The sequence below is a fragment of the Dipteris shenzhenensis genome, chromosome 22 (assembly GCF_047967505.1).
Source record: "Dipteris shenzhenensis isolate YYH24624 ecotype China chromosome 22, Dip_SZ_1.0, whole genome shotgun sequence".
Classification (NCBI taxonomy): domain Eukaryota; kingdom Viridiplantae; phylum Streptophyta; class Polypodiopsida; order Gleicheniales; family Dipteridaceae; genus Dipteris; species Dipteris shenzhenensis.
In genome coordinates, this window is record NC_141617.1 from 32,279,099 (window position 1) to 32,351,187 (window position 72,089).

The 72,089-nt window shown below is 42.0% G+C and overlaps 1 protein-coding gene across 1 annotated transcript; it reads left to right on the plus strand.

Annotated features, from left to right (window-relative positions):
- Window positions 1-23,456: 23,456 nt before the first annotated feature.
- Window positions 23,457-50,328, plus strand: LOC147888007 (uncharacterized). Its single transcript, XM_087393457.1, has 4 exons — window positions 23,457-24,017; window positions 43,406-43,528; window positions 49,671-49,790; window positions 49,877-50,328. The coding sequence occupies exons 1-4, from the start codon at window positions 23,981-23,983 to the stop codon at window positions 49,939-49,941; spliced, it is 345 nt and encodes a 114-aa protein (XP_087249583.1). The 5' UTR covers window positions 23,457-23,980; the 3' UTR covers window positions 49,942-50,328.
- The last annotated feature ends 21,761 nt before the right edge of the window (window positions 50,329-72,089 follow it).

Sequence of the window (72,089 nt, forward strand, 5' to 3'; positions counted from 1 at the left end):
AGCATCTACTTTCTCATTATAGATAGCTATAGCAGCCAGGCACATTTGATCTGTCCATGACCTAGGCAATGGCAAATGGAATTCTCTACTTAGTGATTTTGTATGCACAAACAATCCAAAGCAAAAAACGTGCACAGGGTGGTAGCACATAGGCCATCAAATATAGCACTCATCTATGATGGGGGTATGACAGACCATGCATTTTGGAGCCTGCTGCTGCATAGGAGGATAGGTATCCAATTTAACTATTGTGGCTGTCAATACCATAGTGTTGCTCTGTACATGATGAAGTTGCTTCTTGATTACTTCCTCCCTTATCCTAACGATGCAAATTTTCTCCTTCATCTCCTCCACTTTTTGCTCACTCTATGCAATAGCTTCATTTGAATCCCTCAACACCTGTTGAAGCTACATAAATTGCTGAAAAAGATATTTCTTGGGCCGTTTCCAAGACTTCCACTCTAGTTTGGAAATCTCTCAGGATGATGGACTACTTTTCATAACTGTCAAAATCCATGGCAAGCTCGTGCAAACATATATCCTGATCTTCTTGTAGGGTCTTATAGCTTGCTCTTTGGACTTCCAATAGTGTTTCGAAAAAACAACCCTTAGCATGGCTACTGCAAATTTCTCAACCATGGTGGCTAGAACTTGCTCCACTATGGCTACTCTCTGCATCCTTCTTGGCTTGGGGAGATGCCTCATTGTCTTCTCCACCCCGATTGCTCTTTGTCCCATCCTTCTTGGCCTTGAAGCTCTCTTGCAGTTCCTACATCACCTTTTTATTTTCTACATTCTCCCTTTTCAGGTCCTCCATCATCTAATCTTTTTCAATGTTTAATGCGTTATGCATGTTGCAGAGCCATTTTTAAAGACCCTCCTTTTCGGCTCTCTGAACTTCAAGATCCATTTGAATCTTTTCTAGCTCTTTGTTTGCCATGTCCCCGTTATTTCACTTCTCTGATCCTATCTCGGAGCTCCTTCCTGTGCTTCTCTGCTTCTTCTCTTCTATGCCTTTCCATGTCGACCAATTTTCTAGTGGCCTTAGCTTGATCTTGTGCCTATAAGGCCCTCACTTGTGCCTCCTCTACCTTGGCTTCTATACCTTCCTTGAGACTTTTCTCAAGTTGCACTATCTTGGCTGCATCGGTGGCTTTCTCTTGTAGAAAAGTCACCTTCTATCTGCTTATCGTATTGCTCGAAAATCCCTTTGAGGGTAGATGCCATCAAGTGCATTCCAACTCCAGTGGACTAAGATGACAATTGGGATTTGCCATCCATGCAATTCTTTAGGTTGGTTAACATGCTTTTGGAGATCACCCTTGAGAAAGATACATCACGTCCTTTCAATTGCTCTACTATTGCTTGAACCTGCCAGAACTTGTAGGTTCCTCTCATATCAGGAAAGAAGTGAATGGTCTTCTTCAACACATCTTGGAGGTCTGTTCGCAAGCTCAAAATCTTGACTCCACCATCTTTACTAATCTGAGCGTTGCGGTATACGTCTAGAATATCCCATCTCTTCCACTGCTTCTCGAAAAAGTGTGCTTGCAAACTGCCTCCATAAATTCCTAGATCATTTTCAATCATGCATTCATTGATGGTAATCTTCTGACCTTGGCAGACTAGTTGCCCCTCCTTCATGTTCACCTCCTGTACCAACCTGGTGAAGTTTTGGAGAGCATCCAAATTGGGCTTTTGAAGAGCAAGAGAGGAGCTCCCATATGTCATGATTTCAAGATTAGGGGAGAAGGGTCTCTCGCACTGTGCTGCAGAGGGAGAGGAAAGATTGTGTGAGAGCTCCTGGACTATGCAGGGTCCATTACAAGAGGGGATAGAAGTTGCAGGAAGAGTGCAAGGGAGATAGAAATGGTTGAGAGGGATAGAAGATGAAACAATGAAGGAAATGAAATAGTGGAGACTTGAGTTTGAAGTCCGCTTGCAAGGGATAAAGAAATAGTCAAGAGGGATTGAAGATGAAGCAGTGAATGAAATGGAATAGTGGAGGCTTAAGATTGCAAGGGAGAACAAATGTTCGAGAGGGATAGTTGATGAAACAGTTAAGGGAATGGAATAGCAGTTTGTAGCCAGACTACATTGTCAAGGTGAGATCCATGGCGGTGGTTGTAGCTCTCGACTACTATCAAGGTGAGAGCCACTGTGGTGGTTGGCCCAAATTTTGAATAATTCAAGGTGGTAGTACTGACTTGCATGGTAATGAATGATTAGAGGTTTTAGCATCTAAGATTCCCATGAATGTCTATGGTGGCAACTAAGACCCACCGAGCTGGCAGTTAATTATGAGCCATCACAGTGGCCCGTAATTACTCAACTTCCATTTACCACCACCAGGATTGCATGCATGCTTAATACAAGTGTAGTAAATTACTAGTCACCATTCGGGCTTGCATGCCCTTAGGAGAGTACTAGAGTGCATTGTAATGAGGGATTAGAGGTGATTAGGCTTCATGATTTACTTTTGTGGGAATTACTACCCGATGGTGGTGGCTGTCTCACCAGCCACGTCAGTCATGGCTACAATTCCACCATCCCACTGCTCACCCACCACTGTGCTTTAGCATGCATGATCACTACGAGTGTAATAAGAATTACTAGTCACCGGGCTCACATGCTCTCAGTAGAGAACTAGAGTGCATGGTAATGAGTGATTAGACAAGGTAATGAGCGATTAGAGCTTCATGATTTACCTTTCTCAAAATTACAACTCGATGGTGGTGGCTCTTATCAGCCACGTGTGTCATGGTTAAGATTCCAACAAGTTGGCAATTATTTACCAACCACCGGAGTGGAACCACATGGCATCTTCTTCATGATTACCAGCCCATTTGGGGGATTCCATCGCAGTGGCCTGCAATTAATATGGATGGAACCCTGGGCTCTAGCCACCATGGTGGCTCAAACTTTATAATATATATATAAGATCCGTGGCATTTGGCATTTTACTACATTGCTCTAATCTGCCCATGCTCTACTACTTTTCTCCACACGCTCTGCTACTCTGCTCCACATCCCTCCTCTAGCTCTTTTCCACCCCCGCTCTACTTTGATGCACACTCCCTCCTCTAACTCTCATCACTCATCTGCTCCCCTGCTCATCTACTACTCACCCATTCATCTTCAACATGCCTACTACCACCCCCCCTTGATGATCTATTATACCAATGTTATTTGCATTCTCATATATGGTGATTGTGTTGCACTCACCTAGAGTAGAAATGCTAGCACTATTGGAGACCCTTCATTCCCACAGTGGATTCCCCACACATCTGAATGTCATCACCTTAGATGACATGCTCACAGAGGACCTCTTTATGGCTGTGCTGAATGGGTCTCCCCTAGATGTGGATGAAGGCCTCAGTATTTTCAGAGCAGAGTACTCTCAACTTGTTGGGGGGGCCGTAATCTGAGTCCGAGCAATGTGCATGGTCTTAGGCCTCTCCATCATATCCTCCTTTGGCTCCCTAAAATTTTTTAATGCAACAAGCTAGACTAGCAAAAAATTGAGTTGTACAAATTCCCTCTTGCTCAAATGAGGTTCTCAGCAATGGCTGGATGTAATCTTCTGGGCTCTCAATGATCTTTTGGCTTACTGGACGCAATGTTTTGGTTTCTAAGGCATTTATGTAATCTCTTTTTGTTCAGTTTGAGGCTCTCAGTATATGCACTATTGTTAAATTTTATATTTGTATTTGAATGATTATGGCCGCTACCTGTAATATGCCACTACCTGTAATATTTTGGCCTTAAAGGCTCTCAGCAATTGCTGAGTTTTTATAAATGTAAGATCCTCTATTCAATTTTTGCTCGATATAAGTTGATAATTTTTATATAACCTGTTATTGGACGTAGATGTACACTGTAATATCTTTTGCTTAATTATCACTCAATAAATTGTACTCTTGTCCTCATTTATATTTACTACAACAAGGACTAAAATACTAGGAAAGAAGGACTACAATTGCCTTGGTTTATGACCAAAATAGCGCTAAAATAACTCCAATGACCCCACCGTTGTGGTTGCATCGACATACATCTAGAAAAATACAATTAAACTTTCAAAAAATTCAATTAATGATATGGCCCTTGAGCGGTCTCCTTTAGGGGCAAGGGCCATATCGACGTGCATTATACAATATCCAGGATGCCACTGGATAGAAATGGCATGTCGATATGGCCCTTGCCCCTAAAGGGGACTCCTCAAGGGCCATATCGTCAATTGCATTTTGCTTGGATGCACAATGGAATACATTTTTCTTGGTACACAAATATATATGTAAAAATAGGTAACGGAGCTATAACCATTGCAACAAGGCAGGGCACAAGCAGAATGAGTGCCGAAAGAAGATTGCAGATGAGAAGAATGGAGTAAATAAAGAGTCCAACAACAGTGCGTAGGCAATACCAGTAGAGCTGTTCATCGCAATTGAGGAGATTTGCATGGAGGCAGTTCATGTACCTGCGGATGAATTATGGATCATTGACAGTGGTGCATCGGACCACATGACCAATCGGAAGGATTGGTATACCTCTCTACAGCCGGTAGGGAATGACATCCTGGTAGTAGTCAGCAATGATGCAAAATGTCCAGCAAAAGGAAAAGGTACGATTGCTCTCAAGTCAGATGGAGTTGTCAAATAGTTGTCTGATGTCCTTTATGTGCCAGATATCAATGAGAACTTGTTGTTCGTTTCTGCGATCATGGATCGGGACCTCAAAGTTCAATTCGATAAGAATGGTGCATAGATTCTGGATCTTTAAGGGAAGGTCATTGGCAAAGGTACACAACGCAACAACATTTATGAACTCTCATCTTTTAGTGCTCGAGCAGATGTGAAGACACTAAGCTGTGGCATGAGAGGTTTGGTCATCTAAACCTTAGTTCTTTGAAGGAGATGCATAAAAGTGGAATGATTGTAGACCTACCAGAAATTTCAGATCTGCCCGATGTATGTGAAGTTTGCATGATGGGCAAGCAGCATCGGCATCCCTTTCCTAAAGAGGCCAGTAGGGCAAAGGCTCCTCTAGAGCTCGTACACACGAACCTCTATGGAAAGATGGAGACGGAAGCTTTGGGTGGTTCCTACTACTTCATGACGTTGATCGATGACTATAGTAGAAGGATATTGATATACTTCCTGAAGACTAAAGATGAGTCTTTTAGTAGGTTTAAGGAATGGCATGTAATGGTCGAGAAAGAAACGGGGAGGAAGGTGAAGAAGTTGAGATCAGACAGATGTGGAGAGTTCACATCAACTGAATTCGAAAGTTACTGCAAAAGTCACGGGATCAAGAGGCAGAAACCCCCGCCACATACATCATAGCAAAATGGAGTAGCAGAACGCAAGATGCACGTCATCTGTGAAATGTGCCGAGTATGATGAAAGGGAAAGATTTGCCAAAGACTTTTTGGGCTGAAGCATGTAACACTGCAGTTTACATCCTAAATCATAGCTACACGAAGGCTGTGAACGGGATGACTCCACTGCAAGCCTTTTTTGGTAAGAAACCTTCAGCTACACATTTCAAAGTTTTTGGATGTGACTATTTTGTGCATATCCCTGATGCTACCAGGACCAAATGGGAACCTAAGAGTCGGAAGTGTATTTTCTTGGGCTATAGTGAAGAGGCGAAGGGTTACCGTTGGATGGACAAAAGCAGTAGAGCCCAATTCACCTTCATAGCCACCCTCATCCATGTTTAAAACACCCGAACAACACAATCACAAGGCAAAAGGCATCCGTTCAACATCCTTCTCTCTACAGACCTTCTGAGACAACTCACACTTGGATACATTTTCTCCAGAAGCCAGACAAACTCAGAAAGAAACCCACTGGACTACACAGCCCAACACAAGCTTCTACTGTCTGAGCTCAAGCTCAAGAAATACATAGATGACCTTTGAAACATAAATTCTAGAAAATGACAACTTCAAGACTGCATAACTACCATGAACACATCCTGATAGCTCAAGGTATAACAACCATGCTCATATCTTTCCTGACAAAATCCATGAACAATCCCAGATCTCTTTGACTTCAAGTCAATCATCTACCTCATATACTCAAAGCCATCACCCCTCTTCTATGCCATCAAACACTTATAAAAGTTTCTTCAATTCACACATAGCCAACAAACACTACTTCCCCATAGCCTATGAGCAAAGAAATTGAACAACACGCTATGTCAGAACCCACCACAATTTTGTGAGAAAACCCACACCGAGAGCAACATAAGCAGTCAAGTACTTCACACAGGCACCTCCTATGAAACCAGACTATCTTCTTTTATGAGATCCATGATCAAGTATGGTGACAATCACAAGAGCTCCTTCTTCGACCAATAGTATGCCATATTCATTTTGGAATTGCACCTTTGGACGGCATGAATCCCACTCTCTAAAACAATCCGTTGCCCATAGTTCCATCGCCATAAACAAGGCCTCTTCCCATGATGATCAACAACAAGCACCGGTTCACCATAGCTAGCCACCAAGACATCGATCTCCTCCTCTCTTCTCATCATCAGCCTACCCTTCATCATCAGCAAATCTCCCTCTTTCAGTAAGCATAGGACGTCAATTTCTCCTCCATGTGATGATCTCTATGTGCCTGCCCATCCCCAATGCAACCGACAGTTTTCTCATCGTATCCTCCCTCTCCAAATCCACAAGACATGTTCCTTAATCTTGTTGGCAGTCTCCCATAGCTTCTCATCATCATCATCCACACAGCTCTGAACTTGCTTCTTCAAGTCAGCAAATCTACCATGGCCTCGTGTGATAGCTACTACTCGCCAAACTCTACTGCCTACTGCTTCGCTTTTCTACGTGTGTTCCCTGTGTGTTCCCTTTTCCCACTTGTGACTCCTCTCGATTCCTCTCTATCTAGAATTACTCTCTAGAACAACAAACTCTCCAACAATTGCCATCAGTCCACGAGTGAGCAGCACGGCCTGTCACCAAGCTACTCACAGAGCTCTCGTCTCCCGCTGCCTCAGGTTCTTCTCGCCTACCCAAAAAGAGATGCTTCCACAATCGATTACTTGGACTCCTCGTTCACGCATTTGTCTGCAACCCTCTCCTCTCACAAGAGCCACAGGCCTCCCTTTCACAATGATCAAAGTCTTGCATTAGAAAGCTCCAATGTTGGGGCTTCTCTCCTGGAACTAGCACACACACTCTCCAACCAAGCTCCTATAACTTGTTGCTACAAGATCACCTACTCCATCGCTCACTAACTCCAACACTCCATTCATCTCTTCAAAAGCCTCAGCCCACACCCATATGGTGGAATACGAGCTGCAGTAGTGATGCTCTCTGCCAACCACCCTTGGTTACAGCCCTGTTCCTCTCCTTCAACCATCTTCTCAACACACAGCCCATCCTTCGAATATCACCGGACCTCAGTCAGTGCCACCTTCTTTATCGTGTTCATCCTCACCAAGCTCCCTCTCTCTGCGACCCTCCTCAGCTCCACATGAAGTCGCTCTCCTTTCCTCTAGAAGCTCCTCTTACCCACTTCCAACCGTCACCTTCACGTAGCTCCAACTCTCAGTCCAAAACAATCACATAGCCACCTTGCATGCTCTCTTTGATTCCAGCCACATCATCATTTGCCTTTTACCACTCTGTCAAACATCACATGCAATAACACCAACCCAAGCAAATTCAAATTTTGGGACTTCTCTCCCCCAAAATTATACACATCAGAGGGAAACCTTATTCTGGAATGTCTAGTGCCCCATATTGCATTTTCATCACTTCCCAAGAGCCTCTATAGAAGTGTCTTCCATCTCAAGACAATATATCATCAGTGTGGAGTCCATCATGAGGGTGTCCAAAGCTCATTTCCACTACCAACTAGCTATGTACATAGCTATGCACTCACCCAGCAACATGCAACAAGTGAAAAACATTTTTTCATTTTTATCCACACATCTCTAGCAACCCCTTCTCTTCTGCTGTGACATTCATGTCCAGCAGCTAAAGAAAAAACATCAACAAAACACCTGGATAAAAAACAAAGCAAGCTTGCACTCTATGCCTCTAATTTTCTCCTCCCGGATCAAAAGGATAACTCTAAACCCTCCATTGCCAGATATGCATAATCCACCATCCCCCTGGATCAAAAGGAATCAACAACACACCAAATTGATGTAGCCACCAGCTCTTTCCATGTACCCACATCCTCACTAAGGCTCCAGGATCCCATAACTTATCCTGCCACATAGATCTCACGGGCACAACCAGCTCATAATCTGTGATTAGGGACTTCTCAGCATACCTATTGCCTCAACCTTGTAAGCTGCAAAACTTAACCCATCACATGAATTACCAAGATCATCCAGGAGCAAACAAACATCCTTCCCACCTGCAGAATGCTCAAACATATCAGCACACTCTTTCTTGTCATTGCCAACCACACATGCAAAATCCATGAGGGTATCATCAAGTAAAGCATCTAGCTGATCATCAACCACACTATCACTACCATCCTACTCAACATGCATACTAGTGTTTTCATTCTCTTTCGAAGAGATCAATGCTAACATATCATCCAGTGCATCATCAAGGAAGGAATCCAGCTCATCCTCTAAATCACCATCATCTTGTAAACAATGAATCTTAACCTCATCATACTCATCACAGTTTGCATGCACACAATCAACACTTGCTGGTCCCACCCAAACTAAGTGTTAACTGTAGGTCTTTCACTTTATCATCAATGATAGCCACTTCAGCTTCATCACTATCAGACATGATTGAGCTCTCATCCTCATTGTTAGTTTCTCCTCTCTCTTCCTCACTTGTTGAACTTAAAATCTCAACCTCTTCGGCATGCACAATCACAGTGTCAACCACAAACTGATTGCATTCAGCCATCATATGTTCATCATCACATAACACTGGAGCATGATCATCATCTACACACACAGACTTATCCTTAGCTGCCTTTAATGGGCTCTCAACATTTCTGCCATCTATGGCAGCAACCCCTTCTCTCGAGCTCTCCTCTACCACCTCACATAGATCTGGTTGAGCAACACCCTCCTCCATAGCAACTGACAAGCCTCCACTCATAAGTGTAATGATTTCCAACTCCCTTACATCATCAACATCCGGTTTCTTCAATAGTGAAGACAACTGACTCTCTTCCTCTGATGAGATGCTCTCTTCCTCTGTCTCACTCAAAAAATCTATCTCTTCATCTGTGACTGTCTCCTCAAGTTCCTCTTCCAATTCCAGCTTATAGCTCATCACATAATTTGGTACTCTCCTTGCACCAGCTGAACTCCCTTCTCCTCCATCCATAGCCTCTCTGTTGTTATTTTGACCTTTGCTTCTTCCTGTAGTTTCCATCTAATTTAGGCTGAGTGTTTTCATTAGCTCCACAGTTTCATGCAAATCCTTTCTCAGGGAATCATCCTACATAGGAACAGATACCAGCTCTCTCTCTGCATATGCCTTAACCATTTCTGGCCTACTGACAAGGGTTTTAGGCTCCTCTTGCATACCAAGCTGCCTCAGTCTCTTGACTTTCCAGTCCTTCTCCTTGGCCACTCTTACTGCATCCTCAAAACTATCAATATTCCTTAGCTCCACCTTCAAACGGAGTGAAGGCTCCAGACCAGGCTCCAGACTAGCCACAAACCGATCTCTCTTTATCATCTGCGGGGGTACTTCAAGAATAAAAGTCTTACACCATAGACTCCACAGTCTACCAAACTCTAGCAGATACTGATCCACATTCTGACTATCCTTTTGCTAAATTTTACACAACTCCCTCCATACTTCATTAGGGCTCCTTCATTGTGCAAACCGTGCAAGAAAAGCTGCTCTCACCACTGTATACTTCGAATTTTGCTGCTGAGGATGAGCAGTCCTGAAGGCAGCCACTTGAGTTTGCAACCATGCTTTTGCATCTCCCTACAAACACTAATTCATGATCTGAAACAAAATCTCAGGGGTTGCCCTATCCTTCATAAGTGCTGTAAATTCCATCTTTTTCAGGAATCTCACTGCATTCTCATATGGCATCCCCCAAAATTCTGGAAAGTCCTCTGCCATCTCTCTCAGCTCTTCAACACTACAACTGACTACACAATCTCACACTTGTAAACTAAATTGCATAGTCCTCCGTGGAGGCACCAAATCATGGATGGACAAAAGCAGTAGAGCCCAATCCACCTTCACAACCATCCTCATCCATGTTTAAAACACCCGAACAACACAATCACAAGGCAAAAGGCATCCATTCAACATCCTTCTCTCTACAGACCTTCTGAGACAACTCACACTTGGATACATTTTCTCTAGACACCAGACAACCTCAAAAAGAAACCCATTGGACTACATAGCCCAACACAAGCTTCTACTGTCTAAGCTCAAGCTCAAGAAATACATAGATGACCTTTGAAACATAAATTCTAGAAAATGACAACTTCAAGACTGCATAACTACCATGAACACATCCTGATAGCTCAAGGTATAACAACCATGCTCATATCTTCCCTGACAAAATCCATGAACAATCCCGGATCTCTTTGACTTCAACTCAATCATCTACCTCATATACTCAAAGCCATCACCCCTCTTCTATGCCATCAAACACTTACAAAGAGTTCTTCAATTCACACATAGCCAACAAACACTACTTCCCCATAGCCTATGAGCAAAGAAATTGAACAACACGCTATGTCAGAACCCACCACAATTTTGTGAGAGAACCCACACCGAGAGCAACATAAGCAGTCAAGTACTTCACACAAGCACCTCCTATGAAACCAGACTATCTTCTTTTATGAGATCCATGATCAAGTATGGCGATAATCACAAGAGCTCCTTCTTCGACCAATAGTATGCCATCTTCATTTTGGAATTGCACCTTTGGACTGCATGAAGCCCACTCTCTAAAACCATCTGTTGCCCATAGTTCCATTGCCATAAACAAGGCCTCTTCCCATGATCAACAACAAGCACCGGTTCACCATAGCCAGCCACCAAGATATCGATCTCCTCCTCTCTTCTCTGTTGAGATATTGAGCTCCACTCGTGATATGCCAGGGTGACCGTTGTGCATTTATGTCACCGACTTGTTAGCTGCAGATGCGGTTGGTACACCGCCCATGAATAATAGCTAGATGACAGCTATCCTTATCTACTCTAGTTCATGGCTCAGTTAGTATGCCACCTTAGTTAGTTGAGTTTAGTTTGAGACCCACATATAGGGTTCTTCTATTTTACTTTGTACCAGAGTTCTTTTGGCTTTCACAACTAAGAAGAGGAAAACAATTTTCAGCCTCCACCTTTGTGTGTATTCCCCCATTGTGTATGTGAGAAAGCTGCAAGTGAGACTCCTTCCCTCTCTCCCACTATCTTCACATGGTATCAGATCCTGGTTCATGGCAAGGAGCTCAAGAAAGCAAACCAAGTTCACGGTGTCCTAGTAAGAGGACCAGTGTTGCTTTCCTTTTTCGAGTTTGGGAGCAAATCTCTGCAGGTAGCACAGTCGGGAGTGCAAGAGTGCACTGTCTCAGATTGAGACGCCCTTCACGGTGTGGCGAGAGGGCAGTATATGCTGCGAGAGAGGGCAAGGCCTTTGGTGACTTTATTTTTTTGATTCAAGGCCATTTTGGGGCCCGTTTTGAAGGCGGAAGTTCCTCGCGGGCACTCAAAAAAAGGACAGGTTTTTATTGTGCGACCACTCAGTCTGCAGGTCAGTGAAAAGTTACCACAGAAATTGCATCGTATGCCTGTGCGTAGAGATATTGGGAGTTGCATAATCATCCTTATTGCCTGTTGATGCAAAATCGTCACTAGGAAGTGACTGTGTGGTCAAATACCACGTTCATCAATTTTGCAGATCTGTCCGTGTGAGGCAAAAGCTGTTTTTTTTGCAGTAATAGAATATTTTGCAGTGTTTTGTAATGGCATCTGATTCTCTTTCACATATTGTCATTGAAAAGCTTGACAAGAACAACTTCCAGGCATGGAAGTTTAGAATGACGAATTTCCTTATGGGAAAAGGCTATTGGGAGTTCATTACAGGAAATGAAGAAGAACCACTTCTTCCTAATGTTCCCAATCAATAGGAAATGCAGGCATTTAAAGGATGGCATGAGAGAGCCAAAAAAGTTATGTACTAGCTTTCTATCAGTATTTCGGATTCTATGATTGTGCATATTCAGGATGCAAGTACGCCAAAGGAGGCATGGGATACTTTGGCAAAAATGTACAGCACAAATATGCAATCCAGGAAAATGCAGCTCAAGTAGGAGTTGCACAATGTGCAGAGAGAAAATATGAGCATCAATGACTACCACATGAAGGTGAAGAAAATTGCAGATGCACTTGCTTCCATTGGGTCGCCAGTGGAAGATGATGATCTAGTTTCTGTGACCTTGAATGGTCCAGGAAAGGATTATGCATAGTTTCAGACATCCATTGCAGTCCGTGAAAATTTTCCTGATTTTGAGGAGTTGTTTGCTCTTCTGATTTCTAAAGAGAAGAGAAATGGTGGTGCATCTTCTTCAGGAGGAACTTCAAAAGAAGCTGTCTTCTACTCAAATGCTGGAAGAGGTAGAGGCAGAGGCAGAGGCAGAGGTAGAGGAGGCCAATCTGGAGGCTGTGGTAGAAATCAGAATATGTAGCAAACTGAAGAAGACCAGTCCTATGGAGGAGGACGTGGTAACTCTAGAGGCAGGGGGAGCCAAAGAGGCCGTGGTGGATGGCAGAGAGGCCAAAATGCAAATAGCAGTGTTGAATGCTACTACTGTGGTAAAATGGGTCATATGGCTAAAGACTACTACAAAAAGCAGAATGACATTATGAATGGAAAATTGCAGCAAGGCAATTATGCATCTTCTAGTAAACAGGGTGATGACAGAAATGAGCATCTATTTATGGTGCAGCACATGACCAATTCTATGACAAGTGCAGAAGAACAAAATGATGTGTGATATGTTGACTCAGATGCATCAAACCACATGACAGGTCATGCAGAATGGATGCAAGATGCAAGGAAAATGGAAAAACCAAGATTTGTGGAGACTGGTGATGATATTGCACATCTTATTATGCAGATTGGTAAAATTCCTTTGTCTATGCAGGATGGGAAAAAGAAATACCTGTCTTATGTATTTCATGTCCCGAATATCACCAAGAACCTGGTTTTTGTTGGTCAAATGGTTGAGCAAGGCTTGCAGGTCAAATTTAATCCTCATGGATGCTTTGTTGAGGATATGAAAAATAACGGTCGCTTGATATCAAAAGGAAAGAAGAAGGGCAGGATGTTTACGTTGGATGCAGACATGCCTGAATTGAGTGCAGCAATGTTTGCACATGGGACCGGTGTAGTTGCAGATATTGATATCTAGCATAAACGCATTGGTCATGATAATGTACAGTGACTTAAATCAATGCAGGCCCAAAACATTGTTGCAGGATTGCTTAAATTCAAGGTTGCAGAAATGCATAAGGTATGTGAAGCCTATCAATTTGGAAAACAGGCAAGGGAACCATTTCCTAGTCATGTTCAAGAGAGTAAGAAGCCATTGGAATTAATCCACTCTGATGTGTGGACTACTAAAGTTGCATCTATTGGAGGCTGTCATTATTTTGTCACTTTTATTGATGACTACGGCAGAAAAGTTTGGGTGTATTTTATGAAAAAGAAAAGTGAAGTGTTTGGGCACTTCAAAGCTTTTAAAGCTATGGTTGAAAAAGAAACAGGCTTGCAAATAAAATGCCTAAGGTCAGATGGAGGGGGAGAGTACCTCTCAAATGAGTTTGCAAGGTTCCTGCAGGAGCATGGCATAAAGCAGCAATATTCATGCAGTTATACCCCACAGTAAAATGGACTTGTAGAAAGGAAAAACAGGCATATTGGAGAGGTATCTCAGGCCATGCTAAATGAAAAAGACCTACCAGATTATTTTTGGGCTGAAGCAGTTGCTACAATAGTTTACATAATGAACAGGACTCCCACTGCAGCAATACATGGCATGACGCCAGAGGAGATGTATACTGGTAGGAAACCAGATATTTCTCATTTGAAAATTTTTGGTTGCATTACCTATGTTCATGTGCTAGATGAGTTGAGGTCCAAGTTGGATCCAAAAGCTGAGAAGTGCATCTTTATTGGTTATTCTCTACAGCAGAAAGGGTATAGATGCTATAACCCTTCTACTCGTAAGTTTACAGTGAGCAGAGATGTTGTTTTTGATGAGATGAGCAGCTGGTATAAACCAGTAAATGTGATTGATGATGTAGATGCACAAAATGGTAATGCTGCACAAAATTCATAGCAGCAATCACAAAATATTATTGGACCTGCAATGTCCTCTAGCAGTGGTTCACATACTTTGCCATGGACAGGCAGATTGAGATCAGGAGAATCTCCTCAAAGCGATGCAGATAGTGGTACACAGGTATCACAAAAAGGAAAAGAGAAGGTAGATCAGCCCATGTTTGATGTGAATGCAGGTCACTCTTATGTGTATGGTGAATCCAGTGGCTCAGAACAGAGCATCGATGATGAATTGGGTATTCCTTCTATTGTTACACCTAGAGTAAGGAAGACCAGGGATGTTTTGAGAGCACCTGGAAGCAAGCCTATTTTGCGCAGGTCTACCAGAGCTAGATATCCTATGGATAGGCTGAAATATGATGGATTTACAGCCATTCACTTTGCCTATATGGTCAAAGAGATACAGGAACCAGAACCCACTTCTTTTGAGCAAGCCATGGGAAAAGAAAAATGGGAGAAAGCCATGGATGAAGAAATGGATGCCTTGGAAGCAAATGCTACATGGGAATTGGTGCCTTTGCCTAAAGACAAGAATGCAATTGGTTGTAAGTGGGTTTATAAGGTCAAGCACAATGCAGATGGTTCTGTGAACAGATACAAGGCAAGATTAGTTGTCAAGGGGTATGCATAGACATATGGCATTGATTATGAAGAAACATTCAGTCCGGTTGCAAGGATGGCAGCCGTAAGAGAAGTCATTGCTATGGCTGCATCAAAGGGATGGAATTTACATCAGATGGATGTAAAGAATGCCTTCTTGCATGGTGATTTGCAAGAAGAGGTCTTTATGGAGCAGCCACTAGGTTATGTTCATGCTGTTCATCCTGAGTTTGTTTGCAGGTTGAAGAAAGCCTTGTATGGCTTGAAGCAAGCACCTAGAGCATGGTCTGACAAGATAGGACAGTATCTTGTCACTATTGGCTTTCATTATTGAGTGAAGTTCACCATCCTTTTGTGCTTTCACATCCTTGGAGTTGATAACGCTTGATTGAGACTTTTCATATACATCAAACCCTCATTAAACACTCATTGTATCGCACATGCCTCATAATGAAACATGTAAATGTAATAACGTTGAGATATCGAGCTCCACTCGTGATATGCCAGGGTGACCGTTGTGCATTTATGTCACTGACTTGTTAGCTGAATAGCTGGATGACAGCTATCTTTATGTACTCTAGTTAGTGGCTCAATTAGTATGCCACCTTAGTTAGCTGAGTTTGGTTTGAGACCCACATCTAGGGTTCATCTATTCTTTTGGCTTTCACAACTAAGAAGAGGAAAACTGTTTTCAGCCTCCACCTTTGTGTATATTCCCCCATTGTGTATGTGAGAAAGCTGCAAGTGAGACTTCTTCCTTCTCTCCCACTCTCTTCACATGGTATCAGAGCTCGGTTCGTGGTAAGGAGCTCAAAAAAGAAAACCAAGTTCGCGGTATCCTAGTAAGAGGATTAGTGTTGCTTTCCTTTTTTTTTCGAGTTTGGGAACAAATCTCTATAGGTAACATAGCCGGGAAGTGCAAGAGTGCACTGTCTCAAATTGGGATGCCCTTCGCGGTGTGGTGAGAGGGCAGTGTATGCTACGGGAGAAGGCGAAGCCCTAGGTGGAACTATTTCAGGGATTCGAGGCCATTTTGGGGCCCCTTTTGGTGGCGGAAGTTTTCCACAGGCACTCAGGAAAGTGCCCTGTTTTTGCTATGCGACCACTATTCTGCAGGTCGGTGAAAAGTTATCGCAAAAATTTCATTGTATGCCTGTGCGGAGAGATATTGGGAGTGACATAATCATTCTTATTGCTTGTTGATGCATAATCGTCACTAGGAAGTGACTGTGTGGTCAAATACCACTCTCGTCAGTTTTGTAGATTTCACCCTTGTGAGGTAGAAGTTTTGTTTTTTTGCAGTGACAGAATATTTTGCAGTGTTCTGTAATGGCGTCTGATGCTCTTTCACAGATTGTCACTGAAAAGCTTGACAAGAACAACTTCCAAGCATGGAAGTTTAGAATGATGAATTTCCTTAAGGGGAAATGCTATTGGGAGTTCATTACTAGAGTTGAACAAGAACTAGTTATTCCTAATGTTCCCAATCAACAAGAGTTGCATGCATTTAAAGGCTGGCATGAGAGAGCCAGAAAAGTTATGTACTGGCTGTCTATCAGTATTTTAGATTTTATGATTGTGCATATTCTGGATGCAAGCACGCCAAAGGAGGCATGGGATACTTTGACAAAAATGTATAGCACAAATACGCAAGCCAAAAAAATGCAGCTCAAGCAGGAGTTGCATAATGTGCAGAGAGAAAATATGAGCATCAATGACTACCACATGAAGGTGAAGAAGATTGCAGATGCACTTGCTTCTATTGGGTCGCCAGTGGAAGATGATGATTTAGTTTATGTGACCTTGAATGGTCTAGGAAAGGATTATGCAACAATTTCGGACATCCATTGCCGTCCGTGAGAATTTTCCAAATTTTGAGGAGTTGATTGCTCTTTTAATTTCTAAAGAGCAGAGAAATGGTGGTGCATCTTCTTCAGGAGGAACTTCAAAAGAAGCTATCTTCTACTCAAATGCTAGAAGAGGTAGAGGCAGAGGTAGAGCAGGCCGATTTGGAGGCTGTGGTAGAAATCAAAATATGCAACAAATTCATGAAAACCAGTCCTATGGAGGAGGACGTGGTAACTTTAGAGGCAGGGGAGCCAAAGAGGTCGTGGTGGATGGCAGAGAGGCCAAAATGCAAATAGCAATGTTGAATGCTACTACTGTGGTAAAATGGGTCATATGGTTAAATATTGCTATAAAAAGCAGAATGACGTCATGACTGGAAAATTGTAGCAAGGCAATTATGCATCTTCTAGTAGACAGGGTGATGACAGAAATGAGCATCTGTTTATGGTGCAGCACATGACCAATTCTATGACAAGTGCAGAAGAAAGCAATGATGTGTGGTATGTTGACTCAGGTGCATCAAACCACATGACAGGTCATGCAGAATGGATGCAGGATGCAAGGAAAATGAAAAGACCAGGATTTGTGGAGACTGGTGATGATACTGCACATCCTATTGTGCAGATTGGTAAAATTCCTTTGTCTATGCAAGATGGAAAAAATAAATACCTGTCTGATGTATTTCATGTCCCAAATATCACCAAGAACCTGGTTTCTATTGGTCAAATGGTTGAGCAGGGCTTCCAGGTCAGATTTAATCCTTTGTTGAGGATATGAAAAATAAAGGTCGCTTGATAGCAAAAGGGAAGAAGAAGGGCAGGATGTTTATGTTGGATGCGGACATGCCTTAATTAAGTGTAGCAATGTTTGCACATGGAACCGATGTAGTTGCAGATATTGATATCTGGCATAAATGCATTGGTCATGTTAATGTACAACGACTTAAATTAATGCAGGCCCAAAATATAGTTGCAGGATTGCCTAAGTTCAAGGTTGCAGAAATGCAGGCATGTGAAGCTTGTCAATTTGGAAAACAGGCAAGGAAACCATTTCCTAGACATGTTCAAGAGAGTAAGAGGCCATTGGAATTAATCCACTCTGATGTGTGGACTACTAAAGCTGCATCTATTGGAGGCTATCATTATTTTGTCACTTTTATTGATGAGTACAACAAAAAAGTTTGGTTGTATTTTATGAAAAAGAAAAGTGAAGTGTTTGGGCATTTCAAAGCTTTTAAAGCTATAGTTGAAAAAGAAACATGCTTGCAAATAAAATGCCTAAGGTCAGATGGAGGGGGAGAGTACCTCTCAAATGAGTTTGCAAGTTTCCTACAGGAGCATGGCATAAAGCAGCAATATTCATGCAGTTATACCCCACAGCAAAATGGACTTGCAGAAAGGAAAAACATGCATATTGGAGAGGTATCTCGTGCCATGCTCAACGAAAAAGATGTGCCAGATTATTATCGGGCTGAAGCAGTTCTACAACAGTCTACATAATGAACATGACTCCCACTGCAGCAATACATGGCATGACGCCAAAGGAGAGGTATACTCGTAGGAAGCCAGATATTTCTCATTTGAAAGTTTTCGGTTGCATTGCCTATGTTCATGTGCCAGATGAGTTGAGATCCAAGTTGGATTCAAAAGCTGAGAAGTGCATCTTTATTGGTTATTCTCTGCAGCAGAAAGGGTATAGATGCTATAACCCTTCTACTCGTACGTTTACAGTGAGCAAAGATGTTGTTTTTTATGAGATGAGCAGCTGGTATAGACCAGTAAATGTGATTGATGATGTAGATGCACGAAATGGTAATGCTCCACAGAATTCATAGCAGCAATCACAAAATATTAGTGGACTTATAGTTTCCTCTAGCAGTGGTTCACATACTTCACCATGGATAGGCAAATTGAGATCAGGAGGATCTCCTCAAAGCAATGCAGATAGTGGTATGCAAGTATCACGAAAAGGAAAAGAGAAAGTAGATCAGCCCATGGTTGATGTGAATGCAGGTCACTCTTATGTGGATGGTGAATCTAATGGCTTAGAACAGAGCCTTGATGATGAATTGGGTATTCCTTCTATTGTTACACCTGAAGTAAGGAAGTCTAGGGATGTTTTGAGAGCACCTAGTAGTGAGCCTATTTTGCACAGGTCTACCAGAGCTAGGTATCTTGTGGATAGGTTGAAATATGATGGATTTACAGCCATTCACTATGCCTATATGGTCAAAGTGATATATGAACCAAAACCCACTTCTTTTGAGCAAGCCATGGGAAAAGAAAAATGGGAGAAAGCCATGGATGAAGAAATGGATGCCTTAGAAGCAAATGCTACATGGGAATTGGTGCCTTTGCCTAAAGACAAGAAGGCAATTGGCTGCAAGTGGGTTTATAAGGTGAAGCACAATGTAGATGGTTCTGTGATCAGATATAAGGCAAGATTAGTTGTCAAGGGGTATGCACAAACATATGGCATTGATTATGAAGAAAGAACTGTAAGAGCAACCGTAAGAGCAGTCATTGCTATGACTGCATCAAAGGGATGATCTTTACATCAGATGGATGTAAAGAATGCTTTCTTGCATGATGGTGATTTGCAAGAAGAGGTCTATATGGAGCAGCCACCAGGTTATGTTCATGATGTTCATCCTACATTTGTTTGCAGGTTAAAGAAAGCCTTGTATGGCTTGAAGCAAGCACCCAAAGCATGGTCTGACAAGATAGGATAGTATCTTGTCACTATTGGCTTTCAGATTTCCAAGGCAGATTTCTCACTTTATGTGAGAAAAACAGAGAAAGGCACTATGCTGCTTGTCATTTATGTTGATGATTTGATCATCATAGGTAATAGTGATGAAGATATCCTTCATGTGAAAATGCTATTGAAGCAGAAGAGGATTTGGAAGAGCTACATTACTTCTTGGGCATTGAGGTGATTAGATCCACAAGTGGGATATGGCTCTTGCAAAGGAGTATGGATTGGACATGCTGTCCAAATATGGGATGACAGGCTGTAAGCCTATTTCAGTTCCTTTGGAGCAAAATGTGAAGTTGAGCACCGATGCAAGTGAGCTTCTAGAAGACCCTACTATGTACAGACGCATAGTAGGAAGTTTGATTTATATGACTATTACCAGGCCAGATTTGAGTTATGCTGTTGGGTTGGTAAGTCAGTTTATGTAGGCTCCAAGGAAACCGCATTTGGATGCGCCTAGACGCATATTGAGGTATGTGAAGTCCACATTGCAGTATGGACTATTTTATGAGATTGGGGTCCAGATACAGTTGCATGGATACACTGATGTTGATTGGGCTAGTAGTATTTTTTATAGACAATCTACAAGTGGATATATGTTCTCTTTTGGGAGTGCTGCAGTCACTTGGAGCAGTAAGGAACAGCCTACAGTTGCCTTGTCGCCGAGCACAGAGGCTAAGTACAGGGGTGCAAAAATGGTTGCATGTGAGGTAGCTTGGTCGCATAAGCTACTTTATGATATGCATCAGTCTACAGATGGGCCAGTTGTCATTTATTGTGACAACATGAGCAGTATACACTTGGCAAATAACCCAATCTATCATGCTAGAACAAAGCACATTGAGGTGCATTATCACTATGTGCGGGAGAAGGTTCTAGTAGGTTTTATTGATCTAGTTTATGTCAGCACAGAGGATCAGGTAGCTGACATATTCACGAAGGCATTGGGTGCAGAGAAGCTGTGCAAGTTAAGAGACCTGCTTGGTGTGCAGGAATTGGGATTGAGCTCAAGGGGGAGTGTTGAGATATCGAGCTCCACTCGTGATGTGCCAGGGTGATGATTGTGCGTTTATGTCACCAACTTGTTAGCTGCAGATGCGGTTGGTACACTGCCCATGAATAATAGCTGGATGACAGCTATCTTTATGTACTCTAGTTAGTGGCTCAGTTAGTATGCCACCTTAGTTAGCTGAGTTTGGTTTGAGACCCACATATAGGGTTCATCTATTCTTTTGTACTTAAAGTTCTTTTGGCTTTCACAACTAAGAAGAGGAAAACTGTTTTCAGCCTCCACCTTTGTGTATATTCCCCCATTGTGTATGTGAGAAAGCTGGAAGTGAGACTCCTTCCTTCTCTCCCACTCTCTTCACAAATAAGACATGCCATTTTAATAAGAAGATGGTTTTCTCTTTGTAACACCAAGGCTCATATGAATTGTATAAAAAATTTTAATTCTTAATTTTAATACTATATCCAATTGGTGGTAATTTACAGTTATCCTCCATTATAAAAAACTTTGCCTATGGCATATGACATAGGTTTATTACTTGCATTTAGATGGTAATGACAACCTTGCTTTTATATTGGGTTCTCAACCATGCATAAAATCAACTAGATATCATATTTTGGCAACTCATATGTTTATGAGAAACTATAATGAAAATAATTTTTTGGGTTGCTACCATATATGTTAAACAATGTAACATTTGGAGACTAGTACCTCCCTTCTAGACTAACTAAAACTCAAAACACCATCTTCTCATCTTAACCATTCTCTATATTCACAATATTCATACTTTTATTTGTGTTGTTGAATTTTTATTTGTCACCCTTAGCCTGATTAAAGTAATGATACACATTCCATTAATTTCTATTGTTGAAAGTGAAGCCAATGTGCTATTATGCTTGCTTTCAAGGGTTGATGACAAAAGGATCAACTTACACATAACATGGTTGCAATTTGTATATAAAGAAATGACATGCAAACAATAAAAAAGCCTTTCACATTATTCTAGTAGAAAACTATATGCATTTGCATGTACATTCATGTGCTAATAACTCAATGCATGGCTCACTTTCTTGCTTTAAATTTTGCCTAACACTTGATGTATAAAGACCTACGTCTTTGTTTAAACAAGCCTTCAAGTTGATTCTAACTAATGAAATCACTTGAAGCCATTCAAAGCTTTAATAGTAAGGAAAGGGCAAATAATACTTAACCATCCTAGCTTTTAGGTTTGGATGCTCGAATGCATTGAGTCAATTGTACACTACAATACTATGAAATGCTGATGACTAAAATGAAACAATATGCTTTAGACCCTAGATTTTCATACTTATGTTCTTTTTTGCATGATCGATAACCAAAATATTGGCCTGGAATGAGGATGTTTAAAAATGAGACAATATGCATTTTATGTACTTTTGTGCATGATCTAAAACCAAAAGATTGGCATGAAATGACCTCGTTTGAAGTGAGATATACAATTAAAATAGAAATAAAATACGAAAACATCTAGTGTGACACAAATCAAAATAAGAAAATGCACAATTATGCTATTTTAAAATCAAAGGATGTTATTTTATACCAGTACATGCCATAGTTCTAATTGAAGGTCACCATATGCATAGGGGCATCTTATGTTGGTCTTTGATGTTGCAAGATTGGTCACTCATGGTGCAAAGTATGAAGGTAATGATTGTTAGAATATGACATTGAATGTATTATGGAGTTGCCATCTAGCTCTACTCCATGGTCAAATGTCCTCTCTGGTTTAAATTTACACGTGGGTGACATTTGGAAAGAGGATTTGCATGAGATGCTTATCATCTTTCACATCGGCTGAAAGCTTACCACCACCAACCAATCAAAGGTGATACATCATGGGCCTCCTTATAGCAACTAGACAAGTGCCCTCCATGTGATGAGTTGCCTCTCCATTGGTTTCCAACTCTTTGTTGACCCACTTAATGCAAGGCATGTTTTAAGCAATGAAATTACGTCACACCCATTGCTTTATGTTCAAGGAAAGAGCATCTTGGAGTGGGCCAGGAGATCAGTTCATGGCTCATCAATTGAAGTGTTACCCAATGCACATAGGTGCGGCATGGCTCATCACTTGAAGTGTTACCCAATGTACCGTGGAGTGGGTGTGCCCTGTGAGAGTAAGAAAGGGTGGCATTACATCGTTGTTCAATGGGGTTGGGAATGATGTAGGTAGGAGTGAGAGATTTTTTGGAGAAAAAAGCCATGTCTACTCACACCCACACACACATTTGCCCGTGGCCTACGTTGATAGGCAATAGGGGGCTTCTCAAGGGAGTCGAATACGGGCAACCAGTTGAGGTGGGCAAATGCCCAACCGCCTAATATAAGATATAAGACTAGTATAAGATATTCTATTTGAATTGAAAATTAGATTGAAAATCATAGTCTGGTAATTTAGAATATAGGGTATATTTTTAAATAAATTTGTATAAGATATATAAGTAGATTGAGCTACCACTTCTCACCGAAGGAAAAAAACCATGTTAAAAGGAGGCTGAGGCTCGATTCACACACCATCCGGCGACATAGGCTAGGTGTTGAGGTCGTCCAATGAGAGGACGACGAGCCAACTCAGTTGGAGAGGTAGCTCATGATCAAATTTGGAGAATTCTTGATGCCCCTGCCCATCCCTATTGCTGTGGTCTGACGCCATAAAATTGTGCGCCAACGGGGCGGTTCATGTGTCCTGCTCATGGTCTTTGAGAGGCGGGGTGTTGTGAACCCAGCCTAAGAAAGCCGAAGGTTTTTCGAAAAAGCAAATCACAGGTGGAAATTAATTAGTAGGGGTTGAAGCACTCACTAAACACAAGGATTAAGCCGAGATTAGTTAGAGATTAAGAAGCATCAGAGCAAGAAAAAACACACAGCCTGGAACACGCATGCAAAAGCAAGGCTTCTTTTCTCCGCTCATCGATCGAACGATAGCTTGAATCACCGATTTTTGGCTGGCAAAATCTCCGATTTCTAGGCTCAAGATCGAGTTTGCTCTCAGTTTTTCGATTCGGAGTTGACGATCCAGCGATCCTCATCAACCTTTCTTGTCAAATCTTCGTCTTGTTGGCCGAAAATAGTTGCAGTGGCGTCGGCTCCTCCCGACAGACTCATCTCTACACGGTTCTTCCTCTTGAGGAACCGTTTCGGTGGCAAGGAAGCGGAACAGGTTTGGCGACAGGTCGGGAGAAGCAAGTTTGGATTTGGTGGCCAAGATCACATCGCAGATTGCGTGTCTGGAGGTGGAGATATATACACATATATACATATATATATATATATATATATATATAGCCTTTCTCCCGCTTTTCCGTTTGCTTTACGGTTAGACGCATCGGAGGACTGGCTGCGCAGCTGAGTGCCAGCACACTATGTGAAGCGGGCATCACAAGAGGTACACGAACGGAGAATGGGGTGCGCTTGTTCATCCGAGACAGGTCCTGACGGTGAGTTGCGTACTGATCTTCTGGATTTTAAAAATGCCTGGCTTTAAGTTCGATCGCTCTTTTGCAGTCTTCTTTGCTGGCGTCGATCGTTATCTTAGAACGTTTAGCGCTGGATCGGAAATTGTGGGAAGGCTGATAGAAACGTTTTGAAAGTTTCACCGGGCGAGAAGAGTTGAACCGGAAAGAAGAGTGCTCAAATTCAATTGTTGTCGTGATAGATTTGCTCTTGTATTTTCACATGCTTAGTCACTGGCATTCACTCTTTGATCCGAAACCATCTTCTGTAGCCTAAGGTGCATGATGGAGGTCTTGTGTCTGGTTCGTAAACTTTGGGAACGGTGCTTTTTCTGGTTGTTATGCGTTGCTGTGATTGTATGATTGGTAGAGGTTTCAAAATTCAAGTAGGCGTTGGACACGGGGCTTTGTGAAAGTAAAGGCCTAATCAAGAGATGAGGGAGATACCTCGACTCTTTAAGGAAGTTTGTAAATTTCTACACAAATGCACTAGGGATTTTAATTTTACAGCGAATCCTTTATGTGAAGAAGAGGGTTTTGGGGAGAAAAAAACCATGGTAGCAAAATTCAAATGAGGAAATGAGGAGCTGTAACGAAAATTTGGTGCAATCGGTGGTCTGCATGTTGAGAAGTGTGAGTCAAAGTACAGAGGGGTTCGAATTGAATTGGCTGAGATATATCATGATGGCCAAGAAGATGGACACCATTAGACTTCTAACATGGAACGTGCACTCGTTAGGAGGCTGGTGTAAGAGGGTTCTGACTGATGGAAATGAATTTACGAAACAGCAAGGTAACTGGTTCAACTCATCTTGATACCAATTTACGGAAATCCAAGGAGAAAATGGTCTTCTATAGTGGGCGAAAGTAATCCCTTGGTAATGTACACGGACCAAGGGTACTTTGAAGTTAACGATAATGCCACCCCAGGAGCAAATTTAGAGGTTTTGTGCGAGTCGTCTGTAGCAGTGCCGATCAGAAATTAAGATGATAAACATGGGTTTCCCTAAGACAGGAACGCAGAATGTGTGACTGGTGGTCTCTGGATTTTGACTCGTGGAACACTTCGTATACATTTGGGTTGCTCTCCTCAGCTTTGTATAAACTTTAGGGAAATCCAAAACATGGCTTTCTGTAGGAAGATAGAAATCACATGGTGATGTACACTGATGAAGGGTAAGAAAATTAACGTCAATGCCAACCCACAAGCAAATTGAGAGGTTTATGCAAGGCATCTGTAGCAGTGTGGATCAGAAACTTAAGATTATGGAGAGGGTTTCCCCAAGATAAGATCCCAGAATTGTGTCAAATCTTCCTGGCCTCCGCTTGATCCTCAGGGATGAGGATAAGGTCGTGAAGCCTTTGGGAGAGGTCAAGCCTATCTCTTCTCACGTTTGGCCCAGGGCCAAAGTCTGCATGAACCTGGCTGAAATACCCACACCCTCTTCTCCCAAAAGAGAAGTGAGAATCATCTCCTGGGGATCAAGGGGCAGAGCAGAGAGGACTACGTTTAGCAGATATTATCTGCCTGTAAGAGACGAAATATAAAAGTTATGCTTAAACTGTGGGATAATCACCTGATCAGCAACAACACTAAATAGGCCAAAACACGTGTGGCTATTTGGACCCAGAATGATGTCAATCCCCTGCCTGGAGATCACCCTGAATGAGCAGGTGATTTTTCATATAACTCGTGTTTGATTTCAAAGCAGGGATGAGAAAGTTGTATAAGGCCTGACATACAAACACCACCTACATTTCAAGAATTGCTGCGCTTATGCTATGAAAATTCCCTTACAGTTTGCTCAAACTTATCTCTGCATGGGCTAAACAAAGAGGGGGAGAGAGGAAGGCCTTGCTCGACTCCTTTCACATTAGCCCAGCAAACCAAATACTGAGGCACTGGAGGCCATATTGACAGCCTTCTTTAAGTCAACAAAGCAAAATATAGGCCTTCTCCTGAGGATTGATTGTCTTCCACGGCAGGGACACACGGTTACAAGTGGTGTGGTATTGTCTGCATTGCAAGAACCAGCATGCCAATTGGCTCTTTCAGGTATTCTTCAAACTATTGGATGACTTTTGAAATAGAATTCTAGTACAACTTGGTAACTGGAACAACCCAACATGCCAGGTTGTAATGATGGCCACGGTCTCCTAGATGTCATCCTGTGCTAGAGGGGATGGATGTTGCTTGCGGGATGGGTTTTGTTATCTCATGCCACACCATAGGGTTCCCTGACCAGAGCTAGCATAGGTAGGTCTAGGTCCTGTGGATAGACCCGCTAAAGGTGTAGCACGGCTGAGGTATACTTGGCAAAGCGTAGCCACCAAGTAAAGTTACTTGAGACATGCATGGTGAAGTATAGGTGCACAACTAAAGATAGCTGGGACCTAGCCTATAAGTATAGGCCAGGTGCTCATTTTCAGGGGTCCGAGGAGTGCACTCCTCTGGATGTAGACCGGAGCAACAGCTAGAGGAAAGGGCATGTGGTATGTGACACATGTCTGGACTTCGAGGCTGGCTGGTTTTGTGCGGTGGTCTAGACCTCTGGCTCAGGGGTGGCTTGATGTATTGAACCTATCGCTGGGAGGTGAGTTGCTAGCTTCAACCATAGTTACGCTGAAACGTGTTTCAGGGCCCAGCTGGACTCTGAAACGTGTTTCAGGAAAGGTCCCAACCAGAAATGACGTTTCAGGGCTGAAACGTTTCAGACCTCTGAAACGGCTGGCTGAAATGGGCCGTTTCAAGTAACACCCCCCTCCCTCTATTTGGTGATTTCCACTGGCGGGTTTTTTCTCTGTCTGCATTTTTGTTTTCACCTCCACTTGCAATCTTTCACTCCCTCCGCCCCTTCAGCCTCACACTCTTGGACTTTTGAGGGTTTTTTAGCCCTCCTTGTGCACTCCCTGGGAGTCCTTTCTCTCTTGCAGGTTGCTTCTGCCCTCCTCCATCATCCACTCCGCTTCAGCCCTCCATAGTAGCTCAGCCTTCACTCCTTCAGCCCTCTCTTTCAGCTTATAGCATTCTAGATCTGTGTGTGCTCAGCTCAAAACCCTTTTTTCTAAAAACCCCCTTGATGACATTCCGTTTCCCTGTTTTAGCCCTCCTTAGGAACCCTGAAACGTTTCCGTTTCTGTTTCCCCTAACTATGGCTTCAACTCTTATGGGTTGTTTGCGGGTGAGTCTTGTGGTTTGTTGGACTTTGGCTTGAAGTTGTACCTTACTAGGGTTTGGGGCTTACCAGAGCTGGTCAGGAGTGGTGTTATTTGGTATCAGAGCTAGCTTCGAGCCCCATAGAATCCTGACCCTGTGAGGGACAGCATGAATTCCCTTGGGAGTGCTTGTCTCGACATATCCCTGGTAGAGGTAGGAGAAGAGAATTCGTTGTGCTTGACTTTCGTGGTTTTGCTTGGTGATATTGTCATCCTGCTTCAACATGTCTCCACTTGCTTGGTACTATTTCTTTTTGTTTTTCAATAGTATGCTTATTAAGAAATGAAATGTTTTCCTACTGTTCAGTTATGGACAATGGGGACTAGGTCTAGCATTTGAGGGTGGACCCCCTTGCTTGGGGTTATGGGCATTAGTGACCCACAAGAGTGATGGCTTCTCTTTGAGAGGGACATTTGGAAACCACACCCCACTTGAGTATCCAAACATGGGACCAATCAAATGCACAGATTGCATACTGACCTAGGAACCATTCAAGAGAATGTTCCCTGAGCTTTGGGTGTGGGCCTGGCAGCATGCCAAGAGTAATGGAGATACAAGATAAGACGACAAACAAATGAGCTCAGTATGGCTCACTTATGACCTTAGAGTACGTCAATAGATAGTCCAAGCTGTTAGGAACCCGTGGGTGCGATCAAAATTGAATTCTGACAACTTTGAAATTTTAGGGTTTTTGGGAGTGACATGTGGCCGTTGACATGTGGCAGACTGCCTCATGGAATCTGAGCTGGCAGGTCAGTCCACCTGTCCCACACATGTGGCAGCATGCATGGCAAGTGGCAGGGCATGCAGGCCAAGTGTCTGGCCCCAAATCTGGTAGATTTGAGGCAGGTTGTGGGCTGTCCTCTTTGGGACTGCAGCCGACCAAAAATCTGGGACAAGTGTCCACCTTCCACTCTAAGCCGGGGGGGGGGGGCGGGGGGCAGGGGGGGCTGAGCCTATAAAAGAAGGCCTCTCCCCTTCATTTCCTACATGAAAAATTCGTCACTTTTCTTCTCCCTCCTTTTGGATGATGCAGCAGAACCTCTCCAGCTCCTTGGGTGCAGCCAGCTTCTCCCCAGGCCATTCTCTCACCTCAGTAGCACTTTCTCTCTCTACAGCAGCACACACTCTCTCTACAATTCCAGCCCCACCTCTCTAGAAATCTGCCCCCTCTCAGCTCTTCTGGAACAGCAGCATCATCCTCTCTCCTTCTCCTAGCCTGGAGCAGCCACAGCCCCTTTCTCTCTCCTGCTGCAGTCTCTCTCTCTCTACTACAAAATTTCTCTCTCTACTGTTCCAGCCCATTCCCCTTGCAGAAATCTGTCTTTCTGTGCACCTCTGGAACAGCAGCAGATCCTCTCTTACATCCCCTCCCTTGGGATCATCATTGGCACTCTCTCTCTACAGCTATCACTCCATAAAGGCTTTCTCTCTCTAGCCTATAGGTTGTTTTTTCTAAGTTGTTTTCATTCCAGCCCCATTTCCACACTCTCCTCACCCAAGGTAGCTTCTGAGGCATCAAGGACTTCATCTACAAAGGGTCAAGTCACGAAGGGAGTCTGTATTGTCAAGTTTATCTCATTTACAGCACTATTTTATGTTGTTTCTACTAAGAAACTAGTGCTTGCCTCTAATGTTGGATGTAAGTGGTGATTGTTGCAGGCTTCTTCCTTGTGGATTGGGCAAGCCAAGAGTTGAAACCTGAGCTTGGAGTCCTCCTTTTTTGTTGTCTACCTTGTACATATGCTCTTGAGTCTTGTATCTAGGTCCTAGGCTTTCACCGAGTTCATCAGTTCGGAAGGTGCATTGCACCTTGGTCTTGTATCTCCATTTTCAGGAATAAAGTGAGCCTAGATAAGAAAGGGGGGGGGGGGGGGGGGGCGTCTTGGCCCCTCAATCATATCGCAATTTCCAATGATGTCACTTTGTGTTTAAGCTGTATAAGTCTTAATTCCAGCTTAATTGCAATCTCTTAAGTTCAAGTATACGTGTTTGGAAACTCGCAATCATTTCATTCAAATGCCTTTGCAAAATCCGTTGTCTAAATTGATAGAAAGCACCGAGTAGTTTACAGACATGGCTGCAAAATAGAATTTGAATCGTTTGCAATTTTTGTTTCTGATTCTTCTGGCTGTATCTGCACGTTTCTACACTTTGCAAGGGTAGATAAAGGTCAAGAGAGAAGCAGGGAGTGAATTTGCAGCATCTAGAGGTCGATTTGTTTATGAAGCAACCTGTTTGGAAGACAGACGAGTTGTCAAGAAGAGGGGTGGTGCTAGCTGAGGGCTGGAGGAGCACCTGGTGTGGGGTATTCCTGCGGCTCAGCCTTGTTTACAGATTGAACAGCAGCCTGGAACAGTCATGATACTGTTCCAGGGCAGGCTGAAGAGTTTTTTGGCTGAAATAATTGGCTGGGAAGGCAGGAGGACCTGCTGTTTAGTCGCGATGGATGCTGGAAGCAGGAGAGGTGCATGTGTGACATTACTTTCCTAGGTTGCATTCCTTGAATTGGTAACTGTTAGAAATTTCTACTCTTCACTTTAATTGTGTGTCATGCAATTACTTTGTGTGCATGCATGTGTTTTGACATGCAAACCAAGCTAAAGTTCTCTCTTTTACCTTTCGCAAAGCAAACTTTGAGTTAGAAAAGCACTTTTCTAGGACACCAACCTTTTGAAAGGAAGGGAAAGTTTGAGGCTTGCATGTCACTCCTTTTCCCTGCAGCTTAGCCCCTCATGCAGCCCATGCATGGCATCACTTTCGCAACACTTTGCACAGCCCATTAGCCTCTACTTCAGCCTCCTTCCACACCCACAAGTTAGTGAATACTTCGTCAAATCTAGCTGTCCTGGCTGCAAATGACTGCGCTCTACCCTCTGTTATCCTAACAGATCTACTGCAACTCTACTTCACTACAAGCCTACCAATCACAAGCATCTAACACTCTTTTTTGGAAAGTCGACCGGTTCTCCTGCTACCATCTCTGTGGGGAACTCTGCCTAGTGACTCACCATATCTCCTACCTACCTTTCGCTGTTTAACCTTGATGAGAGGAAACAACATGTTGTACTGCTGTGTGAAAATTTAGCACTCTGTTGCTATCCTTACTTTGGCCGCGAGTTGTTGCACAACAGCAGGGCAGCCTCCACTAAGCAATCATGTTGAGGAGCCACTTATATCTGGAGCTGATTGCATGTGCAGTCTGCTCTAAATCCGGGAGTGTTTGGATAGCTGAGATGCTGTAAAGTCTGCACATTGGACTGCAATCAATTGGCATATTTGCTCCTTAGACATCTGGACTTGTGCACATCACCCTGAAGGGACAACAAGTTTTGGATAGTGGAGCTGTATAGTCTGCGCATATTGGATTGCAATCAATTGGCGTAGTTGCCCCTTAGACATCTGGAGCTGTGCGCAGCACCTGAAGGGACAACAAGTTTTAGATAGCCGTTCCAGCTACTACAGGCTCAACTAAGGAGTTCAGTCCCCTACTTTCACTACATGATTTCCACTGTACCACCATTTTGTTTTTTGGGTGGAGTGATATGCATGAAATTTTCACTTTAAACATTATTTCTGTAGGTTGTCCATTATGTTATTTGCTACCTTGTAATGTTTTCTTTGGATTACTTGTGTGATACCTGAATTTCTTTCTAAACAAAAGTTTTAAATTTCTTATATTTAAAGCTTATGTGTTTGGAAAGGCTTTTAAAGTACTTTGTGTTCTATATGTTTCTTTAACTGGTCAATTCTTGTATTACAACTATTTGATATTCTTTGGTATTCACATCTTGGCTGATCACCCGATGGGTGGATTCCCATGGTATGGGACAAGGGAATTGAGGCCAAGAGTGTGAATGATTAGTCATAATTTGACTTATCAGCCATGAAATGGCAGGTCACATCACTTTAGTAATGGTGACAGGAACAGTGTGGTGTTGGCTAATCCACTATTTGAGAAATCCAAGGGATGTCTTTTAGTTGCGTAAACAAGATAGGACCTTTACCTGATGACATGGCTATGTCGTTCAGGTAAATCTTCCAATGAGCTATGCTATCCTGGAGTGAGTGTTCACTCAGATAACAGCCGGATTGTTCCAGTGCTTTGGGCTAAGCACAAGATACGAACATTGAGAACTATTGAATTGAGAACTCCTGTATCCTTTTCCTTGATTTTGCAGATAGGATACATGGTTCTTGCGACTCAGAAGATGAAGTAACATAGACTTCCCGTATGAATAGAATCACTCATGTCTGAGGGACATGAAAGAAGTTGAATTGCATACTTGATTGAGTTCCCACCCACAACTCTTCCTCATGGCCATGGTATTATGATAGAAGTTTGGGATCCCTTATTTTTCCTCTTTAAGAGGAGAAAATCTGCTATGATTTTCTAGAATCTAGCAATAAATTCAAGGATCTTGAAAAGGACCTTGATTTAACTTGGATCTTGCAAAGGTCTACACTTGATGATCCAGATAAGTCGTCTGAGGAGTGGTCTGTAGTGGTATGGGACACTACATATACTAGAATTCCTATGTGGCAAGGAATTTAGAACCAGCATCAATAAGCTTTGACTTTAATAATTGCTATAAGGTTTAAATGCTTGGCATTAGCAAAGCTGCTCACTTTGCTAAGAGCTAATGAAGTTATAGTTGAGCACTTGAGGTGCTTGATACCTTGTAGTATCTTCCATGACCTACCGGTGACTGTGTCTGAAAGGTTATTGGGTAGTAACTTACTAAATGATTTTTGGTTAATGAGTCGCATTGAACTTTCTATTAAGAAAGTGATAAAATGCTGTAAACAGATTTCATCATCTGCTAGAAGCACTAAATTCTTCTATTCCTGCGGGGACACAGATGGATTCCGAGGGATTATGGTTGAGATATTACCTATAGATACTATATAGAATCCAAAATCTGAAAGAAGAATTGGTATACTTGGGCATGACAATGAAAGATTACAACACTAATTTTGATTTCAATTGGATATTTACGCAAAGTCTCGGATGAAAATTCGAGTAAGGAAGTTGGAATCAGCTTCTAAGTTTAGTCAGAAGATTTTGGAGCTGATACTTCTCCGTTTACCATGCATGGCAAATCTCTTGATTTCAAAATTCCTTTGAATGGATGCCTTACAGATACTACCATTTGGAATCAAATTAAGGACTGAGAAGTATAGTCTAAGAATCATTGATTCAACTCTCGCACCTTTAATTGGTCTAACTGAAGGTTAGGAACAACCTAGGTGAGGTCTAGATCCTGTGGGTCTGCAAAAGGCGTGGAATGGCTGAGCTATACTTAGCACCAAGTTAAGTAAGTTACTTTAGGCATGCATGCTAAAATTTAGGCTCACAGCTAAAGATAGCTGGGGCCTGGCCTATAAGTATAGCCCGAGGGCTCATTATTAGGGGTCCAAGGAGTGCGCTCCTTCGGATGTAGACCTACTGGCTTGGGAGAGGCAGCCACAAGAAAGAGCATGTGGTATGGAATGCATGTCTAAACTTGGACGCCGGATGGCTCTTTGCGGTGGTTTAAAGCTCTGGCTCTATATACAGAGCCTACGATTGGGATGTGAGCTGCTAGCTCCAACCCTTATGGGTTGCTTATTGGTGCTTGGGATACTGACATAGCCAAGGTGTGTGGGGAGTTGCACTTCCTTTTAGCAGAATTGTATGAGCGAGGTTTTATGAGTGATTTAAGGTTAGCACTACACTCAAGGAGTGTTTAGTAGAGAAACTACCTTAAAATTCATTCTCTCTCTTCTATGTCTTCATTTTCATCCTAGAGTGTTAAGTAGAACACAATTGTCGGCTATTTCTAGAGTGTTTAGTAGAACAAATTTTATAGATTGTCTGTTCTATTAAGTAAGCACAATTAGAAAGCATGAAAAACCAAGGCAAAAACAATGACTCAATAATAAATACTACGCTTCCATCAAACCATAGCTTATTATACCTCCTCTCCATAGAGTTTTCTTATAACTTTTTGGTGGCTCTCATCAGAGGCTTCATCAATGAAAATCAATGATTATTTCAGTAAAAAGTGAAAAATCTACTAAGACTAAATATATATTATGACTATGTTTATAGTATTAAAACTTAAATTCATAATATAAGACTCAAAATGATATAATTTACAACTTATAACCTTACTGGTGTGCTCAAATGGCCTTTTCCGTTCGATTTGAGTGGCTAAATGACTATATTTGGACATTGGATGTGAAAGTTATAACATTTTTAAAAATGTTGTACAAGATAGTTTCGCGGGTAAAACTATCTTGGAAGGCTTCTTACAAATGGCTTCCTTTGGAGAAACCCCCATGATGGGTGATGAGAGCGTTTCTTCAAAGTCCAAGGTAGTTTGAAGATGAAGCTGCTGTCTTCAAATGATTTTCTTTGAAGAAACTGTTGGAATACTGAAAGGAAAGAGTAGAGTGGACACAAAATCAGAATACTTGCATATAGAATGAAGAAGAAAGAGGTCCTTAAGTAGGCACCTCATACAAGGTCACTGACATCACTGATGACCTCAAAGCTCCTCAATCATCTTCTCAATCTGCTCCTAGATTCACTCAATCATCCTATGTGGCTTTTCCACCACCTAACTGTGCTTGTGGGCACCTAACTGTGCCTCTAGCACTCACACATAGAAACATAAGGTGTGCCTGAGGCATACACCTTGAGATATCCCAACAAACCCCCCCTCAAGGAGATGCCTCAGGCTATGTCAAGGATACATCTAGTCTCATAGTTTCTCATGCCATCTCATGGTGGTCAAGGATAAATCTATGGCTAGGTTCTCATGCTAGCAAGGGTTTCCTTGGGTGTAAGGTAAACAGAAAGGGATACAAACAGACCTTCCAATGGTTATCTCTCCTACATGTACATGCACACAATGTCTGTAGGAGGTACCATGGAACAAACATACACATGGCCTACATCATAAGGTGACCAGAGGTGTTTACAAAACACACAAAACACAATAGTTTATTTTCATTCATTTTGGAGGACTATCCAGGCTGAGTACCTTGACATAAAAAGAGAGATCTGGAGCATACATAGAGATGATTTAAAATGCATAGTCTTCATGGGATGCCTCATCTTGTGGAGGCAAAATATCCATGTCAAGGCAAGGTCTTACCACATGGGCAGTGTCTAGTGCCTTATAAGATGGTACTATGATAGAACAAGTGGATCTGAAAATCATATCCTTCAAGAGAACAATTATCTTGTCATCTCCATAGTTGTGTAGAGAAGCTCTGACCTTCATCTTTTTCTTGTACTTGGAGTCAAATAAAAGTTCCATGAGAGGGTAGATTTCTGTAGTTGCTTCCTTTTTGGCAACCATTGTTTTGGCAATCTTCAACAAGGAAGTCAGGTTGGCATTTTCATCCTTTGTAGCATAACAAGACATTGCTTTATGTTTTGGCTTTTCACATATTTTGCATAAGCAAGCCATGAGAGGCTCTAACCCAAGTATTGGGTAGTGTCTTCTCTCTTACAGGGCTTAGAATAACAACTGAAATGCTTCAAAATATAAGCATTTAATGTAGCAAAGTCTTGTGACCAAATTTCAAACAATGATGCTTTCACTTACATGCTTCATAGAAGTGGATGAAATAAACACTTTCCAATCAAAACCAGGTCTAGCAAGTCAAAACAAAACTGAATCCACACTTGTACTAAAGTTATTGAAAGCTTCAAAAAACCAGAAATGCTAGAGTAGCATTTTATGTAGCATCATCTTCAAAAACTTGTCCAAAACTGTCAAAACTGAAAAGCTGAACTTGGAGGGCTTGTAGCTCACTCTTCAAAGCAAGGAAAAGAGGGCTTTCTGAAGCAAAAGAAAGCTCATATACCAGAGAAGGTCCAGCACAGAGGTTGGACGAAATGGTGCGCACTTTTGCCCGGGAGAGTTGCTACAGGCTGAAACTGAGTTTTGACGATTTCTCCCTCGTTACTGAACCAAATGACCTGAAAAATGGCTCAAAATCTTCGTCTTGAGGTCGCCCATCTACTCCTAAGAGGGCTCAGGCAATGGCGGAGTATGCAGGGAGTATTGAGCAACAGAAGAAATTCGCTGTTTGGAGAATGGCAGCCACCACAGACGTTTTTTCTTCAATTGCTTGCAGGTGGAAGTTCGCCCATACTAGAGGAGTTTCCAGCTCAGAGGGTTTGGGCAATGGCTGTTTGTAGATGGAGAACCAAGCTCTCAAAGATTTTGGGAAGAAAGAGGAAAATGGAGAAGAAGAAGATGATGATGTGGCAAAAATGGGCTCAAGGGGGATCAAAGGGCTCTGATACCATGTTGGAATACTGAAAGGAAAGAGTAGAGTGGACACAAAATTAGAATACTTGCATATAGAATGAAGAAGAAAGAGGTCCTTAAGTAGGCACCTCATACAAGGTCACTGACATCACTGATGACCTCAAAGCTCCTCAATCATCTCCTCAATCTGCTCCTAGATTCACTCAATCATCCTATGTGGCTTTTCCACCACCTAACTGTGCTTGTGGGCACCTAACTGTGCCTCTAGCACTCACACATAGAAACATAAGGTGTGCCTGAGGCATACACCTTGAGATATCCCAACAGAAACCCCCCATGAAGAGGGGTTATGAGAGGTTTTCTTCAAGTATACTTCCCTATCAAATAGGAGTTATGAGGGGATTTTCTATGAGAAACCCACTCTACACGTGTGTTTTTTTAAAATCCTTTCCATCCTCCCAGTATCCACCATGCCTAACATCATTGTCATTGTTAGATGAAGTTCTCCATCTTTATGCTAAGACCTATGGATAAACATTTAGTTTCTCCGTGAAACATGGTTTTAGTAACATACCCTAATATGTCTTTTTTTGAAGTAGAAATGTGAAAATTTTGTCCTTTGCTCGGATGTGTGGAGGTTTTTGCTCAGAAAAGGGTCACCCCCGGTGTGTGGGAATTAGGCCTAGAGTCCTAGTGTGAGTATTCCTAATGTTGTTAGTGTAAATCTATCCTTAGGTGGCTACTTGTCTCACGTGTGTCCTTTGGGTGTGTAGAGGGTCACTTGGCCTTTGTTAGATTAGATTTCAATTTGATTTCTATGTGACCTCATTTGTGAGGTGTTGTAGATAAGGCTTGCCTAGCCTATAACATAGGCATATGTAACCTCCTTTGATATTAAGCAATCTACATCTTGCACTTGTGCCTCAAACTCTTGCTATGTGTATGCTATCTCTCTTTCCTCCGTGATATTTGAAATCGGCCTTCATTTAAGTAAAGGGCAGTAAACTGTAACTAACTTAGCATTCACACCATTCAGAACCATATTGCATCATCATTTAGTCACTTCCATTAGTTAAATGCCACTGATAAACAATCTTGAAAACACTTAAGGGAGTAAAGAGTGCCCCTCCTCAGTAACTAGTCACAAGACACCCACTGGCCCCAAATGCTTTGGCGCCCCTTTGTGTGTTTATTTAATTCTTCAAAAATGGAATCTGCTTTACAACAAGGGCTCACCCTTGTACTTTTCTTCTTGCAATTCCACTATCTGAGCCAGACCTTGGCTTCAAAGGCATCCAATTCCAGTGCACACACTAATATCCAACTACCAAGGAAAGACTAAGGCATACCTCAATAACTGTGCCAAACTAAGGGTGACAAAGCAACAATGCAAGACCCCAAAAGTGCTCAAATAGTCTTAAGGCATTCAGATGCAACATAGAACTCCTCAAGTTCCTTCATAGGCACACCCTCTGTAATTCAGTGTCTTTTCACAGCCCGTAGGGCCAGGAGGAGTTTCAAACAACAAAATGCAACAAGAAGCTTCTAGAAAAATGACAATGGAAATCAAAAGAGGGCCAAAACGACCATACTCGCTGTCCTTGGAAGAGGGGCAATCTCAATCCTCGCACCTATCCCATGTCTAAGCTCCCAGCAGTACATTGTGTCCCTCAGCCACGAGCTAGAGAAGCAGATGAGGAAGAAATCACCTCCAAAGGGTAGTTGATCCTAGACCGGAGGCTAGCAGGGCAAAAGGGGAGCTAGGAGAGTGAAAGAGAGAGTTCTGGAAACAGAGGGAGAGGAAGAGAGCAAGCAAGTCTTGGGTAGGAGGTGAGGAGCGATCAACTAGCAGAGCATCACCAATCGTGCAAGAGGGTCATACGTCAGCCATACAATAGCCCGTACAACTCAGAAAACTGTCCGCACAGCGAGTCATTATTGCCTTTGGAGTCGTGCAGCATCCTGTACACTTGCAGCCAGCCTCGATCCGCGCGCAGAGCAGTCATAACAGTCCGTACACATTAATCAGAATCTGTACATCAGGTTCTGCATAGATGTTTCCATACAGCCGTATGGAAGCCTTGGGATCAGCGTACAGACTGCCTCGAAATGCGTGAGCAGAAAAAAAAAAAAACGGGGAGCAATCCACCTTGGGATACATGCCAATGAACCCTAGCCTTCGAAAAAGTACCCAAAAACCAAAAAACCAGTAATGCTTCAAGGAGGAGAGAGCGAGACGGTGGTAGGTGGTGCATGAGGGGCTGTCACGTGGCCCCTACATTAATTCTCTAACCTACCCTACCAAGGACAATGTTGGTTGCCCCTTGGGCCCAACATTTAGAACCCTCTTTAATGCCTTAGTCTCGCCCTTGGACCTAGTGGGTGCACTTAGAATTTGCCCCTAGGGACTTCTAGGAAGTTAGCACTTGTCCATGGGGTTATTTGCACATGAGATTCACATCCCCGTGACATACCCCCCACTAGAGACAGCAAACAATCTCGTTTGCTGTTACAAATTACAGCAAATAAAGAACAATGATAAAAGCATGAATAGCTCATATAAGACTGGGTATCATTTGTAATATACAACGAGCAATGATAATATCGTCTAGGAGAGCGTGCGAATCTATCCATACATCAATGCATCACCTGTGTGGAGTGAGTAGGACACTCATCATAGAGGTTTCACAGCAAAAATATTGTCAGCAACCCAGTACCTCGGGTGCGACCTGCTGTGTCACCAAGCACCTCTAGATATCCTGTGAGCTGTCTGTGTCATGAGGTAGCGGGGGTGCTACCCCCCTCTCGAGCACTAGGCAATACTGCAGCCCGCTGCTCTGCTGAGCTTGAATGAGCCTATACTGCAGTGGGCTCAAGTTGAAATGTTACCAGGTAGAGCTGCAATATCCTAGGTGAACCTGCCAGGTCACCTTCCTCCATCCACTTGGCATCCAGTGCTGAGTAGTTCTGAAACTTTACCAGATACCTTCAGGAAACTCTACCTCTGACTTTTCTTTCACGGTGTGCCAAAATCTTTTCCGGGACCAAAATGTCATCCAGTTCCTCCACTTCAGGCTGTTTCTTATCAAGCATGTCTTCTGGTAAATCTCCTTGAAAAGGCTTCAACAAACTCACATGAAAGGCATGGTGAATTGTCCAATGGCTTGGTAGCTTCAGCTTGTAAGCTACATCATTTATCTTTTGCAAGACTTGGAAAGGCCCATAGTACCACATTTTCAGTTTGGTGTACACCTTATCCTTGCCTAAGTCTTGTTTTCTCAAAACGCAATCATTGTCTTTAAAGACCAATTCACGTTGGTGCTTATCTGTTGCTCTTTTTTGCTTCTCTTGGCTTTTTTGGAGGGCGGTTTTTACCTTCTGATAGGCTGCATCTAAGCTTTCCACAAATCTGTCCACTTCAAAGATCTTCTCTTTGGTGTGCAAAATGGGAGGTACCTTTCTTCCGCGTTCCACAATTTCGAAAGGTGCTTTCCTCGTGAAGAATGCACTGTATTGTTGGTAGGTAAATTCAACTAGTTGCAAAACTGGCTCCCATTTTGTTTGCTGGTCTGAAACATAGCATGTGAGAAGATTGAGGGTAGTAGAGTTTGCCTCTTCTGACTGTGGGTGGAAAGAAGATGAAAAATTCAGTGTAGTGTCCATGTTTTCAAACAAATCTCTCTAGAAAAGGCTGGTCATATGGGGGTCTGGATCACTGACAATGGATTGAGGCATCCCGTGGTGCTTGAAAATATGAGACAAATAATCTCGCCATTTGATCTGCTGTAATTTTCTTCTGCACTGGAATAAAGTGGGCCTGCTTGCTGAATCTGCAAATTATGGTCCAAATTCCATCATGTCCTGATGGTGTACGAGGCAGATCGAAGATGAAGTCCATGGCAATTCTTTGCGAGGGTCTATTCGGAATAGGCAATGGCTGTAGCAATCCAGCTGCTTTTGCCTGTCGTACTTCACCTTCTGACAAGTGATGCATGTCTTTACATAAGCCTCAACATCTTTTCTCAAAGTCAGCCAATAGAAGAAGTGCTCCACACCTTTGACTGTGGCCTCAATGCCTCGATGTGCTGCATATGGTGGGGCATGACTCTCCATCAGAACCTTTGGCCTCAACTGCTTTGTGACACAAAGTCTGCCATGCATCATCAGGAATCCATCCTTAAGCATATAGTGCTCATGCCGATTGCCCTTGTTAGAAATGACCCAACAGAGGGTACGCACAGCAGAAGACTGATAGAATAGCCCTGGAGCTCACACAGTGTGGTGTGGGGTGTGGAATCACAAACTTCTTAACTTATGTGCATAAAATAGATTTGCAGACTCATCAATAGACAATGAACTAGCCAGATAGAGAAACCACCAAAATAATATATTTCCGTCCAAAGCTATGGACACAATACAAAAGAGATAGATCCATAGTCCCACCAATGGTGTGGTCCTCTGATCTTACCACAAGGTACTTCTCCTATCTGCTGGCTATCTCTAGACTCGAGCCCGCGTGCTCCTTGTCGAGCGTCTGTAGACTTTCTGTCCAGACTTGATCTCTACACCTTGCTGCCCTGGATGTCAGCCTAGGTGTGCAGCCCTAAGTCAGCTTGTCTGCAGCTCTTCAGCCTCCTATACACCTCCTGGATGTAGGCCCTATAGGTACTGATATGCTGCTCCAGTCTGCTGAGGCTCTGCTGCTCCGGATGATGATGATCTCAGCAACCTTCTGCTCTAGAAGACAGTCTAGGTTCAGCCTCTCCCTGGAGCTAAGTCTTTAGCAACACCTCTCTCCTTCACTTCCCGTCGTGTAGAGGCCCAAGGATGGTGGATATGCTGCTCCTTTATGCTCCTCCCAAAGCTGCTTGGTTGGATGTGAAATGAGGCCTGAGGCCTCTCCTTTTATAGGCCCCCAAGGGGCTGTCATAAAATCGACCAGCCAGCCTCATCCTGGCTGACCAGACTGGCCGACCTGGTTGGCTGGTCCAACCAGCCCTATATAAGGGCCCTAGCCAGGCCCTTTTGGGCTGCTGCTAGGCTGCCCTTTGTTGCTGCTGGAGACCCTGCTGCAGGCTGTATACCTGCCCGTAGACCCCCACTATGCTGCACCATGCTGCAGCCCTTTGCCGGCGCCATGTCCTGCCCGTACCCCTTCCGTACACTGCCCTGCAGCAGCCCGTACAGATCCGTACTGTGGCTGACATCATCGTGCCTTCGTTCCTTAATGGAGATGCTGTGCAGATCTGCTCTACTCTGTCCTTGACAGTCACCTGGCCATTCTCTGCCAGATCTGCCCTCGAGGCAAGCTTCCTTTTGCCAGGTACTCTCCTTTCTTTGTGTGAGGTGCTGCCCATGTGGCAGCCCCCTCCCTCTTTCTTTTCCTAGGTTCACCCCCGCCATGCTCTCCTCATATGGGGGCTTACAGATGGGGAGGTGACCATTTTAACAGCCCTCAACCAGCTGATCATAAATCCTTGCAAAATCATCATTGGCATATTGATCCTTCATGGCATCAAGTTCACTGTGGTATGCAATCGTGACAGCTGGCGGTTTCTTTGATACGGCATCGGGACTGGACTTCCTGGAAAGTGCATCTGCAACAACATTCTTCTTGCCAGGAACATGCACAATCTGAAAATGAAACATCGAAAGGAAGTTTGCCCACTGCATGTGCTTTTCTGACAACTTTCTCTAAGTGAGAAAATACCTCAAGAATTGGTGATTCGTCTGGACATAAAAATCAGCACCTAAGAGGTAATGCTTCCAAGTAGAAAGGGCATGTATGAAAGCCGCCATCTCTTTCTCATATATCCCAAAATTCATCTCAGTATCAGTGAACACGCTGCTCTCATATGCAACCACTCTACCGTCCCGCATGAGTACTCCTCCTATGCTGTTCCCACAGGCATCACACTGGACAGCAAAGGACTTGTGTAAGTGTGGCAAGATTATGACAGGATCGTCTTCTTAAGCTCTTTGAAAGTTGCAATTTCCTTAGTATCCCACCTGAAAGACACCTTTCTTTTGTAGGGCATGCAGAGGTGATGCTATTTCAGCAAAATAGCGGATAAACCGCTTGTAGTACGAGCATCAATCAAGAAAGCTCCGTATTTCATGGATGTTTTTCAACGGTTGCCAATTCCGTATGGCTTCCACTTTGGCAGGATCCATCCTGACTCCATCCTTAGATATTATGTGCCCCAAAAAAGTGGATTTCGTGCATAAAAAATTCACTCTTCTTGGCATTAATCAGCAACTTATGCTTCCTGAGCTCTGCAAAAACCACCTTGGCTCAGACCGCTTCTGATATATAGAGGTTGCTTGGTGCCACTGTATGTCTCACTCGAGGTACCGCTTCACCGCAAAAGAATAGGGAGAGGCAAGTCACAAGCTGGGAAAGTGCTCTAGGCTATTCTATCACATCGCCTTACTGATTTTCGACACCAGGGCAGTCTGCGGGTTGCCAGAAGCTAAAAAACGAACTCGTTTTTGTTCTAGGATCTTCTAGATCAGTTCTTTAATGCTGCATTTCTGCTGTCCATGCCTTCCCAGAGCATCAAATCTGATTCGCACGTCTTCTAGGAGTCTTCCAGGCCAAGCACTTATCAAAATCACACTTTTCCAGGACGTTTGGCTGTTCCAGGCACTCGATTTGCTTCCAGGCGGGAGGATTTGCAGAGTCGGAGACGTGGAAATTAAGTATTTGCTGGTTATTAACGGTTCACTGCCCTTTGGAGATTTTGAAGGCTGGTTAAAAACCCTTCATAACGCCAACATACGTGTCTTTAGTAGGCTTTTTTATCTCTTGCAGGAGCCTGAAGGGCATATTGACTTGGCTTCACTTGATGCCCCAGCTATGAGATTGCTGTAAGTGGCGTCATTGGGAGCGACCCATTTCACGAAATAGGGGGAGGTTGAGGACTTTGATCATGAGGTCGATGGAGGGGGAGGCAAAGAAATAGAGGGAAAGGAGTGGGCGGAGGAGATCGGGGGGAGGGGGGTTGGGGGTGAAGCTAGAATTGGTGGAGATCCAAGAGGAAGTGCTGAACGGAAGAAGATCAAAATCTTCCAAGAAATGAAAGCATGAAACGTCTTTCCTCCTGCACTTTGCAAACGTCGTAGACTGTAACGTCCAAGCAATCCTCCAGGTGACACGTGGCTCTTCTCTCCTCCAAGCCACCACTTGTCCTCTTTTTTTTTTTCGTTGCCCGTGGTTAATAGGTTATAGATAAGTAAGTTTATCCCGAGAAACTACTGATCATATTAAAAGGAAAAATGCTTCCAAGTAAACTTGCAGATATTCAAGTCTCAATTCAACCAGGTATTCCTTTTAGATTATTTAGAAGGTTTTCTGCATCTCTTGCCATTCTTTAAAGACAGCTACTTGTAGATTTGCAGACTGCAGTAAACATCTTTTTGATTATGATCTCTACACTTTATAAAACAAGCATTGCGATCGACCCATTGCTGTTGGGGATCCCTGTGCTGATGATTGTAATGCATTTTATCATGGCTTACAAAATCTAGTTCCTGCTGTATAGTAATGCAAACCATGATAATGTTCTTGCTGTACTATTTCTACTGGAATTTAAATGAGTGTCTATTCAATTAGAAAATCTCGTAGTCGAGAATCATATCTTCTGCTGCAGGCTTATCCTTACCTTTTAGTTGTATTAGGTGTTGTCTCATATTTACAACTGCTGTCAAGGGTTTTAATGATTTGATGTTGTGCTGCAATCATTATGTTCCAAAAATATGCAACTTGCAATAAAGGTCCTAAAGTCTGTCTTATAACTTTGCTATAGAGCATGGTTGTGGGTGGTGTGTGTTTGCATGCGTAATTGGCATTGTGATTGAGAGAATGGTTTTGCTTGTGGTAGGCCATAAAAAGAAGTTGAAGAAACCAAAGCCTTGGAAGCATTCTGAACCAATTACTCGAGCACAATTGAAGCAGATGCGTGACGAGTTTTGGGACACAGCTCCTCATTATGGGGGTAAGAAAGGTATGTCAGTTAAGGATCTCCTTTGGAATTCAGTTTAGTGGCTCCTTTCTGACATCATGCATTAAAAAGATCTGCTCTTTGAATTTTTAAATGAAAGTGTTGTCTATTCTTCGGCCTTCATATCCCTGTAATATACGTGTTTGGTGCTAGTCTACTGGCTATTTCCAAGAGGGTTGTCATGTCTGCGAATATAAACCACGCCTCATCCTACATTAAAATGCTAGCTAGCTTTGACAAATCATTTGCTTTTGGCTGATATGAGGTATGGTGTTGGGAATGCATTCTTCATGCTTGGATCCTATGAGCAAACAAGGTGGTTAAATAACTAATCTTGCAACTTAGCTACCCATTTAAGGAGTTTTTTGGGGTGCCCCAAATGGAGGGGTCCACAGTGTTCTGAGTTTCATGTTTGTTGTATACTCCTACAAAACATTCTACATATACGAATTACAACATAGCAAAGTGCATAAAGCACAGTTGCAAAGAGCTAATACTCTGAAATGAAATGAACAGAATCAGTACTAGCGCATACATAATTTCTTTTGAGGTTTGATTTGGTTCCTCTTTGAGAAAATTAAATCAGGAATCAAAGAATATGTTGATAAGTCTACCCTGCATGATATGTCAAACTATATATTTGCAGAAGAAAAAGTGCTAGAAAGATTGGTCGGATAAGTCGTATGTAAGCCCAATCATTATCAACCAATCCCATCCTCTTCTTGGGTGGTGCGGTCTGGTTGCCATCCCCTTGTCGTTCCGGCCAAAGCTCTTTTTTGAGGCATTATTCCCATGGCCACCTCTCGATTGTGAGGTAGAGCTTGGCTTTTCTTGGGAAGCTACTCTAGAGCCTTGCTTTCTGTGCATGAGCTTAAAGTTCTACATGAGCATGAATGTATGCTCATACGTGTCCGGTTTGAAACTCTGAACATACGCTTGGATGCCCAACTTTAGTTCATGTTGAAACTTATCAAGTTTGTTGCTATCCTCCACCAATAGCTGAACTGGTTAGTGTAATGGCTAACTGATTCATTGGGACCCTCGGCCATGTCGAAGAACTGGTCCTTGAGTCTGGCCATGTACTGTGGTGGCATACATCTCTTGATGTCTGTATAGGTCTCCCAACTACAAGTGGACACCCCCAACCGTGGGTCTAAGCTATCTAGGTGCCACTTCTGCCACCATTTGATTGCATTGCCACCTAGGTGCATGGAGAACATTCACCGTTCCTCGTCCATCCTTCATTGACGTATGAAGTAATTATCGAACTAATTGATCTAGGCAGTGAGGGCTTACAGGTTTGCCTTGCCCTTGTAGCATTGGAAGGAGACCTTCTCTGGCAGGACGGGTGTCACTGGGTGGCTGGAGTAAACAAATGACACTTTCTCGTTTCTCCTTTCAGGATTTCTGTGAAGGGTCTCTTGGTAATCCCACTCTTGGTAATCCCAATGATCTTGTAGCTTTGCCCTCGAACATCATCTTCATCATGGTCTCTATAGCGCAGGTTGACATGGAGTTTGTGAATCGCGATCCAGGTCTCTAGTCTCTGAATGGTCCATGTTTGTGGTTGAAGTTGATGCTGTGGCCCTATTGAAGGTGGAGCAGAACTATAAACTAGGGAAGGATTTAACAAAGTGGTGCTGAATGCCATTTTTCGTAGAGTGAAGTGCGGGCGGAAGGTGGAAGCCGCACTTTGATGGGTGCCTCTTGTTGGAAGAGCAAGGGTGCGCATTGTGCCCATGCGAAGTTACAACAAACGGCAGGTTGGAAGGAACTCTGGAATGCTATATTTCTGTCATGTGGCTGTGGAGACTCTTCTTGAACTGAGATGGAGAGGGTCTCCGTGCGTTGGTACTGGCTGTAGTTTACTCTGATACTGCTGAAAACTTGCTCTGGAAAACTGAGCTGATATTCACCCTGCCCATGGGGAAGACGTGTCCATGGTAGATCTGCTGTAACCCTTGCATGGGATGCTGTTGGTCTATCCTCAAGGGCTGCAACAGATATGCGGACTGCTGCTGTACTGCCATTGAAGGCCCTCCTGGTAACAAGGCGCTGCCAACCAGTCCGGTGATTTGGCCGACGAGCCTGCTGATCTGGCTGAGTAGATCTGTAGTACAGAGGACCTGTACTGGCTGTCCCTAGGGCCTATAAATAGTCCTGTGCCCTGCCTGCTCGCATGCTCTAAACCTTTGTAACTTACTCCAGACTGCTACTGACTCTTCCATACAGCTCCAGGTTTCCTTGCTGTTGTGTAGGCCGCCATTGCTGCCGTTGTTCACTGCCTTGTCTCGAGGGAAAGCCATGGAAGAGCAAAGGTAACCCTACTGTACAAGGCCTGATAGATGGCCAGTTCTACTAAGCTAATCAGATGGCAGTGATCACCATTGTCCCGTTGAACAGGTCTCACAACCGGTCATGCCACGTCCCACTCACACCATTTTTCACTCCAATTTTAGACTGAATTGAACATTTTGAATATTTGCACTCGTTCTGATCTTGAACCCAAAACCACAACACTATCCAATGCATGTCTCTCGGGTTAGTACGTGCTGTACCCTTAGAAGTAGACACCTTACACCGTCTACCTGCTGGCATCCTTAGAAGCAGACACGTTACACCGTCTTGCTATGCTTTAGACAGGAGCAGGCTGGAACAGAAGCAAAGAAACAAGCTGGAGGAGCAGGCTGGAGCAGAATATCAGGACCAGAGACTCGGGCTAGAGAGGGAGAGAGGGAAAGGGAGAAGGCGAAGAGATGAAGGGGGGGCACCAAAAAAATGTAAACATACCTTAGATGATGACAATTCTCTATCTATAACATGTAACATTGGTTTGACTGCTGAAGCTATCTTTGGTCGTGTATCGACAAAATGTCTAAGAGGAAGTGTGTTCATGTCTAGATGCGGAAGGATAAGCGTAATTGAAACACAATGACTAAAGAGAGATATAATTGAAAGACAATGTGGGAATAACACACGACACAGGATTCCCCCCCCCCCCCCCCGCACCCTTCCCCCGAAGAGAGTATTCGCTTTACTTCTTCATCAATACGACTGGAAGATGGAAGCCACACTGCGATGGGTGTCTCCTACTAGAAAAAAGCAAGGACGCATTCGAAGCGTACAACTAACTTCCAGCTGGAAGGAACTTTGGGATGCTGTCCTTCTGTCATGTGGCTATTGGAAGGACCCTTCTTGGACTGAGAGGAGAGGGTATTCGTGCATTGGTTCGACTCTGATGATGCTGGCACCTGCACCTTGAAGCCTGCTGGCAACAACCATAGGCCTTTGTAATATGCTCTAGAGTGCTGCTGACTGTTCTGTACAGTTCTAGGAGGCTGCCCCTGCCCTGCTCTCTTGTAGGCTGCCATACCCGCCATTGTTTATTGCCTTGTCTCGAGGGGAAGTCCTGGCAAAGCAAAGGAAGACCTGTGGAACATGTTTCACTTTCATATGAAGAAAAGGCCTCACACTCACTGAGCTACATTACCCTTGATATAGTTCAAACACTGTCCTATTAAATAGTGCTCGCAATTGGTGGTATGCCCGACAAACCAACTGCGAAAAGTTTGTCACACCGATGTGACATCACCACAGACTTAAGTCACAATGCGATCAAGTTGCATTGCCTCCTTGCACCATTTGGGTATCTTTGGGCAATCTAAAAAATAAGGATTATCCAAACACATTTGCTTGGAGTCTTGTTTGAATTTGGTCAAATAAATCCTTTGGTGTTGCCTTGTGCCATTTTTGAACCAATGGAGAAAGATTTGCTTGGGCTCCAGAATCTCCACCTGGTCTACCACCTCTGGTTCCTCCTCGTCATTGGCATCTAATCAGGGTCCGACGTACTGCTACAGCTACTGCCCATGAAACAGTGGGTGCATTTTCAAAATGCAGGTGGTTGTAACCGCATAGTGACATTGTTGACCACCTTTACGATTGGGAAAGGTCAGTTTTTCGATGTGATAGCTTTGGATGCTTCGTTCAATGTGCTTCAGTAGTCCTGCTTGCTTGTTGTTGGACACCTTTACCTTTTGGCAGATCCGGCACCATAGATGGCGGCCAATAATACCATTGTTTTAGCTTGTTAAAGGTACCTTTCATACCTTGCTGTCCAGTGTAGATCATGAAGAAACATGTACTACGTACCGGGTTGGCTATGAACCAAAACTTACAAAACTCCTTGTGTCACATGCACTAGTGCATGGCATAGGTGGCAGTGACACCTAGTTGCACAGTCAGCATTTCACAGCATATCAAGAAACTTTTTGGCAAGGATTTAGGGCCAGAAAAGGTGCCAAAGAATGCACCATCAGTAGAAGACAACATAGGTTAAAGAAATGCAGAGCCGACTTGTCTAGCCAAAAAGGCCATGCGTTGACTTTTTTTTCTCAACGTTGACTTTTGACTGACCTGGTCAGCTGTTGGAGTTGACCGGCCAACCAGGGTCAATGGTCGGCATTGACCATCGACCATGGTCGGGCAGTCTATCCTAAAAGTCTATAAAAGGAGTTGCCTGCCCATCATTCCAAGGGATTCTTTCCAGCAGACATTCAAGGCAGTAAGTCAAAGCATAATCAATCTTGCCAGTCAGTCAGAGCGTAGTCAGTCCATGCATTACAGACAAGACCACAGGTGACATCCTAAAGAGTGGTCTGACATTCTTCGTCCAAAGGAGATTATGGAGTTTTGTACAAGTCTCTGCATCAAGGTTCTCTTTAGCACTGCCATGAGCAGCATGTGCCCTCAGCCTTGGGTGTTGCGTATACTATTGAAGTTGACTTCAATAGTATCCTTGGTTCGTGGATCGCCTGAGGAGATCGATGGACGGCTTCTTCTAGCAGGTCATTGGTGTGAAAGTGTGCATCGGATGGTCAGGTCCCAAAGTCACAGGCCACATTGGAGTAGTTCGGGTCGCCAAGGCAAAAAGGGGTTGCAAGGTATTGCATGGGGGAGCAAGCTAGATCAAGCAATCCTGCTGTGATATCACTGTTGAGTGGGAAGCTATGCTGGAAAACAATGGAGTGTACTTGCAAAATGGATAATGAAGAAAGTACAAGAGTGGCCTATGTGGCCCAGCCAACTTAGGACTAACGGTCCTAAGTGTACTAACCCTAGAACTAGTACTAACTTTACTAACTGTCCTAACTAGCCTAAGGCTCATACCATATTCACTTTTTCCTGGGTGAGTGATGAAATCCCTTCCTAGCACCATCTCTTGGTTGAATGTTGGAGAGAACTGCCAGTTGCGTAAAGCCGAGATGCAAGCGTGCACAATTCATGCTAATGCTGTTGCCACATTCCTTTCTCTAAACTGAAGTGGAGTCCTTGACCCTGTAGTCTAGTACCCCATATGTATGCACTGGAATTCACTTTTGTTATGTGGCACAAAATGTAATTACAAGTGTTATCGGCATGAATAATGCATATTTAAAGCCTTGTGAATGAGGCGAAAAAAAAAAGTCGGGCAATAATGACGATGTTAACAAATCTAAGATACGAAGTTTTGAGCTACAACGACATTGCTTCTTGCCTTTATCCATGAATTTCTGGGTGGACTTGATGTGTATCAAGACTAATTTCGTCAAACTGCAAACAACTGCTGTGAGATATGATTTGCGTCAAGTGTAAGCAGGCCTAAATGCCATCTATCTGCAGGTTAGCAGTAAGAGGCCGCATGGGGCTAACATAACTACGTGAATGAAACTTACTGTCGTTTTCTTGTACCATGTATGATTGATTAAAGGTGGTTTCAACTGTACCTAGGTTTTTTTCTCTGCCACCTTCTGGCTTTTACCAAAGGATGGACATTATGTAGAATTTAAGGGAAAGGTTTGTATTTTTCTTAATTATAGCATTTCTTTGAAGACCCCTTCCATTAATTTTGGTGCATTTTAGTGCTTTCATTTCTGTCGTTGAGGTTCGATGTGAAACAGAAGCGCTGTCAATTTAGTCAATATCTAGATTGTTATAGTGCAGGCAATTTCACACACATTGTATGCCCTATGGATGGGGGATGATCATGGGTATGCCATCCTCACACGTATATACACACCTTGGTCATTGATGTCATTGCAGCTATTCTGACAATAGTTTTAACATGGGAAGTTCTACATATCTGAATAGCCATGTTGTTCTACAGAAATCTGGGACGCCCTTCATGCAGCAGCAGAGGCTGACCTGAGCCTCACACAAGCAATTGTAGATAGTGCTGGCATCATCGTTACCTCAGATGACTTGTCTGTCTGCTATGATGAAAGAGGTGATGAATCAACTGGATGCTTGTTTTATATTCAGCTCACTTCAAAGAGTCCATAGACATGCTCAATAACGATATCATTTTTGCAGGTGCAAAGTATGACTTACCAAAGTACGTTTTTAGTGAGCCTGTCAATATCATTAAAGATAATTGATGTCGGTGTTTGTGAGAAATGGGAGGGATTTTCCCTGTCGTGTAGCATACACAGCGAATTGGCCTTTCGGAATGGGCTCGCATACATCGGGTATTTTCTTTGAAGTATGTATTCCGTGTTTAAAAGTTTAGAAGCATAGAAATGATGTGGCCCAATTCAACTGGCAGAATGTACCAGGTCATATGATTCCTTCGATTTTTCTTTTATACTACCAACTCCTGTAAAGATTCTGTTGAAAGCTGGCACTGTAAAAGCATGAGACTTTTCTCATCATTGACATAGCATTAAGGCAGTAGGAAGCTCAAGCTGTTTGCAGCTTGTTGGACTTGGCTGGTGAAAAAAGAACTGCTGCTTTTGAACAAGACCACCTTTACATTTCTCCAATAACTGAAAGGATAGCATGTTCTTGCATCTGTTCTTATTGGCCTGATGCTCTTGAAGCTTGTGATATTGTACATACAGTGTGTCTAGAATGAGCTAGCCTAAGCGAAAAAAAAGAAGACAATTGTTGTATCGGCAGAATAGTTTTATCTGATATACAAGCATACGACTCCCACCCCTACCCAAATTTGAGGTTGCCTGCCACCTCCCTCGCTGCTTCCCTTTTAACTCCTCTTCCCCAAAAGAGTTGCAGCAGGGCTCTGCTTGCGTTTGAGTATCTTGCAGTCAAGCACTAATGCATGACCTGGATTGCTTGGAGCTGATGGAATGAGGAAAGCTAGGTAGGCTATTGGAGGAAAGACCCTAGAGAGATTCAGAAATTATACAGGAAGTAATCTTTCCTAGGATACCTTTCTAGAATCATCTTGATAGATTTTAAGGTGCAGAACTTTTAGTGTTCCATATTTCATTGCATAATTCAAGATTAACCCAGTTTAAGCTTCATTTTTGAAACACAGTAATAGAGAACTTGTGCATCAAATGTCTATGGATAGTAGTCCAGGGGTGGCTGCAGTGTGCTAGCATTGAAGGAGAGTTCTTAATCAATGCTAGTTCTAGTCTTAAGTTAATCGCAGTAAACTATGCATCCATGTGCTGTGAGTTGTGCTCTCCTTTCACACCCTCTCTTCTGAAATGATTCCACACGTGCATGTGCTTGGTGTGTGTGGTTTCTTGCTGAAATCCCAAGTTCATATATATGTGGGGGCATCTTTTTAGTGACTAGTGTTGGGTCAAAGTGACCTTATTGCTTGGGACTTGGATTTGCATGTGAAATGTACTTTGTACACATGGTTGAGCATCCAAAAATGCATGGGGTTGAAGGCGTATCATCTCTTAAAAGTGCAATAGGCATAGCTATACGTGTTTCTTCTTGCAACACTATTGTACACAAAATTGCTAACATTGCGCACCAATGAGAACTACATCGAATGTTCTTTTTTTGATATAAACTTCAAGACTATTTCTTATATTTTTGGAAAACACGTTAATAGAGTATCACTCCCGAAGAAAAAGGGTGGTTTGAAAAGTTTATGAAAAATTGATTAAAAAAAGAAGCAAGTACATGTGCATAATAAACAACATTTATTCATTGACATTTAAAATATAGCCACATAATTGGAATGCACATGATGATAGTGATGAAAGGAAAACATGCTAGTCCACCTATATTAATTGAAATAAAGGTGTAATTTTTAAGCATGCCAATAATAGTAAAGTTGATGGCTGAAAAAAAATTGCCCGTAAATCCATTAGAGGAAAATGGAAAATTAACTAAATAAGGAAAATGTGAACTTAAAAAACATTACTTGCATAAAATAAAATAATAGTCAGATGATAGGACGTATTGGACAAGAACACATGATATTCAAACAATCTTGCTATTTCAAGTGATTCATCAATCAGACTTTGCACGAGAAAGTTACATTCATTCGTATTGTTAATAAGCCTTGCATAAGTGGCATACCTTCCCCATGCATGCCTCATGCTAAAATATACAAGCTATGATCCAATGAGTGGGATTGTTCTTTCTCAACTTTGATTTTTGAAACATATATGCATGTGGGAGTTTGCCTTTAAAAAACTCAAGGCATGGTGGTTGGGAACATTTCTTGTTAGATTTTCAGCAAGCATCAACTTTTGCATCAAAAGACTTGTGTCGTGAGCCTTCAAATATTTCAAAAGAACTATAATTTTGTTGTTTTCTTGAATTCTACAAGGGGCTGATTTGAAAAATTTGCAAAAATAGTCTCTCTATTGATCCATGTTGCGACTAGATTGTAGAGGCATGAGTCCTTGCGTTCTTTGCTACAATCCACAAAAATGCATTTGATTGAGCTACATGTGGTTAAGCAACCAAACATTCAAAAATAATATATTTTGGGTAATTTTGATACCAACTTTGATAAGGTGCAACAACTTTCAATGCTTTATGGGGCAATGGTTCATCACATCAATGACACATAATTCCTTCCATCCACTAGCCATCTTCATGAGTGATCAAATTTTACATCCTACCACACCACTTTTCTTTGGAGTGTAAAGCATGGTGCATTGATATGTGATGCCATAGAAAGTATTAGGCATTACCAAGGCATATTCATTATCTCCATTTTGAATGACTTGATATCCCCTTTTGTGAAAGAAGGTAGCAAATTCTTCTTAATGAAGATCAAAGCCATTGACGGCGGCTATGAGTAAGATCTCCCTAATTTCTCAAATGGGATAAGAAGAATTTTGCCACTAGAATATTTATTGCCAATAGGAGAGGAAGTAAGTTCCCAAACATGCCCTTTTGGATGTATGTGCCTAGTTTTGTCATTGTGAAAATACCATGTGTCTTGATGGTAGCATCATCCTTAATGACATCTGAATGTGAAGAATTTGCAGTTGCCATACTAGACTCTTTATTTTTCTCCTTTCTAGCCCTCTTTGGACATTTAGAGACATGGTGACCTTGCTTTTTTCAGTAGTGTCATTTCCTCTTTTTCTTGGGCTTATTGACATCCTCCTTGTCCTTTCCAAACGATTGTCCTACATCATGCTTTGGTTGTAAGTGAGCAAACTTGACTTCCCCTTATACTTAGCAACAAATGCTTTCTCTCCACTATGCAAATGACATATTTTTCACATCTGCTTATCTTTTAACTGAAGTCTCATAAGCTCTTGAAAGTTGAGTTTTGGGTCACACCTTAGGGACAAATTGAGTGATGTGTGACGAGACAAATTCCACAGGGAGTTCAAAGTAGTGGAGACAAGCTAAGTATTTGGAATCATGTCACTAATATTTATGAGTTTCTCCTTGAGATTTTGAATTATGATTAGATGGTTTGACATCTAATGCGGCCTATTGAATCTAGTTTCCATGTTTAGAATTGAACCTTGCCTCATCGTAGGCTTGATATATTTCTCTCAAAGTTTTTTGGTGCATTTTTTGAAGTTCGACAGGACTTAAGTGGAATTAAAGACAAGATCTATGAATCTTGGGCATCCCAAATTCTTTGATTTGGTGTCCGTTGAGCAAGTGTTTTGCTTGACCTTGACTAGCTCCTTGGTGTGGAGGAGTGCCAAGAGCTGTAGCCCTAGGATGGACATCTTAACCTATCACAAAGTTTAAGAGTCCTTTTAAAACCAAAAGATACCTAATCCTAAAGATCGAAAGGGAATAGTTGGTCCCATCCAACTTATCCTCTTAAGCATGGACTTTGAATACATCACTAGGATTCTGACCAGCCTTAAATAAATGCACAAAGATACTACCTGTGAAATTTTCACTTGCTATGGGTTAAATTTCTATGAATAAAATAGTATGATCCACAAGCCAATTTTTGGCTACATTTTGTGCAATCTGATTGCAATTTCACATTTAACCATGAATAAAAATCCTTGGCATGAGGATCAAGAAACGTCAGCTATGGAGACTAAAAGCCCCAAATTTTGGAGGGCAAATGAAAGAATATGGGGCAAGCTAACCAATTAAATTGCAGCATATAAAGCATGCAACAAAAAATAGTACTCTCCTCCATGATAGCTCAAAAAAAGGTCGAAATTGTTCAGGATAGAAGCATATGTTGCTTCTAGATTAGGGTTGCTATAAGTATGTCAAAATAGGAGGCAACCTATATGAATCCTTAAAAAATTTCAAAAGCTTAGTAATAGTATGTTATTGCTCTAGAATAGTGCAACCAAGGAAGAAATAGTTGCAACAATTGACAAATAGCAAAAACACTTTAAAAAATAGGACAATTGATCTAAATTAGCTTGAAAATGACTACAATAACAAAAAAATGATGACAGTTGGTGGCTACAACATGGTGTTTGTATAGATGCTATACAATAGTCATACAATAATATGAAATGGCTAGAAACAGCTCAAAGAGTAGTGAAATAAGCATGTAGTAGAAGGACAGCCTCAAAAACAACAAAATTGAAGGCTATTTTTATAGAACCAGGGTTGGCTTGATATAGAGTAACTCCAAGAGCTCTCCCAAATTCAAAACTAAAGGCGAGTCCTCTAGCAAGGTTTCACACAATAAAGTTGAAGGTTTTCATGGATAGGAGTGCTTCTTGAGGGTGGTGGAGGCATGAGGGGTGAGAGGCAACCTACTCTAATATCGATTTGTGAGAGATGGATGTGAGGTGTACAATAGGGGAAGAGAAACAAATCATTGAACTATTATATTGAGAATGTAGGGCCAATATGAAGTACACGTTTATAAAATTGGGGTTTAAACCCTTAAAACAAATAACTCAACCACTAATTATGTTTAAGAGGGAAAAACTCAATGAGGAAAAAATTTCCTCTTACCTTAACACTAGCCTAACATTGACCACTGCCTTAATATTTCCAAGAAATAATTCACTAATTGGCCTATAAGGTCAAAAGGGCCAACAAGCAAGTGAATTATAGCAAACATCCTGCTCAATCCATTCAAATCCTTTCTCAATTCATATGAGTCGAGCTAGTATATTTACAAGGGCGAGTGCTCCAACCATCAAGAGCATAGCATAAAGTTGGTAGTAGAAACCAAATCAATGGCTGGTATATTTACAAGGGTGAGTGCTCCAACCATCAAGAGCATAGCATAAAGTTGGTAGTAGAAACCAAATCAACAGAGTGTGGTGCATAAGGCACATGAAGACTTGAAGGCATTCTTAAATCGTTCGTGGAATCCTTGCTGGAGTCATGTGACTCGATGTAACATCATTCAAGTTCATGATCCAAAGCAGATTATAATGCACATAAAAGCATGGAGCACCTTATCTTTGTATAGGGAGGAGAGCATATTGGAAGTTGAGAATATAAATTACACTGCAATGTGTATATAGGCATCCACAAGTGACTGGTGATATGGGCATTGCCAAATATAAAGGGTGTGTAAAGGTACCATTAGGTTTAGAATGTAAATTGCACAATGTGATTTGGGTATACAGGCACCCTTGTACAAAACAAGTGTTGATATGGGCATGTTCTAGAATGTAAAGGCTATGTATGATATGGGCATGACCTTGGAAGATTCATGCAACATTGCCTTTCCAGGATAATGTAAAGGCTACGCACGAAGTACCAATAGGGTTCTCAAAGTTAGGGTGGTGTATACATCATTGTAGTCCTCATCTTGTTTGAGAGTTGTGCATATTGTATATACATCTTGGTGTATGGAGGTTGCCTCCTTTCATTTTTTCTCCTCTCTCCCACACAGTAACACACTCTCTCTTAATCATTGCTTTAGGTCCAATGGGCTTGTCATACTTTTATTCTACCCTTGCATAGTTCAAGAAATGTGTATGTGTTTTCAAGCCATAGATTCCACCCATTTGTATCTCTTTCTTGCAAGAACCAAAGCACAAAGCTCCTCATTTTGCCTTTTGGAGCTCAAATTAATTGAGGTTGGAAGTTCTTAACCTCCATGTATTTGGGAGAGAGTTTTCCTGACATGCTTTTGAGAGTGCTCTCAACGGAAGCAAGAATGGAAGAGGCAGAGAGAGAAACAGAGAGCCACACAAGTTTTGGTGGGTGCAGAACCACCCTAATTTTCTTTTTCATTCATTTATATATGTGTTTGAGTATTGTACATAACCGGGGTAAAGGCATAGTGACCTTTAACCCCCACAACCTCCCACTTAAAGGACAATGTGCCTTTAAGGGGGAACAACCAGTGTGCATACTATCCAATGCCCATCAATACACGACAATACTCAAACCGCTGACTAGGTAGACTCTTCGTCAGCATATCTGCACGGTGATCATCTGTATGAACCTTGGCAAGCTCTATGCGCTTGTCCTCAAGTACCTCCTTGATGAAATGGTACCTGACCTCAATGTGTTTGGTCTTAGCATGAAACATCGGATTCCGTGCTAGCTGAATAGGCCTCATGGAATCACTATGCAATGTCGGTACACCTGTATGAATCCCCAAATCTCCCACTAGCTGATCAAGCCATATAGCCTCCTTGCAACCCTCTGTGGCTGCAACATACTTAGCCTCTGTGGTAGACAAAGCAACGCACTTCTGTGCGTGAGACATCCACGACACTGCACCACCTGCAAAGGTGAACACATAACTAGAAGTGGATCTCCTACTATCCACATGCCCTTCTGCATAGTCTGAATCTGTGTACCCAAGTACACGCATGTCTCCTTTACCAAAGTAGATGCACATCTCGTTGGTACCTTTTATGTACCTCATGATGCACTTAACTACCTCCCAATGCCTCTTTCCTGGATTAGCCATATACCGGCTAACAACTCCCATTGCAAATGCAATGTCTGGTCTAGTAGCTATCATAGCATACATAAGACTCCCAAATGCTGATGCATAAGGAACCTTGGCCATCATGGCCCTTTCCTCATCTGATTTGGGACTATTTGTATGACTCAGTTTCACATATGGAGGCGATGGAGTACTCACTGCCTTCCCCCCCTCCATATTGAAACGTTGCAATACTTTTGTAACAGACTCTTTTTTTGAAAGCCAAAGGAGTTTCCTACTCCGATCATGCGTGATGCGCATACCAAGAATATGACCTGCAAGTCCCAAATCCTTCATATCAAAGGCCTCATGCAACTTGGCCTTTAATGCATCCAGCTCATAATTATTCTTGCTAGCCAATAGCATATCATCCACATATAGTGCCAGCATTATCAGGCTATTATCCTTAGCCCTTTTAGTGTAGAGGCAGTGATCAATTTCACTCCTTCTAAAACCCTGGGACCGAATGAAAGCATCAAACTTCTGATACGATTCTCTAGGTGCTTGCTTAAGACCATAGAGACTCTTCTTCAGCTTGCAAACTAAATGCTCTTTGCCATTTTCTTCAAAGCCTTCCAGCTACACCATTTCCTCATGCAAATCCCCATGCAAGAAAGCTGTCTTGACATCCATCTGCATAAGCTCCATATCCTCTGATGCCACTAGTCCAAGCATGCATCTAAGTGTGGTCATCTTCACAACCGGAGAGAATATCTCATCAAAGTCCACACCCTTCTCTTGCTTGAACCCTTTAGTGACCAAACGGGCCTTGTACCTAGGCACATCATCACCTGTGACCTTCATCTTGTAGACCCATTTACATGGCAATGCTATCTTTCCATGTGGCAAAGAAACCAAGTCCCAAGTCTTATTCTTCATAAGTGAACGCATCTCTGATTGCATAGCATACTCCCACTTGCGTTGATCCTCGCGCATCATAGCCTCTCTGTAGCAAGAAGGCTCCCCGCAATCAGTAAACATCACATAGTCTACCCCTGGAACAAACCTATTAGGCGGCTTAGACACTCTAGATGATCTTCTCAAGGGCATTTCAGCTTGCTGTCCCACCTGCATGTCAGCCACATTTGGCTCATCATTTCCACCAATAGATGATCCATCATCTACCCTTGATTGTATACCTGTGGGAATACTTGGTGGTACCATTTCTTACACCTTTGGGGCATGGACAGCTTGTTGTCTATCAACATATGTAGGTGGATTCACATCCTGGAAAGCGATTCTCCTCATTTCCACATCGCTCATGGGTGCCTTATGCATCTTCTTCTCATTGAAGACTACATCATGGCTGCGTATGACCTTCTTTGCTTTTGGATCCCAGAGACGATAGCCCATCTCTCCACTTTCACCATAACCTAGAAAGATGCATTTCCTAGACTTAGGATCTAGCTTCTTTCAAAGCTCTTTTGGCACATGTGCATATGCCTCATACCCAAATATATGCAAATGAGAGTAATAGGGCATCTTGCCACTCCATGCCTCTTTAGGAATACCACCATCCAAACTCTTACTAGGTGATCTATTGATCACATGCACTGCAGTCTGCATTGCCTCAGCCCAAAAACAACCAGAAAGACTTGCATTGCAACCTTTATTGAATGGTAGGGTTCATATTTTCTGCAACTGGATTTTGCTCTGGAGTACGAGGGGATGTGAGCTCCCTCTTAATCCCACGTGTATCACAGAAATGCTGAAAGTCATGAGAGAGATACTCTCCACCATTGTCAGTCCGTAGGCATTTAAGCGTTCTACCTGACTGATTCTCAACCAAGGCCAGCCATTTCTGAAATACCAGGAACACATCACTCTTCCGAGCTATAGCATTAGCCCACACTTTCCTAGTTGCATCATCAATGAATGTCACATAGTATTCAGCCCCGCCTAATGACCATGTAGGCATGGGACCAGATACGTCTGAATGCACCAAATCAAGCTTCTCAAACTCTTTCTTTCCCCTTCTTTTATTGGCTGATTTAGTCTGCTTCCCATAGAGACAGTGCTCACAAAATTCAAAATCAGAGAAACTCAAATGCGGTACATAACCCAAATGGCATAAGAGTTTCATTCCATTCTGGCTCATGTGCCCCAACCTGCAATGCCACAAAGAAGTGCTTGGCTACTCGGTTATTGCAACAACATGATCAAATACCCCTAATACATGTAAGGGATACAAAGTCCCACACTTGGCACCCCTGGCAAAAAGCATAGAGCCCTTCTGAATTTTCCAACTCTAAAAGCCAAAAGTGGTGTACAGCATCATCTAGCTAATCCACTGAAATAAGACTCTTGGTCAACTTAGGCACATGTCTCACATGTTTCAAAATAAATGCAGACCCATTTGCAAAAGAAAACTTTATGTCACCTACTCTCACTATGTCACATGCATCCAAGATGCACACAACCTGTCTTTCCACTGTCATAAGTGGAGAACCATTCCCTATAGGGAGTAACATGGAATAAAGCACCAGAATCCAAAATCAAATCCTGGGAATAGGCATCATTTGAAGTGGTAAGCAACTTTGCAGATAAACTAGACATGAAGAGAATGTCATTGTCACTATCATGTGTGACTGCATTGATCTCCTCGATCTTCACTTTTCCTTTGTCCTCCCTTGGACTCTCTCCTTTTGATTTGCACCCCAATTTGCATTCTTTTTCTTATCCTTTTGCTCTCTTTTCAGCTTGCAGCAATCCTTTTTCATATGGCCCTTCTTGCCATAGTGGTAACACTCAATGTTCCGTGCCCTGGATTTGCTACGAGACTTCCCTCTTTCTTGGGACTTCCCCTTGAATTGTGATCTACCCCTTTGCACATTTAAGGCTGCATCCTGCTTATTGCCATCCATAGTCTTCCATCTAATCTCCTCGGCCAACAAGCTACCCACAACATCATCAAATTTCAGTACTCCACCAGGTGAAGAGTTACTGACAGTTGTACGAAAGGTATCCCATGAGGATGGCAATGAACATAAGAGAAATATTGCCTTAGTCTCCGCATCAAAATTCATCTTTTGAGCCTGAAGCTGGCTGAAAATAATATTGAATTCATTCAAGTGAGAAGCAATGGAGACCCCTTCCTTCATCTGCAGCTCAAACAACCTCTTCATGAGGTAAACTTTATTAGAGGCAATTTCCTTTTCATAAGTGGCACACAGTTTCTTCCACAAATCTTCCATAGTTGACTCATTTACTACTGTGAAATAAACTGACTCTGCAAGATGAAGTTTAATAGTAGATTTTGCTAATGCATCCAACTCATTACAATCATCCGTAGACATATTTGCAGGCTTAGCTTCAATCCCTTCTAAGGGTTTAATTTGCTTCTTTTGAATAAGCACATCCCTTATTTGTTCTTTCCACAAAGAAAAGTTTGTCCCATCAAACTTTTTAATGCTAAAAAACTCCTTTTCAGACATGGAAGAGGATGCCATGATGCAAATGAAGCAAAAATCCCAAATGCTAGTGCCTACAAGAGAGAATCACACCAAATACTAGGTGCACCCAAATGTGTATGCCACAATAGAGTGAAATATCACCAAAACTCATGTCTCAAAGCATCTGACTCATGTGCATATACTATGCATCCATATGAGCAAATCTGGCCCAAAAGAAAATGCCAACTGCAATGGCAATCCAAAATGCCAATAAGTGCCAAATGACTCAAGCATAAACACTGTCCACTGGCATATGCATTAATAATATCTCATCCAAGAGAGCATAGCACTATCAGTGCATCACTTGCAATGTGTCAAAGCTGTCCCTCAGCATAAAATAGCATCCATGTGCAAAGCGTCCATAAAAATAGCATCCCACAAGGCAATATGGGCCTATCAACGCATCCAATAAGGACTGCAATGCATCCAAATGGCCTATAAATCATCCACTGCAACCCAATGCACATCACGAATGAGCACACACTACTGAGACTGCAACTAGAGTGATCTGCATAAGGTATGCTCAAGAAATCATGGTCCCACGATAATGACCGCTACTGAATATAGAACCTGAGATGCCTCAAAACATGGGCACCATTGCATAATCGGACTCAACAAGAAAATCTGCAAATATCTCTCTTCTACCGGAACTCCAAAATCCCAACCGATGAGTGAGAAATGGGAGTCAACACTTATCCACTGCCATGTGGCATAAATCTAAGGTTTCAAAACCTTAGAATGAAAAATGCATAATAGAGAGACGAAATCGAATACACAGATATCTATGACTCTGAAAATCCTCCACCGAATCACATAAGTACTGACAGGTAGGGGTTTTTAGGCATCCGGAATACAATGGGACAGACGGTTTTGGAAACTGTGGTCTCAATCACTGGGTCCAACACACGGACTGAAAAACGTTTTTGGAAACAGAGCTATTTGTAAACTCCACCGGAGTGCAAATGATGAGCAACATAGAAGTTTTAGGACCTCTTGAGTCCACCGGAATTGATAGATCTGCAAATGGTTGCTCCAAACTTGAGTTCCAACACCTGGGCAGAAAAACGCAGAAACTGACATAGTGAGTCAGAAATCCAATGAAATGATCCCATATTCAAGAATGAAGGTGTTTCCAAGCTTCTGAAGTGAAGTGGACACCAAAAGCAAGCAATAGTTGCCTCTACAAGTCAATATGGAGTCTCTGTCATCGAACGGAACAGGGAAAAGCTCAAAAAACGACTTTTTTCTTTGAAAACACTTAACAGGCTCTCAAAACCACTTCGCAAAACCAAAGTGACTTTTCCAAAGGTTCCTCCAAGGTCTCTACACACTCGAATGCAAGTAAAGTCATCCACAAAGCTTCCCACAGAGCTTCTTCTTCCTCCCATAGAGTTGCTGAGCTTCAAGCATTCACGCACGCTCAGCTAGATCACCTGGGCTCTGATACCAGTTGAGAGAGCTCTCAACGAAGAGGGAGAGAGAGAAACAGAGAGCCACACAAGTTTTGGTGGGTGCAGAACCACCCTAATTTTCTTTTTCATTTATTTATATATGTGTTTGAGTATTGTACATAACCGGGGTAAAGGCACAGTGACCTTTAACCCCCACAGCTTTCAACTCTTTGTTAGCTCAAACTTGTCATTCTAGTTTGTTATAGATTTCCTCTTTCAAGTCCAACCCCTATTTTATAACTTTTCTATATGTGCTAAGTGACTTGTGATGCATTTCATTAAATTTATGTGAATATTTCTAAGGTTCAGAGGTGGAAAAATTTCCTTCTACCATTTTTAACTAGTTGAGGTATCTTTACTCTTTCCTAAGGTTCCAAAACCATAGCGAAGCAATTGAGCTCATTAAAGTCATTCTTTTTTATTGAAGGGAGACTTGGTGACAATAGAGCATGCACTCTGATATACAAAATCAAAGAGTAATACCTCTTCATCACCTTTGAAAAACTCAATATGAGTTAAAGAAACATCACAACTGTCTAGGAGCTTTAAAGACCTCAATATGAGTTAAAGAAAGGTAGCAACTTTCTAGGAGATTTAAAGACCTTAATCTGAGGCAAAGAAATGTAACAACTATGTGGGAGCTTTGAAGACCTCAATATGAGGCAAAACAACATAAAAATCTTGGAGAATATGGCAAGTGACCATGGAACCTGCATAGCAAGGAAAAAGCAAAAGCTATATGCATCATGTGAAGAAACGATATGAAACCTCGCTCTAAGAATAAGTTTTAGCACAATAAGATAGAGGTACCTAGGATGAGAGGCAACAAACATGAATTTGCATTCATGCCTTCCAATTGGGTCAAATTGTGCCATGAATTCATTAAAGTTCATGTGCAATCCATAGAATTCAACCATCTTAAGATGAATTTCTTAATTCTTTGCCTTTCTTCCAAACACACTATTCAATTGAGTCTAAAAGATGATTATATTTGGACCCACATGCGAACTAATGAGTGATAATGTTGCTTCATTTGTTTTCTTCCAAGTTTCACTCTATGCCATAGGTTTGCCTTGTTTGATGATTTTCCAAAGTTTTTGGGGCCAATGCATGACTGGTTGTAGCCAATTTTTTGAAGTTCATGGAATATATTGCATATGGCTAAGTTTCTTGATTCATAGCTTATGCATTTCTCAATGGAATTTAACAAAATTGTTGTTTAAATTAATCTACACATTTTGAGCTTGAATTTGAGATCAATAAATTACACAATTAACAACTTGGATGAAATCATTAAACTATTAAAAATGCTATAATACCTATGAAGCATGCATCTTGGATTGCATAGGATATCCAAAAAAACTTAAAAGCATCAAATAATTGTTCTACAATGTATGGAAATAATTGTTTATTTGAAAGTGCACGACATGAGCTTCCACATACCAAAGGAGGAAACCAATTGAGAACCTTTGCCATGGTCTAGGGGGTCTCCAATATTATGTTACAATTGTGCGCATACATTTGAGAGCAAGCTCAATAAATTTTCCTCATTCGGTCATAAAGGCAACCTCTTAAAAAATTGTTCTTCGGACTTATGGATCTAGTACATGGTAGTCTTAAAGCTTCGATATTTGGTGAAACTTAAAGCTTTGATGCACTAGAAAAAACTAAATTGCTCTTTGAATAAATCCTGCATTATTTATCAATTTACATTCGTTGAGTCATTACTTTGCAATGAGGCCCATAAGTATGTCAAAGGTGGTTCCATTTCTTAGTCCATAGCATCAAACTTGCTAGTGAGCCATTTTGCCTCTTTTTTTTCCAGCCATTTTGGGCCTCTTTGCACTCATTTAGGGGCCACATGTTGGTGACATGTATAGCTGGAGGCATAAAAACACAACTATTAGTCCTTCCCTAAATTTGACAACTCTTGCTATTGCATTCAAAAGTTTTAGTAAATTTACTTCTCTCATGCATGTCAGCTGTAGGCTTGCTCTGTCACCCTATTGCGTGAACATTCTTCCAGAATCTAAATTCTCCTAGAATCTGAATTCATTTGCATCTATGAGCTCATCTTCTTCCCCTCCCTACTTGTTTTTGAAAAATATTTTCCCGTGCTCCTTAGGCACATTCCCCCTAAGGCTCTCCATGCTCTTGGAAGTTGGAACATGCACAATTTTTTATTCATGTCACGAAGCTTTTAGGCAAGCCCTTGTTTCTCTTCAAAGCTAGCTCGTCTAAAAACATAAATCATTTCTAGTTTCTTCATTCTCTTTCTTTATTTATAAATAAGGAACTAGATGGTGTGATGCAATTTGTCATGGATTGCAAGAAAACTAGACAAAGGCTGTGAGATAGGAAAGTTGATATACTCGATCAAGATACGAGGAGGAGGTTGGAGGCCATGGAAACCAATGATACAATATCTAAACAGCAATGGAAGACACATTTGCAATGAATGTCGAGGGAGAGACAACACCAATAAAAATTCCTCAAAGGTACGATACAATATCCAAACAGCAACAGAAGACACATTTGCAATGAATGTCAAGGGAGAGACAACACCAATAAAAATTCCTCAGAAGTAGAAAATGTACCCATTTAGTGCCATCAAAATGAAGAACACAAGCTATGGTTTCGAGGCAGCAACATTAGGCCATTAGAGGGATTACCAGGCTCATGTCCTTAGAAGCTTTACCCTGCATCCAAGGATTCATGGAGTGTTCACTTTTCCAATGCCCTTGGGGTTGCATAGCCAAGAGATCATACTCTCTAACTTGAGGGATGGCTTGACAATGTGAAAGGGGTGCATAGCTTAGATACGATAGCTACAAAGAGGAAGTGAGGAAGTCATCCTTGAAGTGAAATTGTAATAACACGAGAGTTTCTCAAAATAAGAAGGAGTTCCATAGGTTGCGGAGGTGATGCAAGTAGCATAAAGAGACATAATACACATGCTTGACACAACACAGGCCAATATTTGGACTTAAAATGTGAAAATTTGGCAATCTTTTCTTCTCGCAAATCATTATGTTGATTAATTTTCATTTGCATCTTATGAAATTTTGGGGTGATAGATAGATAGGGGAGAGAGAGAGAAGAGAGAGAGAGAGAGAGAGAGAGAGAGAGAGAGAGAGAGAGAGAGAGAGAGAGAGAGAGAGAGAGAGAGAGAGAGAGTATTGTTTTCCAAGCTCGGTGGTCAAAATAACAACCACGTTAGTTCTATTAGGGATATATGTAAGTATGATACATTGAATGTGCTATGTGTGTAGCATGGTCTAAAGTCCCAATCCTAGCACATGAAAAGAAACCCCCAACCTAGCCACAATAGCAAATGGCTTCTGTTGCTAGTTAGGAATCTTGACTATGCACAACAACGCTCTATCCCTTGAGATTGTATGCTTTCCTAAGTAGGGGCCAATGCATAATTGGTTGTAGCAATTTTTTGTGAAGTTCATGGATGATGATGAGAGCTAATATTTGTTTGCTAGTTTCAGCCACAATGCTAGGAGTGTTGATTTGTAGAAAAAGATTGTCTGCTGAATCCATGAGGCTACAACATGTCGGGGAGGTTTGTAAGCGAGAGAGAGGGAGCCACTTATTAGGGAGGGGGAAAATACATGTAGAAGAAAAATGGGCCAATGGTTGAAGCCATTATGTTGGTTGTCTACTGTTAGTATGTTGGTCAATTTTTATTTGCATTTTATGAAATTTGGGGGTTGGTTGATATTCAACTACTGTGCTAGTTGTAGCCTTGATGTGCTAGTTGAGCACTATGAGAGGAAATTGGATTAACTAGAGGACATGGACACTTATAAGTAATGATGGTGGAAATTGGCCACCTTGTTGGTAGTACTAGTGACTACCAATAGTGAGCACATGTATGAATTCTAGGTACTGTGCATGATTACAACCATTGTGTGGTCTAATGCAAAGATTGAACTATTAAAATTTCTAAAACTTATACAACTATTGGGATTTTTTGTTTCTTTTTATATTTTATTGGATTCCCTCGGCTACCATGTGCCATAGCATTCAATAGGCTTAATTGGGATGTGGACACTTATAATAATGATGATGGAAATCGACCACCATGATGGTACTACTGATTACTAGTGGTTAGTGATCACATGCATGACTTCTAACTATCCCCACTACTAGAACTAGTTAGTGAGCACTACTTTCACTTAAGACCCTTGTAACCCTTGTAACTTATGTTATCTTCAACTTCACACATTTGGCTATGTAACTTATTAGTAGTTGGGAAAATCATGGAGCGGAGAGCACCGTCTAGGTGGAATTATGGTGTGGTGTGGATTAAAGTGGTGGCCCTCAGAGTTTAATTAGAATTATGTGGGATGACCTAATGTTTCTACATTTTAGTCATCAGGCTTGCAACCAATTGTTAATTGGTGGCTCTAGGAGCTCAATTAGGATTAAGTGGGATGACTTAATTTTGGTGCTTTTTAGCCACCAGGCTTGCAACCAATTAAATAACCACATGGCTCCTACATCCACTTGGCTTGCATGATGGGATGACCTTTTGATCCATTGCTACAGCTAGTGAACTCTACACAAAGCGTGTTTGGGGTTTTTTCCTCTCCCCAATTCAAAACAAAGTACCACATTGGAAAACATTTCTTGTACAACCACTTCAAAATGCTAGTACACAACCAATTTCTCTTTGATTGGCAATTCAATCAAAATAGCCAATTTCTCATCGAGGTGGCTCAGTGGGCATCGGCTATTTCAGTGCCATGTAGCCTCATTGATTCACATTGCTCCACGCTCATTGGATGTATGCATTATATGCACGGAGGAGTTTGCAAGGCTAGAATTAATTTAAGAATATAACAAATCATAATTTAAGAATGTAATGATGATTCAAACTAAAGTCATGTTGACAACCATCGGGCTTGCATGCCGAGTAAGTAGAGTGAGCCATTACTAGTCTGATGACAATCATCTTGGATGCATGCACCAGTAAGGGGATTGCATGTAGAGTAAGTAGAGTGGGCCATTATTAGTGAGTCACGATGACAACCACCAGGCTTTCATGCATGCACCACCCAGCTAGCATGTAGAGTAAATAGAGTGAGCCATTATTAGTCACGATGACAACCATCGGGCTTGCATGCAGAGTGGGTAGAATGAGAATCTAACTGCCAGTCACCGAGGCTTAATTTGAAAGCCAGATCATTGGGAATGGAGCCACCTGGTTGAAGCATTTGTTGGGTGTATGTGACCCTTGAAGGTCTTTCGTATCATAAGGTTGTAGAAAGGTGAAATATACCTTGTGCTTGGATTGGCTCGTAGAGGCAGGTGATGTGGTAGTTCTCCATGCTTACAACTCAGGGGGTGAAGTACTAATAAGAAACCCTAAGTATCACATGCATTCAAGGGGTATTTTAAAAACCCCTCGACTGAAATTTCCCCCCTAATAAAACCACCCCTCTTTACTTATGAACTAATGGATTTCCCCCTAAAGTTGAATTATACCTCCCATTTCAAGTGCTAATAAGGATTACAGGTGCTAATGTTAAGCATTGTAGGTGCTAGAAAGAATTGCATGTGCTAATTACCATATGGCAATGCTAGATGATAGTACTAATTGCAATTGCTAGCCAAGATTGATACTGATAACAAGAAATATAGGTGTTGGAAAGCATTTATTATGGTAAAAAGCATTGTATGTGCCAAGTAGCCTATGACATTGGTAGAAGAGAGTGCTAATCAGAATATGACAATTATAACTAGCATATGGCAATGGCCAAAGCTGAGTGGAAACCATCCCATGATTTTAGTTAATAGCACATAATAGTGGAAATAACATATCATACTGTAACTATCATATGTCAAAGGTAAGTTGCAAAGTAGGCACCATTAATCATGCACTTTAGTAGGTTGTACCTGAGGCTCCTCAAGAAGGTGCACCAAGTGCTTGATGTAAATATTTCTGCCAACTCTTTCCCCTCACACGTCCTTCTTGTTGGGGAAAACACGCATCTCAGCCTCCCAAAATGATTGTACAAGCTCCTTTGTTTCATCAGTGAGATTAGGCTAGTGTAGTGTTGCTTCCAACATGCATCCAATGAGAAATAGTCCATTACCATCATCATCCCATGCATAGACTCTAGATCTTGCCTCATACAAGCTATGCCTATGAACTTGAAGTACTCTTGAGACCTTTGCTAGGGGAATGCATTGATTGGAGTTTATTTGCAAAGTCAATGCACTTTTCTTAAAACACAACTCGTCTTTGGAAGCTGGTTGCTTTACAATGGCTAGTGTATTGCAAAAAATTGTCAATGAGGCAAGTTGAACGTCACCATTTTCTCTTAGTGAAGGTCATGAAGGCATTGCACCCAAGGATGTTGCAATATTGTTGAAAAGTTCAGTCCTAAACCCATGTCAGTCCTCATGCTATCAAAAATTTCACAGTGTTATTAACAATCCTCCACTTCTGCAAGTCATCAAGTCCATGTATAGTAACCTCCCGCCAGCATTTGTCTCTTGCACACTGATCTCTTTTCTTTTCACTTTCATAATTTCTTATGGCATTGTCCCTAATTGTTGGTTCAATGGATCTTCCCATGTTGCCTTGCATTGGCTCACCTTATTGGTAGCTCAAATGTAAACCCCAAACCTATAATTCAGTGCAAGCTAGAACTAAGCAATGCTTTGAATGATGAACAATATAAACCAAGAACCCATACAATTTTTTGCATCTCTATAATGCAAAGTCTAAAAAGAAAAGAACAAGTGCAAGCATCAAGATCTCATGATTGTGGTGAGCACACTTACTAAAGCTTCAAGAAAGCTTGATTGCGAGGAGATTTGACAAGATTGTAGCACCCCTTCAATGTGGTCTGAAATGATATGTGCCATTGGAGTGAGAGAGAGCCCACATGAGATAATATTACAACAAGGATTCTTGGTGATTGAGTAGGCAAGAGGAAGCTTGTGCCTATGTGAGTGTGTATGTATGTGTGAGAGAGAAAGCTGGTGATGGAGTAGGCAAGAAGAAGACTGCACTTTTGTGGGTGTGTGAGAGTGAGAATGAGAGAGAAAGACACAGAGAGAGAGGAGGGGGGGGGCATGGTTGTAACTGCAATTCAATTTCAAAAGAGAGAGACACTCCATGTGTGGGTCGAGTGTAACTACCAAAATCAACATTATGCTCACTTAGAAACAAAGCCAAAATGTGCTATTGTGATGCCAAAAATTGATATTTTTTATTTGGCATTGGTATTGTTTTTCTCTATGTGATAAGAGTTTTAGTATCAAGTGATAGCCTAGCGGCTCTCACTTATTTCTATTTTCTAAGATATTATATGGGATTCAGAGGATGAGTGGAATGGATCATTGTAAATACCATGTGTATGAATGATAAATACCTTGGTATGGGGTGAGAGTTATTTGTGTATGGGATATTATGGGGTTTTTAGAAAATAGGAAGAGTGAGTCATATAAAGAGGTGGGCTCATGTCCATGTGTTCCAATAATATACGAGAGATCACATGCCAAGCATGTGGAAGGCTTGTGGAGGAGTGTGGAGTCAAGAGGAATCCTTCTAGAATTCCTATGTGGAATAAGGAGGATGTGGACATATGGAAAAGAGAGGGTCCCTATGGGCTTCATGTGGGAAGGCTCTTGACTTTCTCAATATTTTAAGAGTCTTGTGCATCTTTTGATGGGACACATGGAAAGAGTAGCCAAAAAGGACATGGATGGTGACATACGAGCTTATGTGATTGATGGGGAAAGGAATCTACAGGCAGCAATTATAAATGGGTGAAGGAGGGTGACAAAATCTCTATAAAAGGAGCCCTCCTCTCCCTTGTTCAACATCTCTTCCACCATTAGGCATCATGTTGTTGTAGCTCTAGTCTCCTCAAGCCTCTTCCATGAGCCATCTCTCCCTCTTGTAGATATTCTCTTATGTAGACTCTTGAGTCCATCTCTCTCTAGTTCCATTCTCTCTATGAGTAGTCTTGGAGCTTCCGCTCCATCTTGTGTGTATGAAAACTCCTCTTCTCCCTTGTGTTTATAGTATTTTGAGTTTCATTAGAGTGGAGTCTCACTCTATTGACAACGAAGATCACTTTGTATTCCCTCTCATGAGTCTCTCTTCCCTTTTCTTTCTTTCAAAGCCTTAAAAGTTCTTTCTATTCGGCCACTCATTGCACATACATGGTCCATCCATTTCCCAAGCCACCAAGGGAGTTACTTACCCTCTTCTAGGAAAAATCTATGAGTGGTGGATCATTGATGAAGGTGGAGTCTTGAGGGAGCATCCTGCTCAGGTGAAATTATCATGGAGGATAGTTTTTATGATAGTTTGATCCCCTGTTAGTTTTTTACTCGTAACTTTCCGTTCGATAGTTCGATTTTGATGAAACTTACATCATGCGAAGCTCTCTTCAAGGTGCATGATTTTATATAATTAGACCTTGAATCAGATGCTATAGCAAAAAGTTATGTCTCTGTATCTGACAGTCCATTTTTATGATAGTTTTTACCCCCGTCTAGTAAACCACTCATAACTTTTTGGCCGCATCTTTTTCTCTTACCAAATGTATATTAACACAAAGCTCTCTTCAAGGTGCATGTCTTATGTGATTAGACCTTGAATCAGATACTATAGCAAAAAGTTATGAGTCTCTGTGTTTGACAGTCTATTTTCATGATAGTTTTTACCGTCATCTAGTAAACTGCCCATAACGTTCTGGTTGCTTCTTTGTTTCTTACGAAACTTATATCAGCACGAAGCCCATCTCAAGCCACATCTCTATATGTGTTTAAATCTTTGATATCATGTCTCTATTGAAAACTATAGGCCTATGTGTCTAATGATAGTTTGTAGAGTGTGTTGAGTTAATTATAAAGGTATCTATAAAGGAGGTGCAATGTTTCCTCGAAACCTACTATGATGCCAAAAATTGATATTCTTTATTTGGCATTGGTATTGTTTTCTTCTATGTTTGATAAGAGTTTGAGTATCAAGTGATAGCCTAGCGGCTCTCACTTATTTCTATTTTCTAAGATATTGAGAGGATGAGTGGAATGGATCATTATAAATACCATGTGTATGAATGATAAATACCTTGTTATGGGGCGAGAGTTATTTGTGTATGGGATAGTATGGGATTCTTAGAAAATAGAAGAGTGAGTCATATAAAGAAGTGGGTTCATGTCCATGTGTTCCAATAATATAAGAGAGATCACATGCCAAGCATGTGAAAGGCACGTGGAGGAGTGTGGAGTCAAGAGGAATCCTTCTAAAATTCCTATGTGGAATAAGGAGGATGTGGACATATGGAAAAGAGAGGGTTCGTATGGGCTCCATGTGGGGAGACTCTTGACTTTCTCAATATTTTAAGAGTCTTGAGCATCTTTTGATGGGACACATGGCAAGAGTAGCCAAAAAGGACATGGATGGTGACATACGAGATGGGGAAAGGAATCTACAGGTAGGAATTGTAAATGGGTGAAGGAGGGTGACAAAATCTCTATAAAAGGAGCCCTCCTCTCCCTTGTTCAACATCTCTTCCACCATTAGGCATCATGTTTCTGTAGCTCTAGTCTCCTCAAGCCTCTTCCATGAGCCTTCTCTCCCTCTTGTAGATATTCTCCTATGTAGACTCTTGAGTCCATCTCTCTCTAGTTTATTCTCTCTCTATGAGTAGTCTTGGAGCTTCCGCTCCCTCTTGTACATATGAAACCTCTTTTTCTCCCTTGTGTTTGTAGTATTTTGAGTTGCATTGGAGTGGAGTCTCACTCTATTGGCAATGAAGGCCACTTCAGGTTCTCTCTCTTGAGTGTCTCTTCCCTTTTTCCATTGTTTTCTCTTCCAAAGTGCTCAAAAGTGTTGTCTATTCGGCCGCTCATTGCGCATACATGGTTTATCTATTTCCTAAGCCACAAAATGGGCTCCTCCTTCCCTCTTAGGTGACCTCTATGGGCCTTGGATCGTTGATGAAGTCTAAGCATGGAGGTAGTATTCTCCTAAGTCAGCACCAGTAGAAGGAGTAAGTGTTTTTCATGACAGTTTGACCCCCTGTCAGTATTTTGTGCATAAATTTTTGCTCAGTGGTCCGATTTGGACAAAACTTCTATCAAGACGAAGCTCTCTTCAAGGAGCATAATTTTATGTCTTCAATTATTGTATTAGATGTCAAACCAAAAATACATGACTCTCTGTGTGTGACTATTTTTTTAAAGATAGTTTTTACCCTCATCCAGTAAACTACCCATATCTTTCTGACCGCTTCTCTGTTTCTTACGAACTTATATCAAAGCGAAGCCCATTTCAAGATGCATCTCAATATGTGATTGAATATTTTATATCATGTCTCTAGAGAAAGTTATGGGTCTCTGTGTCTTATGATATTTTGGAGAGTGTTTTAAGCTAATTGTAAAGGTATCTATTAAGGAGGTGCAATGTTTCCTCGGAACCTACCCATCCGACCCAATTAGCCTCTTTAAATTCCTAGACATATATCAGTTCACCTTTGGTCAATTACTTGCTTTGTCTCCAAAACTATGGAAGG

What these genes read in the sequence shown, in the direction of transcription:
- LOC147888007 (XM_087393457.1), top strand. Translation starts at nt 23,981, where the DNA reads ATGGGGTGCGCTTGTTCATCCGAGACAGGTCCTGACG. An exon ending in ATCCGAGACAGGTCCTGACG is followed by an intron (nt 24,018 to 43,405) that starts GTGAGTTGCGTA and finishes TGCTTGTGGTAG; the next exon opens with GCCATAAAAAGAAGTTGAAG. An exon ending in TCATTATGGGGGTAAGAAAG is followed by an intron (nt 43,529 to 49,670) that starts GTATGTCAGTTA and finishes GTTGTTCTACAG; the next exon opens with AAATCTGGGACGCCCTTCAT.